Genomic DNA, 72,089 nt, shown 5'->3' with positions numbered 1-72,089 from the left:
GATCATAAACATGGTTATGGGAAGTGTGGGTAAACATAACCTTACATAAGCAGCGTATGAAGAAGGCAGAATGTCAGCAATGCATCCAGTAACCTAAATGAACACTAGCAATATTACAATACTCTTATTTGTCAGTGCATAATATTTCCTGCATAACTAAGGGCTCTCTGGGCTTGTGAGAATCAATAAGAAACCTTGGCAGTACCATGGAGCCTCTGTCCTAATTCTATAAAGGCGTTTCTTTACCGTGAGATCAGTGTGTTTTGAAAAGGGGTATTCCCTGCTTTCAAGTATTTGAAGGTGATGTATATATTACAGTAGGACTCCCAAAAAAATTGTAATATAAAAATTGGATAAAACGAATAAATGAAATATTGAAACAAAACAAAATTGTTCTGAAAAAATCTTAATTTATTAAAAAATTAAAAATCATAATAAAACTACATTGCACATACAAAAAAAACTGAAAACTATGACATTTATATTTATAATACAAAATAAAAATGTTTTATTCTCCTTATTGTAAAATGAGTTTTCCTACCTCTGCTTGTGGGCTGAACAGGGATGTTCCATAGGTGTAGTTGAAAATGTTCATCCAGGTCTGGCATATTGTGTAAATATTTTTTCCCCTGCAAATCTTGCTGTTTTTTATGTCACAAACTAGAAGGTGGCGAAATAGTGTCAAAATACGCAAAACACTTATTACTCTAATAGAAAAACACATGTACATTAAAATAGAGGTGATTGTAAGATACTATACACTAAAAGCAGTGTAATGTTATTTGTAATGGTTGCAGGATTTAATTTTAAAAGTGTGCCCCCTGTTCCCTGCTAACTTCGCACTCCCCAGGTACTCGCAGGGAGAGCTCCTTTTTTTTTAATGAATTCCCTGAGGGCAGCCCTTTCCAGTCTTGGCGTGGAAAACCCCATCTGACCCAGCAAAGTTTTTAGAAGTCTCTAAAAAGATAGGCAAATTGTACCTTGAAACTGTATTTCACTTAAATGCATAATCTACATTCTGTATGTAAAAGACAGGAATTTATTTTACTGCATTGTCTTCAATAAAATTAGCAGTTTAAAAAGCATATGGAAATAAAAAGTAAAAAAAAAATCCTAATCAAAGTATGCTTAATAAATTCATTTTAAAAGAATGCAGTAAAATGTGAATTTTGATTATGCATACAAAAATTTTATGTGAAGTACACAGGAATAAAATCATATTTAATTTACTCAATAAAAGTCATAAATAATGTATACTGTAGTTTCAAAATGCAAAGCTAAATTCAAGACAAAATTTACAAAATTCTAAGTGTAAGTAGTTTTTAATGGGAAAATGAGTCTTGCAACTAGGGTTGCCACCTTTTTTGAAAAAAAAAAAAAAATGCCGGCCTTGCTAATTAGCATAAATTAGCATAAATAATTATACAGCATAAATTAACTTAAGCTGCTAGGACTGATCTTAAATGGTTATTTACATAGAATTAGTTTCCAATACTCTTATAAGAAGTTTTACCATGATATAATTTTTATTTCTATATTTAGTCTTTATTTTCAAATTTTACCTGCACCTTAAAAATACCAGACATGTCAGTAAAATACTGGCTGGGTGATGCAGCCTTGGCAAGTCAGTGGGCTGAACGGTGGCGCTCCTAGAGCAGGGTCGCGATCCGATATACGGCGCAGGTTTCAGCGCAAGTGTGGAAACCTGCACCGCCCGTAGTTTCAGCTCGCAACTCGAGCTATCCCATATACGGCGCCGGCATTTGCTAAAGTGCTAAGCTGACAAACCAGCGATGTCCAGAAATCTTCTGGAGTCGCCAGTGACTTACTTTAGAAACTGCCGCCGCATAAAAAACCTGACTAAGTTATAAATCTCCCGTACTCTAACACGCCTCCCAAACATAGCCTGACACGTATACCCCTCTATCCGCAATCCCCCCTCTCACTCCTAACAATAAATATATTAACCCCTAAACCGCCGCTCCCGGACCCCCCGCCAGCTACATTATCTATATTACCCCATAATCTGACCCCCTACACCGCCGCTAGCTATATTAAATGTTTTACCCCCTAATGTGAGCCCCCTACCCCGCCTACATTAACTATATTACCCCCTAATATGATCCCCCTATTACCCCCTAATATGATCCCCCTACACCGCCGCCACCTATTTAACTATATTACCCCTAATATGATCCCCCTACACAGCCGCCACCTATTTAAACTATATTAACCCCTAATATGATCCCCTACACCGCCGCCACCTATTTAAACTATATTAACCCCTAATATATCCCCCTACACCGCCGCCACCTATTTAAACTATATTAACCCCTAATGTGAGCCCCCTACACCGCCGCCACATATATTATATGTATTACCCCATAATCTGACCCCCTTACACCGCCGCCACCTATATTAAAATTATTAACCCCTAATCTAATCCCCCTTACACCGCCGCCACCTATATTAAAATTATTAACCCCTAATCTAATCCCCCTATACCGCCGCCACCTATATTAAATTATTAACCCCTAAAATACTAAAATTTCCCTACCACTAAACCTAAGTCTAACCCTACAAATAGCCCTGAAAAGGGCCTTTTGCGTGGCATTGCCCCAAAGTAACCAGCTCTATTACCAGCCCTTAAAAGGGCCTTTTGCGGGGCATTGCCCCAAAGTAACCAGCTCTTTTACCAGCCCTTAAAAGGGCTTTTTGCGGGCATTGTCACAAAGTAATCAGCTCTTTTGCCTGTAATGTAATCTAATCCCCCTACACCGCCGCCACCTATATAAATATATTACCCCTAATCTAATCCCCCTACACCGCCGCCACCTATATTAAATATATTAACCCCTAATCTAATCCCCCTACACCGCCGCCACCTATATTAACTATATTAACCCTAATTATATTAGGGTTAATATAGTAATATATTTATTATATTATATATTAACTATATTAACCCTATCTAACTCTAACACCCCTAATTAATTATTATTAAAAAAATCTAAATAATATTAATAATATTAACTAAATTATTCCTATTTAAAACTAAATACTTACCTATAAAATAAACCTAAGATAGCTACAATATAATTAATAATTACATTGTAGCTATTTTAGGGTTTATATTTATTTTACAGGTAACTTGGTATTTATTTTAACTAGGTACAATAGCTATTAAATAGTTAATAACTATTTAATAGCTACCTAGTTAAAATAATTACCAATTTACCTGTAAAATAAATCCTAACCTAAGTTACATATACACCTACACTATCAATAAATTAATTAAATAAACTACAAATATCTAAACTAAAATACAATTAAATACACTAAACTAAATTACAAAAACAAACACTAAATTACAAAAAATAAAAAAAGATTACAAGATTTTTAAGCTAATTACGCCTATTCTAAGCCCCCTAATAAAATAAAAAAGCCCCCCAAAATAAAAAAAATTCCCTACCCTAATCTAAATTACAAAAGTAATCAGCTCTATTACCAGCCCTTAAAAGGGCCTTTTGTGGGGCATTGCCCCAAAGTAATCAGCTCTTTTGCCTGTAAAAAAAACAACAACCCCCCCCAGTACAACCCACCACCCACATACCCCTACTCTAACCCACCCAATCCCCCTTAAAAAACCTAAGTCTAACCCCCAAGTGCTCCTTACCTGTCCTGAAGACCGGCGGAGAAGGTCCTGTTCCAGGCGGAGAAGTCTTCTTCTAGGTGGCGACCTCTTCTTCTTCCAGGATCCAGCCGGCGCGGAGCGGAGGAGTTGAAGACCGATGACCGCGGAGCTGAAGACCGTCCATCTGGAACTGAACACCGGCGATGCTGGAACTGAAGATCGGCGATGCTGGAACTGAAGACCGCTGGAACTGAAGACCGGAGCCGGAGCGTGGAGGATCATCTTCATACGATCGCCTCCGTACACTGAATAGGAATTCAAGGTATGCGATTAAAAATGGCGTCCCTTGAATTCCTATTGGCTGATTTGAGCATTCAAATTCAAATCAGCCAATCGGATGAAAGCTACTTTAATTATATTGGCTGATTTGAATAGCCAATAGAATAAGAGCTACTGTAATTCTATTGGCTATTCTAATCAGCCAATAGAATTACAGTAGCTCTTATTCTATTGGCTATTCAAATCAGCCAATTGGGTTCAGTGTCCCTTTAACACCGCTCCTGACATGAGAGCTTAAAGGGACATAAAACACCTTGTAATTACAAGATGTTTCTGTAGTGCTGAAATCAGAGGTGTACTTTTGAATTCAGGCAAATGCAAAAAAATCACAAATGTTGCTGTTTTCTTTGCATCTGTTTGGGAATGTGAAAAGAGAGTCTTATAATGAATAAGCAAGCAAATTAATTCACGTGACACAAACATTTAGCTGATACGCTATGTATGTGGTTAAACCTATTATGGGAAAGGCTTCTCCACATGCATAAAAGTATTTGTTTGTAGGTGGGAAAGGCTTCATCTTTACAGTTTTTCAATATTCAGCAATGTCCTAGTCAGTTGATTGATTTTTATGTCAGCCAATTAGTATGTAAGCTTCTTTTGTTCTTGACTATTTTGAACCCATTAACAAAAATATAAATGTAAAAAAATATGTATTTTTTGTGTTTCTTCTGGCCTTAACTAAGATGTGAAAATAAGGGTTAACTAATTTCCGTTAACTATTAAAAATGAACATGTTATTAACTCCTCTACCCCCTAATTTGAGTGTAATTTCTTCTGGTAACTATGTTTAATTAGCTTTTTATAGCTAATGTTTAACAGTTGGAATTTGTAGTGGTGGCAAAAAATAGCTATTTAAAATGCCAAAATAAAGGTATGGGAGTTATATGTAAACAAATTAATACACTTTGTAGCAAATCTATTTTAAGTAAATATATTCATGTGTTCACAACTAACGTGCTAATTTTTTCTACTAGACGTGCACAAACCCAAAATTCATTTCAGATGAATTGTTTGTCACAGAAAAAGAAAACTTTAATTATATGTAAGATTAGTTTATGGGGTAATCTGTTTCAAACAAATATTGACAACTTTATTTGTTTGTTCTCTAGAAGGGCCCAATTATCTAAACTTTGCCAGATCAGACGTGGTATTCCATGATAGTGTTTTATGACCTTTAAATTTTAGTGAAATTCAGTAAATCGTGACAAATGACTCTCAGAGGGACAACAGGACAGAGGACAGAATTAGGGATTGTCCCATTTAAACAGTTGGGAGCTCTTTTTTGGGCAGAAAATCAGTGATGGAATCTTCCTCTTTAACCAAAAGTATATCATCCACCATGTTTTATTTTTGCAAAAAGTACACTTTTTTAAATGGAAGCAATTAATCTAAATTAATACAATTAAGTACTTTTTTCTTCTTTATTAAAATGTTTTATTATTGAACAAATGCTTGCTAGTAATTATGTTTCAACCTCTGCAGAGTGGTTAAATTCATATATTAAGCATGGTCGGTGTGCCAGTCAGGAATTACATACTCATTTAGCAGCAAATCACCAGCTGTGTTCTGCCCAGGTACTCTTGGTGTGAGAATTTAACAGTGTTTAATCCCTTGAAGAGGTTAATCACTTCAGTTACCAGTAAGCATTCATGCAAAAATAAATGAATAGTACATTTTATAATACATGATAATAAATTGATTAAATAGTGTGTTTATTATTGCCTTAGAATTTCCCTTTATTAAATTCCATGTGCCTCTACCCACACCTTAGTTGATTAGAATGAGATAAATTCAAATTAGGGAGGTTTGAACTATGAACATTATGTACTGCACATAAATGTAATTCTAGACTTCTGATCTCTCTTTTGTAATCCGTATAAAACCAAATTGTAACATTTTTCAATAACTGATTGAAAATCTGAGACCCATAAGAAACCATAATGTTCTTACCCTAGAATGTTATAGTATTTTGATGGAATAAACCAAGTGTTCTTCTTCCACCATTGAGAGATTTGTGCTATCTAAAAAATGATGACCCTCATACATAAATAAAGGTAATATCTAATAAACATCCAATAATTTATCAGATTAAATCCATGCATTATTTATCAGAGTTCTGATTTTAGAGTTGGCTGGCGAATTTTCACAATTCTGGGGTAAAAGGTCTAAAGCAGTGCATTCCTTGTATGTGTATAAAATGCAATGCAGATGTAGCTATGTCATTTTTATTTATACAGAATTCCATATTAAAGGGACAGTCTACACCAGAATCTTTATTGTTTTAAAAGATAGATAATCCCTTTATTACCCATTTCCCAGTTTTGCATAACCAACACAGTTATAATAATATACTTTTAACCTCTGTGATTATCTTGTATCTAAGCCTCTGCAAACTGCCCCTTTTTTCAGTTCTTTTGACAGACTTGCAGTCTAGCCAATCAGTGCCTGCTCCCAGATTACTTCACGTGCACGAGCACAGTGTTATCTATATGAAATATGTGAACTAACACCCTCTAGTGGTGAAAAACTGTTAAAAGGCAATCTGAAAGAGGTGGGCTTCAAGGTCTAAGAAATTAGCATATGAACCTCCAAGGTTAAGCTTTCAACTAAGAATACCAAGAGAACAAAGCAAAATTGGTGATAAAAGTACATTGGAAAATTGTTTAAAATTACATGCTCTATCTGAATCATGAAAGTTTATTTTGGCCTAGACTGTCCCTTTAAAGATTCACTAAACACATTTCATGCACCTCTCTCTGAACATGGTGCTGCCATTATGGAACCTAGCTTACTCTGCAGGTGTCTGAAGGAGAGTTGTTGCACATGAGCAAACAGGTCAGCACTGGAATGTAGTGAAAGACTAATTACAACATGGCTGAATCCAAGACTAGAGGGAGGGAATAACCTCAGTACTATGCTCATAAAATGTGTTTAGAGTTTAAGGTCCCTTTAAAAATCACAAATGTACTCTATTATATGGGACTGAACAAATGGTGATAAATGTGACTAAATTCTGTAATGCTTAGTTGGTGGGATTTATAATCTCATTGTCTATAACTGTAGTGTCAGTATGCACATCCCTTCTCTGCACTTCCAAATTCAGGACTTCTCTTATGTAGCACCAATTAAGTAGAACACTCTTCCCCCATCATTGAGACTCCAGTGCTCAAATATTTAAAGCTTCCCACCAAACCTCTTATACTCCAACACACATAACACTCACCTATCATTTTTCATAAATTCAATAAGACTAAAAACTTCTTTGGGTCAGAAGGGGTTTTCCATATCAACACTCACAGGGACTGCCCTCAGAAATACTATAAAAAAAGGGTTTGTCCCTGCGAATTGCGAGATGTGTCCCATAGAAAGTAAGGGAGCTTGCTGGAAACGTAAACTATGCTGAGGAGAGAGAAGTTAACAGGGGGTGCACTTTAAAAGTTAAATATTGCAGTCAATAAAATCAGATTATACTGCTTTAAGTGTATAGTATGTTACAATTACCTCTATTTTCATATACATGTGTTTTTCTTTTAGGATAATTAGTATTTTGAGTATTTCGACAAAATCTCTCCACCTTTTTGTTTGCGAGAAAGCTTGTGAAACACGTGTTGGGGCACTCTCACTGAGGGCATAGTCACTCTTTTTATGTCGCTTATTTGGGTGGTATAACGTTAAATTGCAGGTCTCCTTGTTCACTATCATTCATTATATTAGTCAGATTAAATGTAAATCAGCTCCCGCTATAGAAGAATCATCTGTGCTTTTATTTATGGGTATGCTACGAACTACTAAACCTTCACATTTGGGTATTAGTTTGTAATAAGCTATTTTCCCCATAAGGCAAAATTCTAAATTTACCTAAAAAATCTGACTTTATATTTCGTACTATTTTGGAGACTCTCTTTATTTGACACCATTAGTTCAAGCTAGTTTTAATCTATGTGTGTGCAAGTGTGTGCATCGTTTGACTGTTTTTTTAATATTTTCTAATAAAGTTATTTGGCATGCATGTGTGGTATGATTCCACCTTGATACTTGTTTATTAATAAAAAACAAGAGTTAGGCTCTTTTTCTGTTGTTTTACATATTGTTACATATTAGCCTGATACTCCTGTGTTCAGCAGCTTGCTAATTGATGCTATGTGGTACAGCTGCCTGAATATCATTTTGTGAACTCAGTTAAAATATCCCTCAACTTTATTATAGCAGTTAGTTAGCAGGGGGTGCACTTTAAACGTTAAATATTGCAGTCAATAAAATCAGATTACACAGCTTTTAGTGTATAGTATGTTACAATTGCCTCTATTTTCATATACATGTGTTTTTCTTTTAGGGTAATTAGTATTTTGAATATTTCGACACAATCTCTCCACCTTTTTGTTTGCAAGAAAAAAACAGCGAGAACTGCAGGGGTAAAATGTTCACAGAATATGCCAGGCCTGGGGATTAGTTACTGCTATACCTATGGAATGCCCCATGTTCAGGCCACTAGCAGAGACGGGGAGGCTAATTTTACAATAATGAAAAAAAATATGCCTCGAATTTCATATTATACACAATTCACAGAATTTGTTGCATGTGCAGTGTAATTTTATTACAATTTCTACTGTGTATCTTAAATCCTTTGGTTCCTGTAAATTTTAATACAAATTTTAATTTTTTTAATAAAATATAATATTTGCTGATCGATTTTGTTTCAATTTTTAATGCGATTTAACAATACCATTTTTGACTGCATATTTTTATTTCAATATCTCCTATTTTTAAAATACAATACGCACTGATCTCGAGGTAAAAATTTGCCTTTAGAGAATTACAACAGGCCCTTTATAGTACTGAAGAGATTTCTTATAGAATCTCACAAGTCCAGGGAGCTTTATAGAATCCAGCCCAAAGTAAGGCTCTAAGTAACTAATTTCTTACAATATCAGGGCCTCAGTAACCCACAAGATCGCTACTATGCAGTATACAAACTGACAAAATATAGATTGAATTAAATTGTAACATATAAAAGGGAGGATATTCCACATACCAGAAGAAATCGATGATCTGAAATTCTCCTACCATGTTGACTTAACTTATTCAGCGCTTGGACTATTACAAAGAATGATACATGCCCATCAACCCCCCCTTCAAAACTCATCTCAATTTCCAGTCAGATGTCCCAAATCCTCTGGTAGTTTTTCAAGTTCAATAAAAACCCAAAATTGAATGACTGCAATGCTATTGAATAAAATCAAACCAACCTATTTTTGAGCTACACCAATTATCCCACCAAGGCCACCACAAAAGGGAAACAAATAACAAAAAGAATAGGTAGATTTGCATTTTCTAGATATTTTACGGACTTAAACCCCCCCCCCAAAAAAAAAAAACCTTATTTCTAAGACCTCTAAATACAGTAGTATTGAATGATTGACAAATACACAATGAAAAGAAAATGCAATAGCACTTACATTGCATTGGAAATGAAGAGTAAAATGTTTTATAGCAAATTTCAAAGTTAATCCAACGTTCCCTCCTCTTCTATGATGACAGCCACCAGCCAATCACAAAATGGGTATATGAATAAACTGTACACTTTGCACATTTTCTATTAGAGCTGGAGCCTCAGAAAGGATACATTAATTTCTTTCATGGTGGTTTTAATCCACAATCCATTACTCCTGGGAATTACTCTTCCTTACCACTAGGAAGAGGCAAAGATTCCCAAACCCCAAAAGACTCTATATAACCCCTCCCACCTCACATGTACCTTAGTCTAACACACTGGTTTTCAAACCTGTCCTCAGGCTACCCCAACAGTCCAGGTTTTCTGAATTACCTTGCATGAGAGCAGGTAAATAACCATGTTTACATAGCAGCAGATTGTTTCTCCAGTGCTCTAGTTCAGATGTCCTCAAAATGTGGCTTGTTAGGGTGGTCTGAGGACAAGTTTGAAAACCAGTGGTCTAACATATAGCCAAGTAAAATGAGGTAAAAAAAATGAATAGGAGCCATAAAAGGAGCAGGGAAAAAAAGATATGTTTAAGAAGAAAAAAAAGAGGCAACATAAATCAAGCTGGCAAGAAGAAATCTAGAAAAGGGAACTATCAGTAAAGTTATCCACAAATATATTGTAGATGCTTATTTCTTTCTCATATTCTCCCAGGTCTAATAAAGAACTATAAACATCCGTGCATTATAACAATCTTAAACTCAGGGTTTAATTTGTCCTGCAACTCCCTAAGTATATCCTTCTCCACCACATAGCCCTAATGGTCTCCTTGATGCTGACCTGAGCCAGAAGAAACTCACATTCTATTCTCTCTGTCTTTATCTCCAGATACATTTTTATAAAAGAAAAATTGTATATGAGCTAGAATATTTCTTGCTCTTTCTGTGTATGTTCTTCTATTGGGGACGTTTGTTTATAGAAAGGGGTCAGCCATCCTTCCCAATAGACTCTTCGTTAAGTTGTTTAGGAGATTAAAACAGAAGTTTTATAATTATTTGCCTATGTATTTTTTCTACCAGTTGTAAATGAAATGTAAAAAAATTAGATGCATATCAGTGCCTCGTTTGGCATCTGTTCCCTGCTTTAAACAACCATACCCACTAGATCTACCTTATTTTAAAATATTGCTCTATCTTTATTAAAGGAACATGAAACCCACATTTTTTATGTCATGATTCAGATAGAGAATACAATTTTGAACAACATTCCACTTTAATGTGCTTCATTCTTCAGATATCCTTTGTTGAATACATAGCAATGCACATGGGTGAGCCTATTACACAAGGCAGTTATGTGCAGCCACCAATGAGCAGCTACTGAGCCTATTTAGATATGCTTTTTAACAAGGGTTATCAAGAGAATGAAGCAAATTTGATCATAGAAGTCAAATTGGGAAGTTGTTTGAAAGTGCATGTTCTTTCTAAATCATAAAAGAAAAAATTGTGTTTCATGTTTCTTTAAAACGGCATACCAGGTTCTCTTTAAGAGTGTATAGCTGCCTCTATATACTGTCTGGTGTAGCATGCTGGTAACTTACTTGTTACCTAACAAATTATCAATACTTCTTGTGAAATTGGGAAAAAGCATTTTCTTCAACCAGTCACTCAGGCACTTGAAAATTAGCATGATACACGTTCAGAAACTTTCAAAATATTGATTATTTTTAATAACAATGAAGCCGAGAAATTGTATCCTCATTCTACATAATTAACTCTACAAACTATTTTCATTTTACTTGAGCCAGTGGAAATAAACTATGATTTTGTTCTGGATGTATAAGTGATTCTGAAGCAATTCTGTTCCATAGAAATGTTGGCAGGCCAAGAATCAGCATCTGAAGCCCCCACCCACTACTCCAATCCCTTTGAGAGCAAGTCTGGGGGCCAATTAAATGTATTTATCTTTCACAAGACTTTAAACAAACCTAGTAACATGGACAGAGCTGAATCTGAGAGGGCTAGGGAAAATTTAGCAGGGTCAAAAATTATGGCAGAAACAAATGGAATCCATGGAATTGAAAGACATGTAGAATCAATATACTTAAAGGGACAGTCTAGTCCAAAATAAACTTTCATGATTTAGATAGGGCATGTAATTTTAAACTACTTTCCAATTTACTTTTTTCACTAATTTTGCTTTGTTCTCTTGGTATTCTTAGTTGAAAGCTAAACCTAGGAGGTTCAAATGCTAATTTCGACCTTGAAAGCCACCTCTTATCTGAATGCATTTTGACAGTTTTTCACCAACAGAGGGCATTAGTTCATGTGTGTCATATAGATAACACTGTACTCACACACGTGGAGTTACCTAGGAGCCAGCACCGATTGGCTAAAATGCTAGTCTGTTAAAAGAACTGAAATAAGGGGGCAGTTTGCAGAGGCTTAGATACAAGATAATCACATACATAAAAAGTATATTATTATAACTGTGTTGGTTATGCAAAACTAGGGAATGGGTAATAAAGGGATTATCAATCTTTTAAAAAATAAAAATTCTGTAGTAGAAGGTCCCTTTAATTTAAAATGACAGTAAAAAAAACTTTCATGATACAGACAGGGCATTGAATTGTAAACAACTTTCCAATTAATTCATATTTTCTAATTTGCTTTTTCTTTTGTTATCTTTTGTTGAAAAGCAAGCCTAGGTATGGTCAAGAGCAGTAAAGCATTACTGGGAACTAGCTGCTGATTTGTGGCTGCCATTAGTTCACCTAGATTTCAGTAGTGCATTCCTACTCCCTCAACAGAGGATACCAAAAGACTGAAGCAAACTGGAAAGTTGATTAAAATGGCATGCTCTATTTTATGTCTCATGTCCCTTTAATGTTACTGATTGGGTCACAAATATGATGACAAGTTGCTTATTAGCATCTATACATTTGATGAACAGTTTTATACTAAGTTTGGATGTTGCAAATGTTTTACACTAATTTTAGTTTTGTTTGAATATTTTGAAGAACAGAGAAACAAATAAATTCTACAAAATAATTGAACGATGCAGATACAACAAGTAATCAAAACAGCCACAAAGTCAATTTCTGAGTATTGAATATAATCAAGAAATCGTTAAGTGAGTAAAGTTAGATATGCCAATTGCTTTTTGATGGTGATTTATTCTGGTTAGCCAGAGAAGGTAGATTTACAATATTCTAAAATCACATAGAAAACGGTAAGACTCCTAAAAAGCAACCTGTTTCCAAATATTCTGTTAAAGGGACATTACTCTGCAATAGAATTAAAGGGACAAAACTCTGCAATAAACTTTCATTATTTCTTTTTTTCCCTCTGCAATAAACGTTCATTATTTAATTTGTCCCCTTGTAATTCCATTCTGAAATTGTGAGCTTTCTCTTGTTAAGTGTATCCAGTCCACGGATCATCCATTACTTATGGAATATATTCTCCTTCCCAACAGGAAGCTGCAAGAGTCCACCCACAGCAAAGCTGCTATATAGCTCCTCCCCTAACTGCCATATTCAGTCATTCTCTTGCAAGCCTCAACATAGATAAGAGGTTGTGAGAGTCTGTGGTGCTTTCTACTTAGTTTATTCTTCAATCAAAAGTTTGTTATTTTTAAATGGCACCGGAGTGTGCTGTTTATCTCAGGCAGTATTTGGAAGAAGAATCTGCCTGCGTTTTTCTATGATCTTAGCAGACGTAACTAAGATCCATTTGCTGTTCTCACACATTCTGAGGAGTGAGGTACTTCAGAGGGGGAATGGAGTGCAGGTTTTCCTGCAGATTAGGTATGTGCAGTAAAATATTTTTCTAGGAATGGAATTGACTAAGAAAATACTGCTGATACCGAAGTAATGTAAGTAAAGCCTTAAATGCAGCGATAGCGACTGGTATCAGGCTTATTAATAGAGATACATACTCTTGTAAAAATGTGTTTTAAAACGTTTGCTGGCATGTTTAATCGTTTTTTAACATATGTTTGGTGATAAAACTTATTGGGGCCTAAGTTTTTTCCACATGGCTGGCTTAAATTTTGCATAGAAACAATTTCCACTGTTATAGTATAAAAGTTACAGTTGGTGCAGTTAAAATTACAAACAGTGACATTCAGCTTCCCTCAGCAGTCCCCTGCATGCTATAGGACATCTCTGAAGGGCTCAAAAGGGCTTCAAAAGTAGGAGCTGTTATGACTGTTTAAAACATATTTTTCGTTTTGTTAATCTGTTTTTTGTATTAAGGGGTTAATCATCCATTTGCAAGTGGGTGCAATGCTCTGCTAACTTGTTACATACACTGTAAAAATTTTGTTAGTTTAACTGCCTTTTTTTCACTGTAATTTCAAATTTTGGCAAAATTTGTTTCTCTTAAAGGCACAGTAACGTTTTATATATTTGCTTGTTAACTTGATTTAAAGTGTTTTCCAAGCTTACTAGTCTCATTATTAGTCTGTTCTAACATGTCTGACATAGAGGAAGCTCTGTGTTCATTATGTTTTAAAGCCATGGTGGAACCCCATCTTAGAATGTGTACCAGATGTACTGATTTCATGTTAAACAATAAAGATCATTTTTTGTCTTTAAAAACATTATCACCAGAGGATTCTGTCGTGGGGGTAGTTATGCCGACTAACTCTCCCCACGTGTCAGACCTTTTGACTCCCGCTTTAGGGACTCACACTCAAATGGCACCAAGTACATCAAGGGCACCCATAGCGTTTCTTTACCAGGGGATTCTGTCGAGGGGAAAGTTATGCCGACTAACTCTCCCCACGTGTCAGACCCTTCGACTCCCGCTTCAGGGACTCACGCTCAAATGGCGCCAAGTACATCAAGGGCGCCCATAGCGTTTATTTTACAAGACATGGCAAAGGTGGTGAATAATATTCTGGCAGCAGTATTAGTCAGACTACCTGAAATTAAAGGAAAGCAGTTAGCTCTGGGGGTAGATACAGAGCATACAGACGCTTTAAGAACCATGTATGATACTACCTCACAATATGCTTAGTCTGTGGGTGATTTTTTTTTTTGACTCAGGGAAGATGATTTAACCTGATTCTGATATTTCTACATTTAAAATTTATGCTTGAGAACCTCCACTTGTTGCTCAGGGAGGCTTTGGCTGCTCTGAATGAATGTGTACAATCGCAGGGCCAGAGAAATTGTGTAGACTGGATAAATAATATGCAGTGCCGGTGTGTACTGATGTTTTTCCAATACCTAAAGAGGTTTACTAAAATTTTTTTTTAATAAGGAATGGGATAGACCAGGTGTGCCGTTCTCTTCCCCTCCTATTTTTTTAGAAGAATGTTTTCTAATAGTTACCACCACACGGGACTTCTGGCAGACAGTTCCTAAGGTCGAGAGAAGAGTTTCTACTCTAGCTAAGCGTACCACTACCTCTGACGAGGACAGTTGTGCTTTTTAGATCCAATGGATAAAAAATGTTTATTCAACAGGGTTTTATCCTGCAGCCCCTTGCATACATTGCTTCTGTCACTGCTGCTGCGGCGTTCTGGGTTGAGTCTCTTGATGAGGCTTTACAGTTAAGCGACTCCATTGGATGAATATATTTGACAAGCTTATGCTAGCCAATTCCTTTGTTTTCTGATGCCTTGTTCATTTGACTAGACTAACGGCTAAGAATTCTGTTTTTTACTATACTGGCGCGCAGAGCGCTATGGCTTATATCATGGTCAGCTGTCGTGACTTTAATAAATAAGCTACTTAACTTCCCTTCAAGGGGCAGACCCTATTCGGGCCTGGTTTGAAGGAGATTATTGCTTATATCACTGGAGGAAAAGGTCATGCCCTTCCTCAGGATAGGTCTAAATCAAGGGCAAAAAAAAAAAAAAATTCGTACCTTTTAAAAACTTCAGGGCAGGTGTGGCATCCTCTTCCTCTAAGGCAAAACAAGAGGGAATTTTTGCTCAGTCCAAGGCGGTCTGGAGACAATCGGACCTGGAACAAAGATAAGCAGGCCAAGGAGCCTGCTGCTGCCTCTAAGGCAGCATGAAGGAACGGACCCCTATCCGGTAACGGATCCTATAGGGGGCAGACTTTCATTCTTTGCCCAGGCGTGGGCAAGAGATGCCCAGGATCCCTAGGCATTGGAATTTATATCCCAGAGATATCTTCTGGATTTCAAAGATTCCCCCCCAAAAAAAGGGGAGATTTCGCCTTTCACAATTATCTGCAAACCAGATAAAGAAGGAGGCATTCTTACATTGTGTACGAGATCCCTCCAGTTCCAAGAGAGGAACAGGGACAGAGTTTTTACTCAAATCTGTTTGTGGTTCCCAAGGAGAGGGAACCTTCAGACCTATTTTGGATCTAAAGATCTTAAACAAATTCCTCAGAATTCCGTCATTTAAGATGGAAACTATTCGTACCATCTTAACTATGATCCAGGAGAGTCAATAGAGGACTACAATGGATTTGAAGGATGCTTATCCTCACATTGTGATGCATAAAGATCACCATCGTTTTTCAGGTTTGCCTTTCTAGACAGGCATTACCAGTTTGTAGCTCTTTCCTTTGGGATATCTACAGCCCCAAGAATCTTTATGGAGGTTCTGGGGTCCCTTTGGCGGTCCTTAGACCGCGGGCATAGAAGTGGCCCCTTATTTAGACGACATCCTGATACAGGCGTCAAACATCCAAATTGCCCAGTCTCATACGGACGTAGTACTGGCATTTCTGAGATCACATGGGTGGAAAGTGAACAAGGAAAGAGTTCTCTATCCCCAATCTCAAGGGTTTCCCTCCTAGGGACTCTGATAGATTCTGTAGAAATGAAAATTTACCTGACGGAGTCCAGGTTGTCAAAGTTTCTAAATTTCTGCCGTGTTTTTTTCATCCCATCCGCGCCCTTCGGTGGCTTAGTACATGAATGAAATCGGCTTAATGGTAGCGGCAAGGGACATAGTACCGTTTGCACGTCTACATTTCAGACCGCTGCAACTATGCATGCTCAGTCAGAGGAACGGGGATTACACAGATTTGTCCCCCTGTTAAACCTGGACCAAGAGACCAGAGATTCTCTTCTCTGGTGACTATGTCGGGTCCATCTGTCCAAGGGTATGACCTTCCGCAGGTCAGATGGGACAATTGTTACAATAGATGCCCGCCTTTTAGGTTGGGATGCAGTCTGGAACTCCCTGAAGGCTCAGGGATAGTGGACTTAGGAGGAGACCCTCCTTCTAATAAATATTCTGGAACTGGGAGTGATATTCCATGCTCTTCAGACTTGGCCTCAGTTAGCAACTCTGAGGTACATCATACTCAGTCGGACAATATACACGACTGTGGCTTACATCAGCCATCAAGGGGGAACAGAAGTTCCCTAGCGATGTTAGAAGTCTTACAATAATTTACTGGACAGAGACTCACTCTTGTCTATCAGCTATCCATATCCCAGGTGTTGAGAACTGGGAGGTGGATTTTCTAAGTCGTCAGACTTTTCTTCCGGGGAGTGGGATTTCCTCCGGAGGTCAAGACCAAGCAGGAGAGGGCTTTGGTGTTTTTGACAGCGCCTGCGTAGCCACGCAGGACCTGGTATGCAGATCTGGTGGACATGTCATCCTTTCCATCACGGTCTCTGCTTCAGAGACAGGTCCCTCTACCTCAGGGTCCTTTCAACCATCTAAATAGAATCAATCTGAGATGGACTGCCTGGAGACTGAACGCTTGATGTTATCAAAGCATGGCTTCTCCGAGTCAGTCATTGATACCTTAATACAGACATGAAAGCCTGTCTCTAGGAAAATTGAACATAGATATGGTGTAAATATCTGATTGTTATGAATCCAAGGGTTACTCATGGAGTAAAGTCTGGATTCCCAGGATATTATCTTTTCTCCAAGATGTTTTTGAGAAAGGGTTGTCAGCTAATTCCTTAAAAGGGGACAGATTTTTACTCTGTCTATTTTTTTGCACAAGCGTCTGGCAGGTATTCTAGACGTTCAGGCATTTGGTCAGGCTTTGGTTAGATCCAAGCCTGTGTTTAAAACTGTTGCTCCGCCATGGAGCTTAAACCTGATTCTTAAGGTTCTTCAAGAAGTTCCGTTTTAACCTTTTTTGTTCCATAGATATCAATCTTTATCTTGGAAAGCTCCTTTTGGGTAGCTAATTCCTCGACTCATAGAGTCTCCAAGTTATCTGTGTTACAATGTGATTCTCCTTATCTGGTCCTTCGTACGGATAAGGTAGTCCTGCGTACCAACCTGGGTTTTTTCCTAATGTGGTATCTAAAAAAAAAAAAAAAAAAAAAAAAAAAAAAAAAAAAAAAAAAAAAAAAAAAAAAAAAAAAACAAAAAAAAACAAGTACATCCTCAGAGATAGTTGTTCCATGCTTGTATCCTAATCCTTCCTCAAAGAAGGAACGTCTATTACACAATATTGGACGTGGTTTGTGCTTTAAAGTTTTATTTACAAGCTACTACAGTTTTCATCAAACGTTCACCTTGTTTGTTGTCTATTCTGGACAGAGGAGAGGTCAAAAGACTTCAGCAGCCTCTCTGTCTTTTTGGTTAAAAAGCATAATTCATTTAGCTTATGAGACTGCTGGACAGCAGCCTCCTGAAGGGATTACAGCTCATTCTACTAGAGCTGTGGTTTTCCCTTGGTCTTTTTTAAATGTGGCTTCTGTTGAACAGATTTACAAGACGGAGTCTTGGTCTGCGCTTCATACTTTTCAAATTTAACAAATTTGATACCTTGCTTCTTCGGAGGCTATTTTTGGGAGAAAGGGTTTTTTACAGGCAGTAGTAACTTCCGTTTAAGTACCTGCCTTGTCCCTCCCATCATCCGTGTACTTTAGCTTTGGTATTGGTATTCCATAAGTAATGGATGATCCGTGGACTGGATACACTTAACAAGAGAAAACATAATTTATGCTTACCTGATAAATTTATTTCTCTTGTAGTGTATCCAGTCCACGGCCCGCCCTGTCACTTTAAGGCAGGTAATTTTTTCATTTGAACTACAGTCACCACTGCACCCTATGGTTTTTTCCTTTCTCTGCATGTTTTCGGTCGAATGACTGAATATGGCAGTTAGGGGAGGAGCTATATAGCAGCTTTGCTGTGGGTGGACTCTTGCAGCTTCCTGTTGGGAAGGAGAATATATTCCATAAGTAATGGATGATCTGTGGACTGGATACACTACAAGAGAAATAAATTTATCAGGTAAGCATAAATTATGTTTTTCAGTACCTGTTAGAAATGGAAGTGCAGAACACTGTTATATTACACACAGCCATTGGCTGCACACTCAAGTAACCTAATTGGCCACAGCAGAGACGGTGACCTAAGTTACAACATGGCCGCTCCAATTGTTTTATAGACACTAAAACCTTACACTTATTTTGTCAATATTTAAACAGCTAATGAAAGTTTAAAAAATACATCTACATCTTATTCTCAGACTAATCTTTTCTTTGAATGCATCATTCTATCTAGCAATTATTTAGTGCTTAATGTCCCTTTCTTGCTTTGTTGATTATGATCAAATGATTTGACAATTGATAAATCTGTTTTAGCAGGAAATTTAAAGCTATGAGCAACAAAATATTGATTTGCCTCCAAGTCCATATCTACTTCTGAGCTTTAGATAGCAATCAATAGTTCTTCACTGTCAGTAAAACTTCATTTCTAATAAGAGTGTATTACACTCATTACATTACTGTGAGGCCCGCTTCAGATTGTTCACTTACTTCTGTAACAATGTAATGAAACCATTTGTCTCTGCTGCTTAGTGCAAGATCAAAAGTACATTTCTTCCAGTATTAAACTAAGTGCTGGCCTGTGTCACACCCTTTTAGGCATTGACCACTCCCATTTTAGCCTTCTCACAAGCTCAACCTATTGCATCTGTCAAGAACAACTGGGTTATTCCTATTCTGCTGATGCATAACTTGTTTGCAGATCTTTTTAATGCAATGTGTCTAATATATACAATTGTCTATATTGTAGTTAAAGCATGAACAAAATATTCAAAACTAAGTAAAATATTGACCAGGTACGTAGTAAACTGCAATAGAATCCAGGTTGTTGTCTATATTTTACCAGCAAAAGCAGTTAAAGGGACACTGAACCCAAATTTTTTCTTTCGTGATTCAGATAGAGCATGCAAATTTAAGCAACTTTCTAATTTACTCCTATTATCAATTTTTCTTCGTTCTCTTGCTTTCTTTATTTGAAAAAGAAGGCATCTAAGCTATTTTTTGGTTCAGACCATGGAAAGCACTTGTTTATTGGTGGGTGAATTTACCCACCAATCAGCAAGAACAACACAGTGTGTTCACCAAAAAATGGCCGGCATCTAAACTTACATTCTTGCATTTCAAATAAAGATACCAAAAGAATGAAGAGAATTTGATAATAGGAGTAAATTAGAAAGCTGCTTAAAATTGCATGCTCTATCTGAATCACCAAAAAAATTAAATCGAAATCATGAAAGAACACTGCTACTAATTCTAAATTGTAAAGTCCAGTGTCACGGAGAAAAATATACAAATCTTTAGTCTTCTAATGCCCATGTTTAAAAGGACATAATATGCTGACATCCTATACATACAGTAGTTCAATTTAATAGACTTTTATTGGTGAATTAAATTTTGTTTTTTAAATTTTATGGTGGCATTAAAGTTATTAAACAAATGTGATTTTCTGCTGTTGGAAAATAAATAAAAGGGATGATATAAACCATACTATACAATTATTCCCATCTCCCATTAAGATGATTAGCCCAGATCTTTCAACATTTTATAGCTATATTTCCTGGAAATCACTTCTTACTAATTTTTCCCTGGGGAAGGATGAGCTTTACTTTTCCTGAATATAAATGAAGAACCTAAGAATCATACAAAATAAAAAAAGATTGTTTTTATAACACTAATATAAAGCAACAATATATTATATTAGAAAAGGCTAAATCACAAAATAGCAGAAGAGATTTAAACAGACTGATGGATTTGACACATAACATTACATCAGAGGTTGGCTTTATGCCATTTTCATGAGGATTATCATTTTTTGTTGTGTGTAAAATAAAAAAATCTTTCATGGAAAATAGGACAAGGAAATAGACAAAGCATCACCAAACCAGTCCATTGTGATTCAAACAAACTGTAACTATGGGGTTGACAAATGTATATGAAAAATAGAAGTCATCCAAAACATGTTTTGGTTGCAGTTAGAATATTTTTATAAAGACATCCTAGAGCTGTATGTGGCACCAGCGATTCAAGTCAGATTACAGGATCAAGTGGCTTATGCAATGCCCAGCATATTCTTGACACTCTGCTTGTATTGGCCAACACTGTCCTCATTTTCTCCTTGGTTGCGTAGGCTTAGCACAGCGTTGCGGTATTCCTGCACACTGGGGGACTTAAGAACTTCTTCTCTAGTGACAGATTCAGAAGCTTTTATTTGCATTAAAGTTTGCAGAGTGTTACGTTCAGACAAGCTGCCTTCCCATATGTATTCCTCCATGTCACCTTCCTCTTTCTCGCTCTCCCAGGCCTCTGTTTTCTGGAGAAAAACAAAAATACATTCTTAGTTTCTGCATATCAAAAGAAAAAAGTTTGTAAATGGTGTTTTTTATTTTATATAAAACAAAGCTTTATTGTTCATGTTAATGTTATAACATGTCATTAATTTATTCCCATAACGTACAAAAAACAAAATTGATAAAAGGTCTATATTGACAGAACTTTGCAGCATGTAACTTTCATTGAAATTTGCTCAATGCTCATGCCTTATGACCACGTTATCCAAAATTAGAGGGAACATTGTTACGATCGTTAAATTTAACATATTTTCTTAGTATAATACAGATCTCTGAATTCTTTCAATGATCCTTTCAACTAATCAACCCAACAGAAAAGCCAATCTATGAAGTTCTATTACATTAATATTTAATTGACAGATGGTGCAGAGAGATACATAGAGCAATTTACAGCCACATGATTACCGCCTCAAACCACCACTACTATAAATGGACTAAAAGTCTTTCAATCTCAAATTGGACTGGCGGAATTGTTACTTTGAGATAGTGCTAACCTAGGGATTCCCTCCTACATAGCAACTCATCACAACATCTCCAGGATCATGGAAAAATCACAAGTGACAGAGAGGCTCATGAAATATGCAGAGCAATCAAAGGCAATTCATCCGAGGAGGAGCCGCTAAAATATTAACAAGTCACTGAAAGTTAATGAAAGAGCTTGGAGGTTTATGTACAGGGAACGGCCACAGATCAGATGGCACATGTTTACTGGCTGAATGTGGCAAGCTGAGCAGCGATTAGAACTAAATGCCACCCTCCTCCCAAAACAACCAACAGACAAGGAAGAAACAATAGGAGGCCAGTACTTTACAATTGCCCTATAAAAACTCCCTCAACCATTAGCCCATATTTAAGGGCCTTAGTCCTATACAAAATAAATGCAAGGGCCACAAAAAGCAGTGTGTACATCAGTACTGCTGATTCCTAAAAAAACATCAATGTATTTCTGTAACCTAAAATCCAGTGAGTGTGGATATAAGTGTATAATAGAATTATGTGCACATTACAGCACCCAGGTTGATGCCTCGATTTTGGAAATGAGTGTAGCATGCTCTATACATAAATATATTATCACTTCCCATCCCAGGAAATATAAGGGAGAGTGGTGATGTCATTAGCAATCTCAATGTTATACAGAGAAAAGCAAGCTTAAAAGGGACATTGTACACTAGATTTTTCTTTCCATAAATGTTTTGTAGATGATCCATTTATATAGCCCATCTGGGGGTGTTTTTGTAAAAAAAAATATTGTTAAGCTTATTTTTAAACAACATTGTGCTGATTTTGAGATATTGATGCCTACAGACTCCTACTTGTGTAATGGGTCTTTTTATTTGCAGGGGAGGGGGAGTGTATGTTCTTCCTGCTTTCTCAGTCCATTACATTGGGTGTCCTAGCCTAACCTCATCAACAGTGCTTCTAAGTACGTTTTTAAAAGGTTTAATACTGATTTAATACTGATTTTTTTATATGAGTATATGTACATATTCTTCAATATAGTATTGTCTATTACAAGCAGTTATATGAAAATTGGAGTATATTGCCCCTTTAAAAGGACCAGTCAACAATACAGGGCACCATTACAAATCAATTCTGCCTAACAAAATGATTATGTTGAGCTGTACCTTTTTAATTAACTGCAAGCAGGCTCCATAAATAATTGTTTTAATCTTTTTGCTGCTTTCCCTGTCCTCCATGGACACGTGGATGTGGTTCACAAATGGAAAATGCATATACGTATATTCATTTTCCTTTCAATGCGCATGCAAAACCGGAAGTGGTGTGACGTCATACATCACCAGCACATCGGGACCGTGCTTCTTTGGTGAAGCAGTGCACATAAAAGCTTGTGCACTGTCACCACTGTAATTTGGTGCTGCGCTAGATCCTATTACACTTAGATGTGGAATAGAAGTAAATAATTTAATCAAGGCAATTAATAAAAAAATAAAATAAAACTAAAATGATAGCAATTAATAATAATGCAAAGTAACTGCACATCCTTTGTTGAAGAGCAGTAAGGCACTGGGAGAGAGCTGCTGTTTGGTGGCTGATGAAGATTGGATTTTAGTAGTAGGGCATTACTGCTCTTCAACAAAGGACACTTTCAAGTATTGTCAATTTTGCCTTATTCTCTTTGTTCCTTTGTTGAAGAGCAGTAAGGCACTGGGAGAGAGCTGCTGTTTGGTGGCTGATAAAGATTGGATGTTAGTAATAGGTCATTACTGCTCTTCAACAAAGGACACTAGTTTTGTCAATGTTGCCTTATTCTCTTTGGTTCCTTTGTTGAAGAGCAGTAAGGCACTGGGAGAGAGCTGCTGTTTGGTGGCTGATAAAGATTGGATTTTAATAGTAGGGCATTACTTCTCTTCAACAAAGGAAACTTTCAAGTATTGTCAATTTTGCCTTATTCTATTTGGTTCCTTTGTTGAAGAGCAGTAAGGCACTGGGAGAGCTGCTGTTTGGTCGCTGATGAAGATTGGATTTTAGTAGTAGGGCATTACTGCGCTTCAACAAAGGACACTTTCAAAGAACACTCCTGCTCTAAAAGCTCTTCAGCAGAGCTACTCCCTTTCATGCTGTGCCTGCTTGTAAATTATAAAGGCAATAGTGCACACCCAAGGGGGGGGTGGGGGGTGGTCACGTGCACGTGCGAGGGGGCACGTGCACACGCAGGGGGGTCACGTGCACACTCACATGCACACACAATTGGTAAAAAAAATGCAAATAGGCTAATCTTGGATTGGAAGATAAAATTTGTCACTCACAATGAGCCCATCCTCCTCTAGGCGTGGGAGGTGGACAAGCCTCAGAACAATTGGTAAAACAGACAGCAGAAAAGTAAGTTTTATAATAATTTTACTATCTAAGTTTTTATCTATGTAGCTGTATATTTATTTTGGTTTTGTGCTGTGTTGACTGGTCCTTTAAATATCTACTGTAAATTCCTACCAGTCACAGATTGTGTGTTTGTATCTCTTTCTGAATGTCTCACTGCAGTTTTAGTTGGCTTGCTTTTGTTTTATTGTCCCTTAAAGGGAAATTAAGCACTATAAGCCCATACTATAAAATGGTTCAACATGCAGGATAAAAAAAACTTTGCAATATATTTTCATTATTTATGTTGTCTCCTATCCTGTAACTTGATTCTGAAAATTGTAGACTTTTCAATTCCTGCTTAAAGTGAAAGTGCATGCATACTCCAGGCTAATCATTGCTGTATTACTCAGTTATTGGCTGCAGACTTAATATTGTTAAATATATATATATATATATATATATATATATATATATATATATATATATATATATATATATACACACACACAGTATATATACACATACATATAATCAGGCTAATCTTTGCATTAAAAGGATAGGAAAGTCAAAATTAAACTTTAATTCATATAGAGCATGTAATTTTAAAACACTTTTAAATTCACTTTTATTTTCAAATGTGCTTCTTTCTCTTAGTATTCCTTGTTACAAATGAGTACGCACATATCATACACTAGTGGGAGCTGCTGCTAATTGGTGCATAAATTTGTCTCTTGTGATTGGCTAACTAGATGTGTTTAGCTAGCTGCCAGTAGTACAATGCTGTCCCTTCAGCAATGGATAACAAGAGAATGAAGCAAATTTGATAATATAAGTAAAATAGAAAGTTGTTTAAAATTGTATGTTCTATCTGAATCATAAAAGAAAATTGTGGGGTTTACTATCCCTTTAAATACCTTTTTCTATCGAGGATTGACTTAGTATTTAATGTCCTTTAACCATTCTCATCTCTACGTGTTTGTGAATTTGCATTTTTTTTCTTCAGTTTAACAAGTTATTTTATAAATAAGTGAGCCTTATATACAGAATAATACAGTCTTCTAGGTTCAATGTAACAGGAATGAGAGTTTTCTTACATGTATTGCCTATTACAAAAGTATAAAGGGTTTTGTCAGTAAGGCAAGTCAAATTCCCGCCCAAAAAAAATGGAATTAGATATGTGTAGGGCAATGATGGAGAACCTTGGCACTCCTGATGTTTCAGAACTACATTTACCATGATGCATAGGCCTCTGAAGTCCAGTCGAGCATCATGGGAAATGTAGTTCTGAAACATCCGGAGTGCCACAGTTCGCCATCACTGGTATAGGAGAATCTGCTTAGGGTGGGAATGGTTAGTGGAGGATGAGAGAGAGATATTCTTGGTTATAGATATTTTGTCAATTCCTGAAATAATTATTTTTTAAAGAAGTCTCAAAACTCTTTCGGCTAGATTACGAGTTTTGCGTTATGAGTGAAAAAGCTTCATAACGCTGCTTTTTCACTACCGCTGCTATTACGAGTCTTGTAGGTACAGCTGTACCGCACACTTTTTTGGCCGTCACGCAACGTAACTACCGCACCTTTCAAAAAGTCCTTTTTCAATGGGACTTTCATAGCGCTGGTATTACGAGTTTGCCTGTCCGGCCAAAAAGTGAGCGGTACAGCCTATAACTACAAGATCTGTACCGCCACCTGAAAGTCAGTAGTTATGAGTTTTACGTTACAAAGCTATAGCATAAAACTCATACCTAAAGTGTTACAAAGTACACTAACACCCATAAACTACCTATTAACCCCTAAACCGAGGCCCTCCCGTATCGCAAACACTAATATAAAATTATTAACCCCTAATCTGCCGCTCCGGACATCGTCACCACTATAATAAACATATTAACCCCTAAACTGCCGTATTCCCACATGGCAAACACTAAATATTATTAACCCTTAATCTGCTGCCCCCAATGTCGTCGCCACCTACATAAACTTATTAACCCCTAATCTGCTGTCCCTAACATCGCCGCAACCTACATTACTGTTATTAACCCCTAATCTGCTGCCCCCAAAATCTCCGCCAGCTAACTACAGTTATTAACCCTAATCTGCTGCCCCCAATGTCGCCGCCACTAAACTAAAGTTATTAACCCCTAAACCTAACCCTAAATCTAACCCTAACCCTAACGTAACCCTAACCCCTACTAACTTTAACATAATTAAAATAATTCCAAATAAAAATTACAATTAATACCTAAATTATTCCTATTTAAAACTAAATAAATAATTACCTGTAAAATAAAACCTAAGCTAGCTACAATATAACTAATAGTTATATTGTATCTAGCATAGGTTTTATTTTTTATTTCACAGGTAAGTTTGTATTTATTTTAACTAGGTAGACTAAACTTAAAAGGGCCTTTTGCGGGGCATTGCCCAAAAGAAATCAGCTCTTTTACCTGTAAAAAAATAAAATAAAAAATATACAAACAACCCCCCAACAGTAAAACCCACCACCCACACAACCAACCCCCCCAAATAAAAACCTATATAAAAAATCTAAGCTCCCCATTGCCCTGAAAAGGGCATTTGGATGGACCTTGCCCTTAAAAGGGCATTTAGCTCTTTTACGGTGCCCAAAGTCCCTAATCTAAAAATAAAACCCACCCAATAAACCCTTAATAAAACCTAACACTAACCCCCGAAGATCCACTTACAGTTTTTGAAGACCGGACATCCATCCTCATCCAGCCAAGAGAAGTCTTCATCCAAGCTGCAAGAAGTCCTCAACGAAGCCGGGAGAAGTCTTCATCCATGCAGCAAGAAGTCGTCCTCCAGGCAGGCAGAAGTCTTCATCCAGACGGCATCTTCTATCTTCATCCTTCCGACGCGGAGCGGCTCCATCTTCAAGAAATCCGGCACGGAGCATCCTCTTCTTTCGCTGGCTATTGAAGAATGAAGTTTCCTTTAAATGACGTCATCCAAGATGGCGTCCCTTGAATTCTGATTGGCTGATAGAATTCTATCAGCCAATCGGAATTAAAAGGTAAAAAATCCTATTGGCTGATGCAATCAGCCAATAGGATTGAGCTCGCATTCTATTGGCTGATTGGAACAGCCAATAGAATGCAAGCTCAATCCTATTGGCTGTTTAAATAAATTAAATTACAAAAAAACATTTATCCAATTTCCGTGTAATGTTAGGTTTTAGTGTAAGACAGGTTAGGTTTTATTTTACAGGTAACTTTGTATTTATTTTAACTAGGTAGCTAGTAAATAGTTAACTATTTACTAACTAGTCTACCTAGTTAAAATAAATACAAACTTACCTGTAAAATAAAAATAAAACCTAAGATAGATACAATGTAACTATCTTAGGGTTTATTTTACAGGTAAGTATTTAGTCTTAAATAGGAATTATTTAGGTAATAATAGTAATTTTTATTTAGATTTACTTTAATTATATTAAAGTTAGAGTTAGGGGTGTTAGGGTTAGACTTAGGTTTAGGGGTTAATATATTTATTTAGTGATGTGGGAGGCCAAAGGTTTATGGGTTAATAACTTTAGTATAGTGGCGGCAGATTAAGGATTAATAAGTGTAGGTAGGTGGCGGCGACATTGGGGGCGGCAGATTAGGGGTTAATAAGTATAGGTGGGTGGCGGCGACATTGGGGACGGCAGATTAGGGGTCAATAAGTGTAGGTAGGTATCCGCGATGTCGGGGGCAGCAGATTAGGGGTGTTTAGACTTGGGGTTTATGTTAGGTTTAAACATAAATTTTCTTTCCCCATAGGAATCAATGGGGTTGCGTTACGGAGCTTTACGCTCCATCATTGCAGGTGTTAGGCTTTTTTTTAGCCGGCACTCCCCATTGATGTCTATGGGGAAATCGTGTACGAGCACGTCAAAAGCAGCGCTGGTATTTGTGTGCGGTATGGAGCTCAACGTTGCCATATTGCCCGCAAACGCCGTTTTTTGGAAAACCTGTAATAGCAGCGCTATTAAAGGTGAGAGGTGGAAATAACTTGCAAGTTATTACTGAGCCACTCAGAACACAAAACTCGTAATCTAGCCGGCTGTTTGCCAATGCTGATGATGCAAAATATCCACATAAAATGAATTATCAACTTTAGAATTGTCTGTGTACACAGTATACAAAAAATACACAGGGCATTCACTTACCCAGGACTCATGGTATAGGACAGTCAAAAGGTACATTGTGAAATCTTTGTTCTGTCTCCTCACTGGACACCTGAAATTAAAGACAGTTTTACTGTGTTAATACAATAATATTCTGTTATTGAGTTGTGGAGAATCATCTTTCAGATTCACTTCCATTATCAAATTTACTTTGTATGCCTGTGAAAAGTATTCACAGCTCTTATACGTATATGAGTCTATGATTGGCTGACAGCTGTCATGTGATACATACGACAGGGAAACTGACATCCGTCAGATAAAATGTGCTCCTTGCTTGAATAAAAGCATTATTTTACTGTCTGTTTATTATGCATTTTTTTATTATGCAATTCTACTATATTTAAAGGGACATGAAACCCAAAATGTGTCTCTCATGATTCAGATATAATATAAATTTTTAAACAACTTTCCAATTTACTTCAGTTATCAATTTTGTTTCATTCTCTTGATATCTTTTATTGAAGAAGCAGCAATGCGCTCTTCGGAGATAGTTGAACACATTTGTAAGCCAATGAAAATGGACATACAAGTTCAGCCACTAATCAGCAACTAGCTCCAAACTCTTGAGCCTATCTAGAAATACTTTTAAACAAAGGATACGAAAAGAATGAAGCAAATTAGATAATAGAAGTACATTGGAAAGTTGTTTAAAATCTGAATCATGAAAGATTTGTTTGGGGTTTAATGTCCCTTTAATGGTCCTTTAAGTTGCACAATAATCTACACATTAAAATACTGACACAGGTATGATTTACCAAATGAGGTTGGTTTAGTCTGCAGGGTGATAGCACTTAAAAATATCTATCTTTGCTCTCTGGCCCTTGTTTTGTTTCTAGTAACCTTATATGATAGGTCAAACACCCAACACAATGCTTGATACCTCCCCAGCAAACTCAAAGTACAAGACAATAAAGCAGGTTGCCTGATTGGTTCCTGTCCAAGCCAATAATATTTTGTCATGGTGGTCAACAAGTTTATCAGGTTGCTAGTTCCCTCCTAGATGGCTGATCTCAGGAATGCTGATTGGTTACTAGCAACTAGCTAAGTCCTGAAGGGCTGAATTTAATTTTTCTTTATTTGCCCATGGAAAGGCAAAACTTTTCTAATGATTGGACATAAAGGCTTTAAATACAAAAGTATTTCCCTGAACAATGCTAAAGACCGTTTATTTTCTTTTGCAGAATCATTGGTCCTTATTAGAAACCTCAAGGTATGGAAACTGTCTCCTACTAGCTCCTAATCAAGAGCAAACAACAAGTCTGACTCGCACACAATTACCTCTGACACTCCCATGACAATATGCTAGTTACAGCAGCAACTCTTGCTTTTATAGGGATTAAAATGCATTTTCCCTACTTAAAAATTGACTTGAAGCCAATCATATGTTTGTATATGTATATGAGTGTTGTCAATAGAAAATGCTGCCAGCCAGGTGGCATTATGCAGTAGCCATGCAGGTGCTATATTATAACATTTTCAGTTATTTATAAATGTTACCTAAGTTATCCAAGGTACAAATTATTTGCATAATGGATAACTTAATTCATGATAATTTGTGCAACAAACATTGGAAAAAAAAGAAGAAGCTAATTTTACCTTAATATTAGCTTAAAAGGACCATTCAAAACAGAAGACTTGCATAATTAAACAAGTGCATATTAAAAATACAATGTAACAGCCAATGTTCCCTCTACATTTTTTTGAGCAGTGGGCGGAAAAAAATGTACCTGTGAAAATTTTGGGCAAGTGATGAAAATGCATGTGCACTTGAAAACATAACACACATACACAAACCCACACATAGATATTCACATACACCCTCTCCTTCACATTCTCAAGCACACTCACACCCTCACATTCTCAAGCACACTCACACCCTCACATTCTCAAGCACACTCACACCCTCACATTCTCAAGCACACTCACACCCTCACATTCTCAAGCACACTCACACCCTCACATTCTCAAGCACACACACACACCCTCACATTCTCAAGCACACACTCACACCCTCACATTCTCAAGCACACTCACACCCTCACATTGTCAAGCAAACTCTTAAACACGCACACTCACACCCTCACATTGTCAAGCAAACTCTTAAACACACACACAGCCAGTAGCCACACACACACACACAGCCAGTAGCCACACACACACACACACAGCCAGTAGCCACACACACACACACACACAGCCAGTAGCCACACACACACACAGCCAGTAGCCACACACACACAGCCAGTAGCTACACACACACACACAGCCAGTAGCTACACACACACACACAGCCAGTAGCCACACACACACACAGCCAGTAGCCACACACACACACAGCAAGTAGCCACACACACAGACAGCAAGTAGCCACACACACACAGCCAGTAGCCACACACAGCCAGTAGCCACACACAGCCAGTAGCCACACACACACAGTCAGTAGCCACACACACACAGCCAGTAGCCACACACACACAGCCAGTAGCCACACACACACAGCCAGTAGCCACACACACACAGCCAGTAGCCACACACACACAGCCAGTAGCCACACACACACAGCCAGTAGCCACACACACACCTCTCACACCAAGCAAACCAACATTTGGTTAGCAGCAGCCATCCCAATATTCTGTCATGCTCAAGCAGACAGCCAGGCTGAAATACACTGCCTGTCAGGAACTCAGGATTTGTGAGGAGAAAGATAAAAACACACTGCAAAAGGGGGAGGGGCTTAAGATTGTCAGCCCAAAGCAAACATCTCACACGCTGAAAATATTTAATTTTCCTCAGAAAATCCTGTCCCCCTAAACTGCCAATACGCCACTTGCATTTCTTCTTAGTGAAACTTTAAAGTCTTTAACTTATATTAACAGTACACTTTACACCATATTAACAATTTACACTAAGCTGCACTAACCACTGACTGCACAGGCTTCTATGCAGCAATAAGGCGTCCTGGAGAGAACGGTGCTGGCCGGGTGACAGTGAAGTGCTGCGCCTCCCCCTTGTGCATGATGCTGATTCAATCTAGCACTGGACTCCTGCTCTGCTGCCTGCTTCAAGCTCTGGAGAGATTGGACAGGAGCGACCTGGTGAGCTACACCTTCTGTAAAGTGAGCTGTCACGAATACCTCATGATTTAGCTGCCAAGGGGTTAATTCTCTTTAGCCTGTGAGCTAAAAAACATTTGTGTTTTCAAGAAGAACTATGCCCTGTGTTTATGTTTGTTTTTTGTGATAAAAACAGACCCCATTAAAAATGTTATCATATAGGCATTGGTGCATTCAGGCTGTAAAAGTGTCGGTTTTAGAGACACAGCACAGTGCCTCTTCACAGAAACTGATAAGGTCAATAAAGGGACATGGGTATAAGGTAGATATGTGTTTAAAACATGTTATGACATTAGATGAAGGTAAATACGACATCCATGTCATATTTGGTATCAAATTGATTATCATGATGCAACTAAGAGATTTCCTTTCTGTTTATATGAAAATGGATGCATCTAGCAGAAATTATGTGTTCTATAATTTCAGGCAAAGACTTAGTTTATTGGCAGTCGTAAAAGATAAGGGGCTTCTCAGCCCCTGCAAAGAGGGTTGGGCAAGCAACCTGATGATCTGAAAAAGGTATAAGGGTCTTGTGTTTTAACACTGAAATTGACATTCTTACAAGGGAAGCTGTTCTACAGAGTAAGGACCCATTGCTTTATGTCATCTCCTTGGCACACAGACTCCAAACACTAGTACAGTATGAGGTTTCTATTTTCTTATTTTTATTTTGAAAAACTGTTATTTGTAACAACTTTTTATTAATAATGCATTGTGCATAATAATTTTGGCATAATAAAAAACAGAATTTATGTTTACCTGATAAATTACTTTCTCCAACGGTGTGTCCGGTCCACGGCGTCATCCTTACTTGTGGGATATTCTCTTCCCCAACAGGAAATGGCAAAGAGCCCAGCAAAGCTGGTCACATGATCCCTCCTAGGCTCCGCCTACCCCAGTCATTCGACCGACGTTAAGGAGGAATATTTGCATAGGAGAAACCATATGTTACCGTGGTGACTGTAGTTAAAGAAAATAAATTATCAGACCTGATTAAAAAAACCAGGGCGGGCCGTGGACCGGACACACCGTTGGAGAAAGTAATTTATCAGGTAAACATAAATTCTGTTTTCTCCAACATAGGTGTGTCCGGTCCACGGCGTCATCCTTACTTGTGGGAACCAATACCAAAGCTTTAGGACACGGATGAAGGGAGGGAGCAAATCAGGTCACCTAAATGGAAGGCACCACGGCTTGCAAAACCTTTCTCCCAAAAATAGCCTCAGAAGAAGCAAAAGTATCAAATTTGTAAAATTTGGTAAAAGTGTGCAGTGAAGACCAAGTCGCTGCCTTACATATCTGATCAACAGAAGCCTCGTTCTTGAAGGCCCATGTGGAAGCCACAGCCCTAGTGGAATGAGCTGTGATTCTTTCAGGAGGCTGCCGTCCGGTAGTCTCATAAGCCAATCTGATGATGATTTTAATCCAAAAAGAGAGAGAGGTAGAAGTTGCTTTTTGACCTCTCCTTTTACCCAGAATAAACAACAAACAAGGAAGAAGTTTGTCTGAAAATCCTTTGTAGCATCTAAATAGAATTTTAGAGCACGAACTACATCCAAATTGTGCAACAAACGTTCCTTCTTTGAAACTGGATTCGGACACAAAGAAGGCACAACTATCTCCTGGTTAATGTTTTTGTTAGAAACAACTTTCGGAAGAAAACCAGGTTTAGTACGCAAAACCACCTTATCTGCATGGAACACCAGATAAGGAGAAGAACACTGCAGAGCAGATAATTCTGAAACTCTTCTAGCAGAAGAAATTGCAACCAAAAACAAAACTTTCCAAGATAATAACTTAATATCAACGGAATGTAAGGGTTCAAACGGAACCCCCTGAAGAACTGAAAGAACTAAGTTGAGACTCCAAGGAGGAGTCAAAAGGTTTGTAAACAGGCTTGATTCTAACCAGAGCCTGAACAAAGGCTTGAACATCTGGCACAGCTGCCAGCTTTTTGTGAAGTAACACAGACAAGGCAGAAATCTGTCCCTTCAAGGAACTTGCAGATAATCCTTTTTCCAATCCTTCTCGAAGGAAGGATAGACTCTTAGGAATCTTAACCTTGTCCCAAGGGAATCCTTTAGATTCACACCAACAGATATATTTTTCCAAATTATGTGGTAATTTTTCTGGTTACAGGCTTTCAGGCCTGAACAAGAGTATTAATAACAGAATCTGAGAACCCTCGCTTTGATAAGATCAAGCGTTCAATCTCCAAGCAGTCAGCTGGAGTGGGTCGGTTGTTCGAACGGACCTAGAACAAGAAGGTCTCGTCTCAAAGGTAGCTTCCATGGTGGAGCCGATGACATATTCACCAGATCTGCATACCAAGTCTGCGTGGCCACGCAGGAGCTATCAAGATCACCGACGCCCCTCTCCTGATTGATCCTGGCTACCAGCCTGGGGATGAGAGGAAACGGCGGGAACACATAAGCTAGTTTGAAGGTCCAAGGTGCTACTAGTGCATCTACTAGAGTCGCCTTGGGATCCCTGGATCTGGACCCGTAGCAAGGAACCTTGAAGTTCTGACGAGAGGCCATCAGATCCATGTCTGGAATGCCCCACAGTTGAGTGATTTGGGCAAAGATTTCCGGATGGAGTTCCCACTCCCCCGGATGCAATGTCTGACGACTCAGAAAATCCGCTTCCCAATTTTCCACTCCTGGGATGTGGATTGCAGACAGGTGGCAGGAGTGAGTCTCCGCCCATTGAATGATTTTGGTCACTTCTTCCATCGCCAGGGAACTCCTTGTTCCCCCCTGATGGTTGATGTACGCAACAGTCGTCATGTTGTCTGATTGAAACCGTATGAACTTGGCCTTTGCTAGCTGAGGCCAAGCCTTGAGAGCATTGAATATCGCTCTCAGTTCCAGAATATTTATCGGTAGAAGAGATTCTTCCCGAGACCAAAGACCCTGAGCTTTCAGGGATCCCCAGACCGCGCCCCAGCCCATCAGACTGGCGTCGGTCGTGACAATGACCCACTCTGGTCTGCGGAAGGTCATCCCTTGTGACAGGTTGTCCAGGGACAGCCACCAACGGAGTGAGTCTCTGGTCCTCTGATTTACTTGTATCTTCGGAGACAAGTCTGTATAGTCCCCATTCCACTGACTGAGCATGCACAGTTGTAATGGTCTTAGATGAATGCGCGCAAAAGGAACTATGTCCATTGCCGCTACCATCAAACCTATTACTTCCATGCACTGCGCTATGGAAGGAAGAGGAACGGAATGAAGTATCCGACAAGAGTTTAGAAGTTTTGTTTTTCTGGCCTCTGTCAGAAAAATCCTCATTTCTAAGGAGTCTATTATTGTTCCCAAGAAGGGAACCCTTGTTGACGGAGATAGAGAACTCTTATCACGTTCACTTTCCATCCGTGAGATCTGAGAAAGGCCAGGACTATGTCCGTGTGAGCCTTTGCTTGAGGAAGGGACGACGCTTGAATCAGAATGTCGTCCAAGTAAGGTACTACTGCAATGCCCCTTGGTCTTAGCACCGCTAGAAGGGACCCTAGTACCTTTGTGAAAATCCTTGGAGCAGTGGCTAATCCGAAAGGAAGCGCCACGAACTGGTAATGCTTGTCCAGGAATGCGAACCTTAGGAACCGATGATGTTCCTTGTGGATAGGAATATGTAGATACGCATCCTTTAAATCCACCGTGGTCATGAATTGACCTTCCTGGATGGAAGGAAGAATTGTTCGAATGGTTTCCATCTTGAACGATGGAACCTTGAGAAACTTGTTTAGATCTTGAGATCTAAGATTGGTCTGAACGTTCCCTCTTTTTTGGGAACTATGAACAGATTGGAGTAGAACCCCATCCCTTGTTCTCCTAATGGAACAGGATGAATCACTCCCATTTTTAACAGGTCTTCTACACAATGTAAGAATGCCTGTCTTCTTTATGTGGTCTGAAGACAATTGAGACCTGTGGAACCTCCCCCTTGGGGGAAGTCCCCTTGAATTCCAGAAGATAACCTTGGGAGACTATTTCTAGCGCCCAAGGATCCAGAACATCTCTTGCCCAAGCCTGAGCGAAGAGAGAGAGTCTGCCCCCACCAGATCCGGTCCCGGATCGGGGGCCAACATTTCATGCTGTCTTGGTAGCAGTGGCAGGTTTCTTGGCCTGCTTTCCTTGTTCCAGCCTTGCATTGGTCTCCAGGCTGGCTTGGCTTGAGAAGTATTACCCTCTTGCTTAGAGGACGTAGCACTTGGGCTGGTCCGTTTCTACGAAAGGGACGAAAATTAGGTTTATTTTTTGGCCTTGAAAGACCTATCCTGAGGAAGGGCGTGGCCCTTACCCCCAGTGATATCAGAGATAATCTCTTTCAAGTCAGGGCCAAACAGCGTTTTCCCCTTGAAAGGAATGTTAAGCTAGTTTGTTCTTGGAAGACGCATCCGCTGACCAAGATTTCAACCAAAGCGCTCTGCGCGCCACAATAGCAAACCCAGAATTTTTCGCCGCTAACCTAGCCAATTGCAAAGTGGCGTCTAGGGTGAAAGAATTAGCCAATTTGAGAGCACTGATTCTGTCCATAATCTCCTCATAAGAGGAGAATCACTATAGATCGCCTTTCTAGCTCATCGAACCAGAAACACGCGGCTGTAGTGACAGGGGACAATGCATGCAATTGGTTGTAGAAGGTAACCTTGCTGAACAAACATCTTTTAAGCAAACCTTCTAATTTTTTATCCATAGGATCTTTGAAAGCACAACTATCTTCTATGGGTATAGTGGTGCGCTTTGTTTAAAGTAGAAACCGCTCCCCTCGACCTTGGGGACTGTCTGCCATAAGTCCTTTCTGGGGTCGACCATAGGAAACAATTTTTTAAATATGGGGGAGGGACGAAAGGTATACCGGGCCTTTCCCATTCTTTATTAACAATGTCCGCCACCCGCTTGGGTATAGGAAAAGCTTCGGGGGGCCCCGGGACCTCTAGGAACTTGTCCATTTTACATAGTTTCTCTGGGATGATCAAATTCTCACAATCATCCAGAGTGGATAACTACCTCCTTAAGCAGAGCGCGGAGATGTTCCAACTTAAATTTAAATGTAATCACATCAGGTTCAGCTTGTTGAGAAATTTTCCCTGAATCTGAAATTTCTCCCTCAGACAAAACCTCCCTGGCCCCCTCAGACTGGTGTAGGGGCCCTTCAGAAACCATTATCATCAGCGTCCTCATGCTCTTCAGTATTCTAAAACAGAGCAGGTCGCGCTTTCGCTGATAAGTGGGCATTTTGGCTAAAATGTTTTGATAGAATTATCCATTACAGCCGTTAATTGTTGCATAGTAAGGAGTATTGGCGCGCTAGATGTACTAGGGGCCTCCTGAGTGGGCAAGACTGGTGTAGACGAAGGAGGGAATGATGCAGTACCATGCTTACTCCCCTCACTTGAGGAATCATCTTGGGCATCATTTTCAGTGTCACATAAATCACATCTATTTAAATGAGAAGGAACCTTGGCTTCCCCACATTCAGAACACAGTCTATCTGGTAGTTCAGACATGTTAAACAGGCATAAACTTGATAACAAAGTACAAAAAACGTTTTAAAATAAAACCGTTACTGTCACTTTAAATTTTAAACTGAACACACTTTATTACTGCAATTGCGAAAAAGTATGAAGGAATTGTTCAAAATTCACCAAAATTTCACCACAGTGTCTTAAAGCCTTAAAAGTATTGCACACCAAATTTGGAAGCTTTAACCCTTAAAATAACGGAACCGGAGCCGTTTTTATATTTAACCCCTTTACAGTCCCTGGTATCTGCTTTGCTGAGACCCAACCAAGCCCAAAGGGGAATACGATACCAAATGACGCCTTCAGAAAGTCTTTTCTATGTATCAGAGCTCCTCACACATGCAGATGCATGCCATGCTTCTCAAAAACAAGTGCGCCATACCGGCGCGAAAATGAGGCTCTGCTATGATTAGGGAAAGCCCCTAAGAATAAGGTGTCTAAAACAGTGCCTGCCGATATTATTTTATCAAAAATACCCAGATTAAATGATTCCTCAAGGCTAAATATGTGTTATATATGAATCGATTTAGCCCAGAAAATGTCTACAGTCTTAATAAGCCCTTGTGAAGCCCTTATTTACTGATCTTAATAAACATGGCTTACCGGATCCCATAGGGAAAATGACAGCTTCCAGCATTACATCGTCTTGTTAGAATGTGTCATACCTCAAGCAGCAAGAGACTGCACACTGTTCCCCCAACTGAAGTTAATTGCTCTCAACAGTCCTGTGTGGAACAGCCATGGATTTTAGTTACGGTTGCTAAAATCATTTTCCTCATACAAACAGAAATCTTCATCTCTTTTCTGTTTCTGAGTAAATAGTACATACCAGCACTATTTAAAATAACAAACTCTTGATTGAATAATAAAAACTACAGTTAAACACTAAAAAACTCTAAGCCATCTCCGTGGAGATGTTGCCTGTACAACGGCAAAGAGAATGACTGGGGTAGGCGGAGCCTAGGAGGGATCATGTGACCAGCTTTGCTGGGCTCTTTGCCATTTCCTGTTGGGGAAGAGAATATCCCACAAGTAAGGATGACGCCGTGGACCGGACACACCTATGTTGGAGAAAATTCCTTTATTAAGCTTTGGCCTTTGTCTAATATTTGAACCACGTTACTGAAAGAGACTGGAGTATTAGAACTGTATATAGGGGAGTTTTGAGCATTTCTTTTACATCTAGTACAGACTAAAGAGTATTGTTAACCCTTGCACCCACTGAACTAAGTCATAAGCTTGCCTGACGTGGCTAGATTGTGACATATTAGTGACAGTAGAAGGTGTCTGATAACCATTTCTGTGCCAAAAAAGTGACTGGCGCAGGGTTGCTTAACCTTGGTCGTCACATGCGCGGTGAGCTCTGCTGAGGCTTTTGGCGGACTGAGGGCTCCAAGATGCGCGGCCTTAATTGACACATGCGAGGGGCCTACCAAATGAGTGCACTGCCGCGCATGTTAGAGGAAACATTAAATTTTTCAGAAAAAAAAATCTACTGCTTATTCGAAATTCAAAGTAAGTGCTGTTGGACTTACTTTGAATTTCGAAAAAGGAGTATATTTTTTCTGACAAATTTATTTTTTTCCCTATTTGCCGGCCCCATGTACCATGTGACAGACATCAGCCAATCACAGACTAGTATACATATACCCTGTGAACTTGTGCACATGCTTAGTAGGAGCTGGAGTGGGAGTGTGTATAAAAAAAATACTGTGCAAAATTAGATCATGGAAATAAAATCGGAAAATCTATCTGAAAGTTAATTTTTGACCTTAGTGTCTCTAAATTTTAGCTGGGTAGTGTGCCCATTAAACCATTAAAGGGACACTAAACCCAAATTTTTTCCTTTCGTGATTCAGATAGAGCATGCAATTTTAAGCAACTTTCTAATTTACTCCTATTATCATTTTTTCTTCGTTCTCTTGCTATCTTTATTTAAAAAAGAAGGCATCTAAGCTTTTTTTTTTGGTTCAGAACTCTGGACAGAGCTTTTTTTATTGGTGGTGAATTTATCCACCAATCAGCAAGAACAACCCAGGTTGTTCACCAAAAATGGGCCGGCATCTAAACTTACATTCTTGCACTTCAAATAAAGATACCAAGAGAATGAAGAACATTTGATAATAGGAGTAAATTAGAAAGTTGCTTAAAAATTCATGCTCTATCTGAATCACGAAAGAAAAAATTTGGGTTCAGTGTCCCTTTAAATAGGTCATTGTGAGAACTTACGTAAATTGCGTATCCTCTTTTTTCAATGGGACTTGCATAGCGCCGGTATTACGAGTCTGACAAAAAGTGAGCGGTACACCCTCTCCTGTCAAGACTGGTACCGCATATTAAAGTCAGTAGTTAAGAGTTTTACACTACAACGCCGTAGAAAAAAAAACTCTTAACTAAAGTGCTAAAAAGTACACTAACACCCATAAACTACCTATTAACCCCTAAACCGAGGCCCTCCCACATCGCAAACACTAAAATAAATTTTTTAACCCCTAATCTGCCGAACTGGACATCGCCGCCACTATAATAAATATATTAACCCCTAAACTGCCGCACTCCCGCCTCGCAAATATTAGTTAAATATTATTAACCCCTAATCTGCCGTCCCTAACATCGCCGACACCTACCTACATTTATTAACCCCTAATCTGCCGCCCCCAACGTCACCGCCACTATACTAAAGTTATTAACCCCTAAATCTAAGTCTAACCCTAACACCCCCTAACTTAAATATAATTTAAATAAATCTAAATAAAATTACTATAATTAACTAAATTATTCCTATTTAAAACTAAATACTTACCTGTAAAATAAACCCTAAGCTAGCTACAATATAACTAATAGCTACATTGTAGCTAGCTTAGGGTTTATTTTTATTTTACAGGCAAGTTTGTATTTATAGTAACTAGGTAGCATAGTTACTAAATAGTTATTAACTATTTAATAAACTACCTAGCTAAAATAAAGACAAATTGACCTGTAAAATAAAACCCAACCTAAGTTACAATTACACCTAACACTACAATTAAATTAATTCCCTAAACTAAATACAATTAAATAAAATTAGCTCAAGTACAACCCCCCCCCCCCACTAAATTACAGAAAATAATAAACAAATTACAAGACTTTTAAACTAATTACACCTAATCTAATCCCCCTAACAAAATAAAAAAGCCCCCCCAAAATAAAAAAACAGAATTTATGCTTACCTGATAAATTTCTTTCTCTTGTGATGTATCGAGTCCACGGATTCATCCATACTTGTGGGATATTCTCCTTCCCAACAGGAAGTGGCAGAGAGAGCACCCACAGCAGAGCTGTCTATATAGCTCCTCCCTTAGCTCCACCCCCCAGTCATTCGACCGAAGTCTAGGAAGAAAAAGGAGAAACTATAGGGTGCAGTGGAGACTGAAGTTTTTTAAAGAAAAATATACTACCTGTCTTAAATAGACAGGGCGGGCCGTGGACTCGATACATCTTACAAGAGAAAACAGAATTTATGCTTACCTGATAAATTTCTTTCTCTTGTGATGTATCGAGTCCACGGCCCGCCCTGTCTATTTAAGACAGGTAGTATATTTTTCTTTAAAAAACCTTCAGTCTCCACTGCACCCTATAGTTTCTCCTTTTTCTTCCTAGACTTCGGTCGAATGACTGGGGGGGGAGCTAAGGGAGGAGCTATATAGACAGCTCTTGCTGTGGGTGCTCTCTCTGCCTACTTCCTGTTGGAAGGAGAAATATCCACAAGTATGGATGAATCAGTGGACTCGATACATCACAAGAGAAAGAAATTTATCAGGTAAGCATAAATTCTGTGTTCTCTTGTAAGATGTATCGAGGTCCACGGATTCATCCATACTTGTGGGATATCCAATACAAAGCTTTAGGACACGGATGAAGGGAGGGACAAAGCAGGTACCCTTAAACGGAAGGCACCACTGCCTTGTAGAACCTTTATCCCAAAAATAGCCTCCTAGAAGTATAGAATTTGTAAAATTTGGAAAAAGTATGAAGCTAAGACCAAGTCGCCGCCTTACAAATCTGTTCAACAGAAGCCTCATTTTTTAAAAACCCATGTGGAAGCGCCACTGGCTCTAGTAGAATGGCACAGTAATTCTTTCAGGAGGCTGCTGGCCAGCAGTCTCATAAGCCATACGGATGATGCTTTTCAGCCCAAAAAAGAAAGAGGTAGCAGTAGCCTTTTGACCTCTCCGCTTACCAGAATAGACAACAACAAGATGTTTGACGGAAATCTTTGGTTGGGCTTGTAGTTAGAACTTTAAAGCACGAACCCACATCAAGAGTGTGCAACAGACGTTCCTTCTTTGAAGAAGGATTAGGACACAGCGAAGGGAGACAACAAATTTCCTGATTGATATTCCTATTAGAAACAACCTTAGGAAGGAATCCAGGTTTGGTACGTAAAACCACCTTATCTGCATGGAAAACAAGATAAGGTGAGTCACACTGTCAAGCAGATAACTCAGAAACTCTTCGAGCCGAAGAGATAGCACTAACAACAAAACTTTCCAAGATAGAAGCTTAATATCTATGGAATGCATAGGTTCAAACGGAACCCCTTGAAGAACATTGAAGAACCAAGTTTAGGCTCCATGGCGGGAGCAAAGGTTTAAATACAGGCTTGATCCTGACCAAGGCCTGACTAAATGCTTGAACGACTGGAACATCTGCAGAACGTTGTGTAAAAGAATAGATAAAGGCAGATATTTGTCCCTTTAAGGGAACTAGGTTGATAATCCCTTCTCCAATCCTTTCTTCGGAGAAAGGACAAAATTCTAGGGAAACCTAATCTTTACTCCATGAGTAAACCCTTGGATTCACACCAATAAAGAGAAACCACGCTTTGATAGAATCAGGCATTCAATCTCCAAGCAGTCAGATGCAGAGAATTAGATTTGGATGCTTGAACGGACCTTGGATTTAGAAGGTCCTGCTCATTGGCAGAGTCCCCCGGTGGAACAGATGACATGTCCACCAGGTCTGCATACCATGTCCTGCGTGGCCACGCAGCGACTATCAGAATCACTGAAGCTCTCTCCTGCTTGATTCTGGCAACCAGACGTGGGAGGAAGGAGAAACGGGTGGAAATAACATAAGCCAGATTGAAGGACCAGGGCACTGCTAGAGCATCTATCAGTACCGCCTGGGGATCCCGGGACCTGGACCCGTAACGAGGAAGTTTGGCGTTCGTCGGGGACGCCATCAGATCCGATTCTGTGTGCCCCCATAGCCGAGGTCAGCTGGGCAAGATACCTCCGGATGGTGCTCCCACTCCCCCCGGATGAAAAGTCTGACGACTTAGGAAATCCGCCCTCCAGTTCTCTTACCCCTGTGATATGGATTGCTGAGAGGATGGCAAGAGTGATCCTCCGCCCATCGGATTATTTGGGTTACCTCCATTCTCGCTAGAGAACTCCGTGTTCTCCTTGAGGATTGATATAGGGCTACAGTCATGATGTTGTCCGACTGAAATCTGATGAATTTGGCCGCAGCTAGCTGAGGCCACGCCTGAAGCGCATTGAATATCGGCTCTCAGTTTTACAATGTTTATCCGGGAGAGAGATTCCTCCCAGAGACCATAAGCCCTGTGCTTTCAGCATACTAGCCTTTCCTCCAGTGATGTCTGAAATAAATTCTTTCACTGCAGGCCCGAATAGGGTCTTTCCTTTGAAAGGGATGTCAACATTTAGATTTGGATGACACATCTGCAGGACCGAGGACTTAAGCCATAACGCCCTGCGTGTTAAAATGGCAAAACCTGAATTCTTTGCGCTAATTTAGCCATTTGGAAAGCGGCATCTGAAATGGAAAGAATTAGCCAACTTAAGGGCCTAATTCTATCCCATAATATCTTCTAATGAGTCTCCACCTGGAGAGCCTCTTCTAGAGCCTCAAACCAGAAAAGCAGCTGCAGTAGTTACAGGAACAATGCAATGCAATAGGTTGGAGAAGAAAACCTTGATGAACAAAAATTTTCTTTAGGAGACCCTCTAATTTTTTTATCCATAGGATCTTTGAAAGCACAACTGTCTTCGTATAGGTATAGTTGTACCGTTAGCAAGAGTAGAAATAGCTCCCTCCACCTTAGGAACAGTCTGCCACGAGTCCTGTTTGGTCAGATATGGGGAAACAGTTTCTTAAAAACAGGAGGGGGAGCGAACGGGAGTACCCTGGGTCTATCCACTCCTTGGTAACCAATAGTCACAATCTCTGTAGGGACTGGAAAAACATCAGTGTAAACCAGGACACCTCTAAGTATCTGTCCATTTTTAACAACATTTCTCTGGGACCACTATAGGGTCACAATCCTCTAGAGTAGCTAATACCTCCTTGAGCAATAAGCGGAGGTGTTCAAGCTTAAATTTAAAGGCCGTCATATCAGAATCTGTCTGAGGGAGCGTCTTTCCTGAATCAGAAATCTCTCCCCTCAGATAACAAATCCCTTACCCCCTACTTCAGAACATTGTGAGGGTATATCGGATACGGCTACTAAAGCGTCAGACGGCTCTGCATTTGTTCTTAAACCCGAGCTGTCACGCTTTCCTTGTAAACCAGGCAGTTGTTAGAGAAAACCTCTGTGAGGGTTTTATTCATAACTGTGGCCATGTCTTGTAAAGTAAATGAATTAGACGCACTAGAGGTATTTGGCGTCACTTGTGCGGGCGTTACTGGTTGTGACACTTGGGGAGAGCTATATGCTAAACCTCATTTCCTTCTAACTGAGAATCATCTATTTTTAAGTGCTAAAATATGCTCTTTATAATTTATAGACATATCAGTGCAAGTGGGACACATTCTAAGAGGGGGTTCCACAATGGCTTCTAAACACATAGAACAAGGATTTTCCTTGGTGTCCGACATGTTAAACAGGCTAGTAATGTAACAAGCAAGCTTGGACAAACACTTTAATCAAAGTAAATAACACTTTAAACAAAAAACGGTACTGAACAAACTCTGCAAAACAGTGTAAAAAAGCAGTAAACACAACAAAAATTTTTACAGTAGCATCATAAAGCCTTAGTAACTATTGCACCACTATGCAAATAAACCATTAACCCCTCTAATGTAAAAACCGATTGAAAAAACGTCAAAACCGGTAAAATAACGTTCCAGCCCCTTGCCACAGCTCTGCTGTGGCGCCTACCTGCCCTTTAGGAACGATTTGTGGGGAGACCTCTTTACAGCCCTCAAATACAGCAGGAACCTCTGAAGAAGTAGCTGGATGTTTCTGAGGTAAAGAAACTGCGCAACAGAGGCACGAAAATAGGCCCCATCCCACCTCACTCGATGTTAAGGGGGCCTAAAAGAAACAAAACAGAGTGTTTCTTAAACTAGCCATGTGGGTCAATAACCCTTAAACAACGCCACAAAGACCCCTTAAAGTCCTCAAAAAACGTTATATTTGCAATTGAACCAAAACGTTTTTTCCTATTAGTGTCACCAGTAACTATGAGCCCTTTATGCAAGCTTGGATTCCTCTTTTACTGAATACAGCTTACCTTTCCATCATGGGGATATTTCCAGCCTTTTCTAGAAATAACACAGTCTGTCTAGAAAAAAAATAGACTGAACATACCTTAATGCAGTTTAGCCTGCAAACTGTTCCCCCAACTGAAGTTTTCCTGTACTCTTCAGCCCTTGTGAGAACAGCAGTGGATCTTAGTTACAAAATGCTAAGATAATCATCCTCCTTGCAGAAATCTTCATCCCTTTTCTGCCAGAGAGTAAATAGTACACACCGGTACCATTTAAAATAACAAACTTTTGCTTGAGAAAATATAAAACTAAAATTTTTGTCACCACGCTCACTTTGCCCTTCCTAGCAGTTAAGCAGGCAGAGAGAATGACTGGGGGGGTGGAGCTAAGGGAGGAGCTATATAGACAGCTCTGCTGTGGGTGCTCTCTCTGCCACTTCCTGTTGGGAAGGAGGAATATCCCACAAGTATGGCTGAATCCGTGGGACTCAATACATCTTACAAGAGAAAAAGCCCTACCCTACACTAAATTACAAATAGCCCTTAAAGGCCATTTGCAGAGCATTGCCCCAAGTAATCATCTTTTACCTGTAAAAAAAATTACAAATCCCCCCCAACATCAAAACCCACCACCCACACAACCAACCCTACTCTAAAACCCAACCAATACCCCCTTAAAAAAAACCTAACACTAACCCCTTGAAGTTCACCTTACCGGAGAAGTCTTCACCAACCGGGCCGAAGTCCTCAACGAATTCGGCAGAAGTGGTCCTCCAGACGGGCAGAAGTCAGCGAATAGGATTGAAGTTCTATGGTTGTTCCAATAGATTGCATCAGCAATCGGATTTTTTCTACCTTAATTCCGATTGGCTGATAGAATTCTATCAGCCAATCGGAATTGAAGGGACGCCATCTTGGATGACGTCACTTAAAGGTACCTTCATTCTTCAGTCGCAGTGGAAAGAAGAGGATGCTCCGCGTCGGATGTCGTGAAGATGGACCCGCTGCGCGCCGGATGGATGAAGATAGATGCCATCTGGATGAAGACTTCTGCCCGTCTGGAGGACCACTTCTGCCTGATTCATTGAGGACTTCGTCCCGGTTGGGTGAAGACTTCTCCCGGTAAGGTGATCTTTCAAGGGGTTAGGGTTAGGTTTTTTTAAGGGGGTATTGGGTGGGTTTTAGAGTAGGGTTGGGTTGTGTGGGTGGTGGGTTTTTATGTAGGAGGGGGGATTTGTAATTTTATTTACAGGTGAAAGAGCTGATTACTTTGGGGCAATGCCCCCGAAAAGGCCCTTTTAAGGGTTATTTGTAATTTAGTGTAGGTAGGGCTTTTTTATTTGGGGGGGGCTTTTTTATTTTGTTAGGGGGATTAGATTAGTGTAATTAGTTTAAAAATCTTGTAATTTTTTATTATTTTCTGTAATTTAGTGTTGGTTTTTTTTTGTACTTTAGCTAAATTTATTTAATTGTATTTATTTAGGGAATTAATTTAATTATAGTGTAGTGTTAGGTTTTATTTTACAGGTACTTTTGTATTTATTTTAGCTAGGTAGTTTATTAAATAGTTAATAACTATTTAGTAACTATTCTACCTAGTAAAATAAATACAAACTTGCCTGTAAAATAAAAATAAACCCTAAACTACATACAATGTAACTATTAGTTATATTGTAGCTATCTTAGGGTTTATTTTATAGTATTTAGTTTTAAATAGGAATAATTTAGTTAATTATAGTAATTTTATTTATATTATTTAAATTATATTTAAGTTAGGGTGGGTTAGGTTTAGGTTAGACTTAGGTTTAGGGGTTAATAAATTTAGAATAGTGGCGGCGACGTTGGGGGCGGCAGATTAGGTGTTAATAAATGTAGGGTAGGTGGTGGCGACGTTGGGGGCGGCAGATTAGGGGTTAATAAATGTAGGTAGGGTGCGGCGACGTTGGGGGGCGGCAGATTAGGGGTTTTAATAATATTTAACTAATGTTTGCGATGCGGGAGTGGCGGCGGTTTAGGGGTTAATATGTTTATTATAGTGGCGGCGAGCGTTGGGGGCGGCATATTAGGGGTTAAGAAGTGTAGTAGGTTGCGGCGACGTGGGGGCGGCATATTAGGGGTTAAATAAATATAATGGTAGGTGTCGGCGGTGTCCAGAGCGGCAGATTAGGGATTAATAATATAATGTAGGTTGCAAGCGATGTCGGGGGGCGGCAGATTAGGGGTAATAAGTGGTAAGATTAGGGGTGTTTAGACTCGGGGTTCATGTTAGGGTGTTAGGTGTAGACATAAATTTTATTTCCCCATAGGAAATCAATGGGCTGCGTTAATGAGCTTTACGCGGCTTTTTTGCAAGGCGTTAGACTTTTTTTTTCAGCCGGCTCTCCCCGTTTGATTCCTATGGGGAAATCGTGCACGAGCACATTACAACCAGCTCACCGCTAGCATAAGCAGCGCTGGTATTGGAGTGCGGTAAGGAGTAGAATTTTTGCTCAACGCTCACTTCTTGTAATACCAGCGCTGGTGGCTGTAAGTGAGCGGTGAGCATAAACTGCTCGTTAGGCACCGCATAGCCTCTAATGCAAAACTAGTAATCTAGTGTGAATTAAAGGGACAGTCCTTACTCCAGAATTGTTATTGTTTAAAAAGATAGATAATTCCTTTATTACCCCATACCCCCAGTTTGCATAACCAAACACTGGTTGTATTAATATACTTTTTACCTTCTCTGTGATTACCTTGTATCTAAGGGGCCCTCTGGGAAACTGTCTCCTTATTCAGTTCTTTTGACAGGGACTTGCATTTTAGCCAATCAATACTGAATCATTAATAACTCCACAGGAGGTAAGCACAATGGTTATCTATATGCACAAGCTGTGAAAACTGTCAAGAATGCAGAGATAAGAAGCTGCCTTCAAGGACTTAAAAATTAGCATATAGCCTACCTAGGTTTAGCTTTCAACAAAGAATAGCAAGCGAAAAAAGCTAATTTAATGATAAAAGTAAATTAGGAAAGTTGTTTAAAACTGGCATGCCCTATCTGAATCATGAAAGTTTAATTTTGGACTAGACTGTCCCTTTATGTGTGAATACCTGTCTGCCCGAAGAGTGAGGGTGTATCAGACTTCTGGGTCATAGCGAGATCCTACAAGCTTCAGGAGCTTCTTTCTGGAATGATCATCTAAATTCAGACTAGAAAAGTTTCACCTGAAAGTGAGAAAGTGTAGTTGTTATTAAGCAAATTAATAAGCATTATTATATAATACGCTATAAAGTACCTAACTGTAAAAGGAACAAAACACAAAAACAATTGTATGTATAACTAAAGTCAAAATTAAAGTTTCCTGATTCAGACAAGGCATACAATTTTTAAACAAAAAACTTCCCTAAACCCTCTACTTCCATTATCAAAATGTGAACATTATTTTTATATATAAACAATTTCTAATGCTCCCAGCTCTTACTAAGCATGTGCAAGAGTTCACAGTATATATGTATATGCCTTTTGTGATTGCTGAAGGTAGTCACATGATACAGGGGCAGGGAAATTTGTATTAACTCTGAAAATTGTCAGGAGAATTAATTCTACTGCCCATTTCAAATTCAAAGCAAGTGTAATTGCCATTGTCTGTGTATTTGTTGATATTCAATTCTATTGTATTTAGTAATCTTTGAAAAATTAACTGTTCACTAAAATAGCATTGTGTGCTCAAGCATCAGATTCATTCAGAAAGACATTACAGGTTAAGATACATCCACTGTAATAATGTTTCCTACCAAAGAGGCACTTATTCTCAGCTCCATGAATATTCTAGTTTTAAATCAACATTAAACAACTCTTGTTTGTGTTGCAAAAAATTGTGCTTTTTCCACGCTCCCTAGAACCTGGAAATGCTGCAAATCAAATAGCTGGCATTTTGCTTTTTGGCGCCTCTAGAAACCATGAGACAAGCACAATTTCAACACAAAAGAGAGTGTTTAATATCCATGATATTTTTTTAATGTATGTGTTTGACAATAACCATAAAAAAAAAAAATATTTTCTTCAAATTCCTCTGATACTTCAGTGTTTCTCCCCTGGACCTATTTAATAGGCACAACCACCCAGCTGATTTTACTGACAACCTGGCTAAAATTTAGGCCAATATTAACCTAAAATTAGCTAGTTTTTATTCAATTGATTTACATAAATTGTTTTTGTGGCAAACCTAGCCACTTCTGGGACTATAATGTAAGAAAGGTTGTCTATAGGCTGTATTGTGTGCTATATAGGATGTGACAGACCCTTCTGTCAGTACGGAAGGAGTTAACTGTGTTCAGCTTTAAGAAGCTATTGTGTACTGTCATTAAAGTTAGTGATAAACATTCCATTGTTTAATTCACATCTAGAGAGCAGACTCCTAGTGATAAGAAAAAGCCAAATGTGTCTTGTGTTTAAGTTGGTTATCTGCCTAAGTAAAGTAATGTACAACATTCTTTCAACCCCCCTTCTGGGCGGGGTCCACACCTGCATAAATACTGGGCATATGAGCCTTAATAAAGACATTCTGTTTAAAACCTGAAAACTGGCTGGGTTTTGTGAATTGCTGATTCCCTATGCAGGACATTGTTCATCTGGTGTTAACCCTTGGTATCCTGTTGGTAACGTTACAATTGGTGGCAAGCGACGGAATGAACCTTATCGCCCAGAAAGGCAAACTACACAAGCCAGTAACCTCAGGAAGAGGGGGGATTACTACAATACTGACTAAGATGGAAGGAGTACCAGGGACCGAAGTGAATGGAGATGTATTATTCTAAGCTAAAGAGACAAACGTTAAAGGAACTGCTAGAAGCCAGGGGAAAGATAGGCAGCAGCAAACCCAAGGCTATATTAATTGCCGAGCTGATGGAGGGAGACAGAGCTCGCAGCGCTACGCCTCCAGCAGCCATGGAGGAGACCCTATACCAGAGGGAAATGAGGACCAGGCTGGAATTTTTACCCCAACCTGTACCACGGGATATGCTATCCGTGGTAATGGCAGATGTGCAGGAGTACGTGATGGCACACAGTCCGCGGAATGCATCCTCCCGAGCAGAATCCCATTTTGGACGCACTCAGCAACCCAGGTAAGACCCAAAATTCCCATACCATGCATTTAAAATGTTTTGTGAGGAGAAGGATGAGATCGATGGGTATTTACAGGATTTTGAGAGACTGTGCGAGTTACATGATTTGGAGCAGTCCGTATGGGTGCCGGTGCTAGCAGGCAAGCTAGCCGGATAGGGCAGCGGAAGCGTATCGCACTGTACCCAGGGAGGACAGCAAGGATTACGCTAAAGTGAAGAGAGCGATCTTGGAAAGATATGCCATTACCCCAGAGGCTTACCGGCGCAAGTTTAGAGGCCTGCGCAAGCCAGAAAGAGATTCACATGCAGAGTGGGCCCACAAGCTGGATCAAGCATCTCAAGGGGTGGATACAGGCCAACCAAGCTACCACCATGGAAGAATTGCGACAACTGATGCTGTTGAGCAATTCTTTTAAACGGCTTGTCCCCAGAAGCCCCAAGAATGGGTGAGAGATCGAAAACCCCTCACCTTAACCGAAGCAGCCAGATTAGCAGACCAGCATTTTGATGCCAGGAGGCACCATGGACTACAGCCTAACACCCCCACAGCGGCACCTTTTCGCCCAGCCCCAGGGAATCCACCACCCCCTCACGATACAACGGACGGGGCGAATATACAATGCCACACCTGCAAGCAGTGGGGGACATATGGCACGTGAGTGCAACCAAAATCGGAGCAGACAAGCTTGGAACCAGGTCAGACAGAAACCTGGCCCCAAGGGCGGCTGCTCACCATTACCAAACGGAGCCAGCCGCTCATGAGTTGTTGAGCACCCAAGCCGAGGAACCCCCTGGGAATTCTGCATGAGGTGATGTCGGTCCAGGGACTTCGGGAGCTACTTTAACCCTGATAGCTCCCCATTTGGTGCCGGATACAGCACCCACTGGCGGATCCGTGGCAGTACGTGGGGCAGGGGGAGCAGTATACCGATTGCCCACTGCTAGAGTGGAGTACAGACCCCCAGTCACCCAAGCAAGTGCCAGTTACCAACCACCGGCACACCGCTATACCACAGGGCCTCCGGCCACGAACTACCCTCAGAGAGCCCGGTTTTCAATTCGCGGGGCTACTCACAACCTATTCGGTGCTTTGGATGTAAGCAACTAGGGCACAAAAGACAAGAGTGTCCCCTAAACGCAGCGAACCAAGCACAGTCCCTGGAGAAGACCCGCCGGCGGAATCCCACATAATCCTCAGCCTGCGGCCCGCTACGTAGAGGCGCCAGAATGCTGGGCAGCCTACATGAAGCCGACCCCGTGCAAGCTGCCCACAGGAATAACCGGCAACGGGTTTAAAGTGAATGGGAAGGAGGTCAGTGGTCTACGGGATACTGGTGCTACCATGACCTTGCTTCAAGAGAACTTGGTGTCTGAGAAACAGCACACTGGAGACACTGTGGCTGTGAGGGTAGCAGGGGGCACTGTGTTCCGCCTACCTGTTGCGCAGGGTACATTTGGATTGGGGAGTGGGCGCTAGACCTGTGAATGTGGGGGTCAAGAAGGACTTACCCTGCTGATGTTCTCCTTGGAAATGACTTGGCCCCCCTTGTTTCTGCCTATGCTCCCATGGGTCCCGCTGATGTTAACCCTGTGGACTACCCCAAGCCCCAGTCCCTTCGGGAAGAGGTACATTTTAACCGTGGTGGACTATGCCACTAGGTACCCCCAAGGCCCATTGCTTCTCTCCAACATCCATGCTGAGACGGTAGCTGAAGCCCTATTTGAGGAGCTACAACCTAGTTTGGTTTACTTACAAGTTTGCTGGTTACCTTTTATATTTTAATCAGGGCCCTCAAAAAGTTGCAGCCGTACCTGTGTGGACAACCTTTTTCCTTACTCACAGATCACAACCCGTTGGTGTGGCTGAACCGTGTGGCGGGGACAATGCCAGGCTGCTGCGCTGGAGTTTGGCGCTGCAGCCCTTCGACTTTACCATCCATTACCGGCCCAGGGAAACAAAACGGTAACGTCGACGGGTTGTCCAGAAAAACTGAACTTGAAAGTGATCTGTGGAGTACTTCCCCGGACATCCCCAAGCCGATCCGTTGGGATCAGACTGTGTATGCCGGCTTGGGTCTGGGGGAGCATTGTGGCAAAACCTATTTGGACAACTGGAACTAGTGTTTTTTCTTTTTTTTTTAACACTGACAGAGTTCGACGTTGACAACAACATCATCCGTCACATATGTACATGTCATGCTAAAATGACAGAGGGAGACAAAAAAGATAGAGAGATAAAAAATGCACCTAGCATTTTAAAAGCAAGCATCTGGACACATTGTTGGATTTTATGAACATACTGGAAAGCACGAATTGGACAAGACACACGCGGTTTGTAAAGCCTGTCACACAAAAATTAAATACCTAGGGAATACTACTACTTGAGAAATCACGTTTAGACGTTTTCACTCTGAGATGCTAACCCCTGCCGCCAGTGCCATCTGCCAAGGAAATAACAAGACTAGCTGAAGCTCATCAGCCAAGAATTGATGCAATGCTGTCAACTTTGCCACCCAACTCTGAAAAAGGGAAGAGAATAACCAAAGCTGTGGCAACTTTCATAGCGAAGGACCTACGGCCTTACTCTGTTGTGGGGAAAACCTTGGGTTTCGCAACCTGTTGAAGACACTAGAGCCACGTTATAAGATCCCGTCACGCAATCACTTAACAGAGAAACGTTATACCTGCACTCTACCACGAAACAAAAGCTCAGGTAAATTGCATCAATGAGCCAAGCCAGTCGAGTCGCAATAACGTGTGATTCATGGACTTCAGTCACGACGGAGTCTTATGTAACAGTAACTGCACATTACGTTAGCTAGGACTGGAAGATCTTGTCGCATGTGCTGCAAACGAGAGCAGTTTATGAGTCTCACACGGGTTCTCATCTGGCAGAGCTACTGTCTCGTGTCGTGGAAGAATGGCAGCTGTCCGATAAATCTGTAGTGCTTGTGACCGACAATGCGTTCGAACATGATGTTGCTGCTCAAGTTGGAAAATTCCCTCATGTAAAAATGCCTTCGCCATACACTGAATCTCGCATCCCAGCGGGCGCTGAAGTGGCCACGCTCTCCAGGCTTTTAGGCAGAGTGCGACGAATATCAACATTTTTTCAACCGCAGCACTACAGCAAACCACTGTCTGAAAGAAAAACAGAAATGTCTTGGCCTGAAGAATCATAAGCTGATAACTGATGTGACAACAAGGTGGAACAGCTCATATGACATGTCGAGAGGTTCCTAGAACAGCAACCTGCAATCTGTGCCACATTGTTGTCTCCAGAAGTCAGAAAAAGTGATGTCAGATCTCTGCACTCTCAACGAAAACAATGTGTCAAATGCAGAGGATGCTGTGAGTGCATTAAAGCCAATGAAAGATGCAACCACACTGATGTCAGAAGAGCGCAATCCAACTGTTTCTCTCATTGCCCCTCTAAATGCACAACTGCTCCAGAACATGACAGACACCATGGGAGACACACCCATGATCCATGAGATCAAGAATGCCATCAAAACAGATCTCCTGAAGAGGGACAGCAGTGAGGCAGAGAAGAAGATACTTTATACAGCCTCTGCCCTGGATCCTCGTTTTAAGGGACTGCCTTTTATTCTCACAGAGGAGGAGAGATTGGAGATATACAGAGGAGTGACTGAGGAGGGCTGCATCCTTGGAGGTAATTTTAATTGCATCATGTTTCTTGAAAAATGTATAAATTGAAAACAAACATAAAACATACCATCCATCCATACAAAATAGACTTAGCTAGCAGTAGCTTGATTAGTAGATAGTTAATGAGTACAAGGTTTATTATATAAGTCAGTTTGAAAACGCCACAGTCAGTCAACTTTCCTCCTCCTCCGTCCACTCCCGAGTCCTTCCTAATAGATGTGAGCTGTTGCATGCATTTATTTATGCATTACTGTCTCTCTGAGCACACACATAGCATTAGCTGGCTGGCTGCTCGAGGTAATAATGAATGCTATTTTTTCTATTCTTTTGTTCAAACACAGATTGAGTGTAGTAGTACAGTTACATCTAGGAGGACAAACGTGGATGAAGTGGCCACTGCCTGAGGGAAAAGAAACTCTGGAAGAAGAATCACCCATCGAGGAGGATAACCCTTCTCCTCCCAAAAGAAAGTCCACATCGCTGCTCATGACTTTGCTGGGACAGTCTTTCACTGACACTGAAGGTACAATAGAACCCAAGACCCCCTATGCAAGGCTGAAGAGGAAATAGAGAAATATTGTAAAGCCCCATCTCTGCCTCTCACTGAAGACCCTTTGAAATGGTGGCATGTACATGAGGTCATATTTCCCCCTCCTCTCTCATTTGTCAAAGCGATACTTGTGTATCCCAGGTACAAGCGTGTCTGCAGAGCGGGTTTTCTCCACTGCAGGAGATGTGGTAACGGCAAAAAAGAAGCACCCTCAAACCAGAGCATGTGGATCAACTAGTGTTCTTACAGAAAAACCTACATATTCCATAATTCTGAGTAGTGATTCAGGTTTATAATATTAATATTTAATGTTTTTTGGCACATCCAGAAGAATGTGCTGTGTGCCCCACTGCCCAGTGCAGACTTACTGTTAAGTTATTTTATATTTGTTACTGTTATATAGCTTATAGCTTTTTGAAAAATGAAGCTTAAAACCTTGAGTAAATCTTTGTTGGATCACAAAATATACTAGTACACTACACGACACGACCGACCACGTCACTCTGTCACAGTCACACACACACAAACAATACAAAAGAAACAACACACAACTGCACACACCTCATGTGTGCGTGTCAGTGTCACCCTTCACCATGATTCACTCTTTTTATGATGTGTGGTTTTTTTGGTATTGTTTGACTGTGTGTGACTGTGACTGTGTGTGTGTGTTGTGTAACAATATATTTGTGATCCCATAAAGATAATCAAAGTTAGTAAATCTAGTAGTTCAATGCTACTTGTTGTATAATGTCTATTACTACTTCTAGTGTTACTGTGATGTTTGCCAATCAGGAAGTGCTCTGTTTTGTACATGTTGTGCTATTGTTTACAGCACACCCCTGTATTGTTTGCAATGCAGTGAGTGCATAGTGCATAAGGGATTATTAATATTATTATTCACACTAAAAATTGTCTATTTTAAATAGACCCTTTAAGAAAGATATCATATGTTTTTATTTATGATCCCAATCCCAAATGCCATCCCACTCCCAGGCAGATCTGTAGGGGTTAACCTAATATAACCAACCAGTTAAGTTAACAATAACAATGTGTACTGTGTACTGTCTAACTGTCTTTATGAGTGTGTGAGTGTGACTGTGAGTGAGTGAGTGCCAGTTTGAAAAGTTTGTATGTATCTATCTATGAGTGTGTGTGAGATGAGTGTATTAACTGCCTTTGAATGTTTTTGTTTGTATGTGATTGTGTGTCTGTCCCAGTGTCTAAGTGTCTATGAGTGTGAGTGTGACTGTGGATGACTGGCTGTGGTGCCTTTGAATGTTTTTGTTTGTGTGTGTGTCCCACTGTGTCTCTAGTGTCTGAGTGTCTAGTGAGTGTGACTGTCAGTGTCTAACTGTCAGTGTCTATGAGTGCACTATGCAGAGAGTGAGACTGAAGCCAAACCACTATAGGGGAAGGAAAAGCCTTGAGTAAACCTTGAGTAAATCTTTATTGGATCACAAATATACTGTACACTACAGACAGTACAGCACACACAGCGCCACACACAACAGCACAATACAAAAATAAAGCACACACACCTCAGGTGAGTGGCGTGCCACCCTTTCTTCACCATGATTTACTCCTTGATGTCTGTGTCCTTTTTTATGTATTGTTTGTTTTGTGTGTGACTGCTGTGTACTGTTCAGTGACAGACTCAGTCACTGTTCAGGTTGTGTGTAGTACTGCTTTAACAGTAACTAATAACTAATTATATTTGTGATCCCATAAAGATAATATAATCATCAAGAAGAAACTACTAGTTAGTTATAGTAGTTCAGTTCAATGCTACTTGTTTTAAATGTCTCTCTCTCTAGTACTATTGTAAGTCTGTAACTGTGTAAACTAATTGTATATGTCACAATCACGTGTGTTGTGTGCACACTCTGTGCTGTGTGTTGTGTTCCAGATTCTTCACGTGATGTTTGTTTGCCACAAATTGACAGTCATGAAGGCACAGTGGACTGCACCTGTAATTTTGTACCTATAAGGGATTTATGTTTTGTTTTCGGAGGACAATTTTCACACAAATAAAGTATTATGGTGGTAACTTAAGCTTAACCTATCTATTTTGGTTTTAATTTAATGTCTATTATTATATTATTATTAGTACTAAGTAAGTAAAGAAATTAAATTAAAACCAACATAGATAGGTTAGACATTTATTTGTTGTTCATGTTTCTTTACAAGTGTATAGTGTACTTACTTTACTATATATAATATATACATTTAAATATTTTCTTTTATTGAAGAAGTACACTGTGAGCACTGCACTTTTTACACTACGTTCGTACTCTGTAACTACAGTTTGATGCCATAATATTGTTTCCAAACCAATACAACAATTGCCATTTAGTATTTACTGTTCTATAAACTGTTGTTGTCTGCTGTGTTCAGACTTTGCCACAGGAAGAGTGTCCTTTTTTGAGCTAATAAAATAAAAAAAGAGTTTATTTCAATACTTTGACTGCTTGAATTTTTTTTTCTGAAAATTTTAAAAATTGGGCAGAAATAGTGCAGTAATAGTGATGCATCGCGATGCATCGTAGAATCGAATCGTATCGAATCGTTACGATGATAATCGTAATCGAATCGAATGACAGGTGAAGATGCGCAGCTCTAATAAATATATATATATATATATATATATATATATATATATATATATACATACATACATACATACACACACACACACATATACATACACATATATATATATATACACACACATACACAAATACATATTTAAAAAAACAGTAGTAAAAAGTCATAAAGCAGTGCTAAAATAATATAATCGTATATTTAAACTTTTTATAGGTTTTCCAAGAACAGATTAATCAACCAACTTTGATGCATAGTTTAAATACACATTTTCAAAGTTTTATTATATTAGAAACAGAGAGAAAACATAATTTTGGAATGTTTAAAGGGACATTATACACTCATTTTTTCTTTGCATAAATGTTTTGTAGATGATCTATTTATGTAGCCCATAAAGTTGTTTTTTTAGTTTTTAATGTATAGTTTTGCTTTTTTTTAAAAAATTAACATTGCTCTGATTTTCAGACTCCTAACCAAGCCCCAAAAGTTTATGAGAATACTGTCAGCTACCTACTCCAGCTTGCTCCTGTTTGTGTAAAGGGTCTTTTCATATGCAAAAGAAGGGGGAGTGTCTTATTTCCCACTTGCATTGGGCTTTCCAGCTACCTTTTCAACAGAGCTAAACTGAGAGCTTCTAAGTAAGTTTTTATCTGTGCATCTTATTCTTTATAGTAGTGTCTATTACATGCAGTTATATGAAAATAAGTGTATACTGTCCCTTTAATGTGTATCTTAAAATACAGGGTTAAAAAAAAAAATGTAGATCACTATGTACTAAAAAAAATGCATTATATATATATATATATATATATAAAAAAAACAGACCCTTACACATTTTGGCAGGTCGTTCTCTACTTACTATGTCCCTTGAATTGTGAAGGCCTTTTGTTGATAACACGCTACAGCACACCATACATAACAGTAGCTTAGCATGCTGCTGCTGCTGCTGCTGCTGCTCTCGAAAATAGATCAAACTTACCTGCAGGGTCACCACTCGTGCTTTTGGGTTACGTAGGGAGGGCCCAGCTAAGACATAGTCTACAGACTGAAACTCAATAGGAAAATGCTTTTCACATTCTGCATCGCTAGAAAGAGCTGATGGCCACGGGGTGCAGAATTCTGAAAGAAGAGAGAGACTCTTCTACACATGGTGTAACTGTAATGCATCTCAAAGCACAGCAAAGCTATAGCTAAAGCTAAATAAGTATATATGTTGTTGCAATAATTCAAAAACAGCTATTGTTTCAAACAGGAAGTCATGATATACAAATAGAATTATGCAGAGATACTGATATACAGGTGGCCCTCGTTTTACAACGGTTCAATTTACACCGTTTCAGAATAACAACCTTTTCTTTCCAGTCATGTGACTGCTATTGAAAGCATTGAGAAGCAGTGAATTTATTAAAATAGCCAGTAAGTGGAGCTGTCCGCTTGTGTTGCAGCAAAGCCAAGCAAGCTGAAATTAATCAGTTTAACCAGATCTGAGCTATCGAGCAGATTTCAAAGGAACAAGATCTTCCTTACTATAAATCAGTCCAGATTGAAATGCATAGAAAGAACTGTTTGAAGAAAAAGTGAAGTCTGCATTGTGTGATAATTTTTTAAGGTTTATAATGCTGTTTAGCATTTAAAGTCTTCATTTCAAAGCTTTAAAAATAATGTATTAGGCGTTACTTATGATAATTTTGAGAGGGGCCTGGAACCTATCTCCCTCACTTCCCATTGACTTACATTATAAACTGGGTTTCAATTTACAACGGTTTCGATTTACAACCATTCCTTCTGGAACCTAACCCCGGCGTAAACTGAGGGCTACCTGTATTGATATATAAATGTACTACCACTCCATAAAGAGAGCATAAAAGAGTCAATTTAATAGGCTGCATAGTTAATCTACTGCTAAAGAGATATTTGTAGCAACTATTAGGCACAAAGAAACTGTGCAACATCATACTGGATTACTCATATAAATTTCACATATACTGTACACATCTTATATAACTAGAATTCTAACCAAGCTAACTAGTTTATTTTGTGCCCTTACCACGTAGTGCAGAGCAGTGCTGTTTAATAGCAACAGGCGTTAGGTGCAGGAAGTTGGGAATCTAAAAAATGAAATTGGAAGATAACTGAAATTATACCGCAGAACAGTTGTTTTCATTTACTGGCTTTTAAGAAGGTAACAGACTCATTCATTAAAGAGATTAATTTGCCTGCTAATGCACAACATAAATGTAGCTAAACATTTGCAATGTAGTCCGTTTTCTAGGGGGGGAGTAGATACTGATTTATTAACACTTCATAACATGTACATAAAGTGTGACATTAATTGCCAAGCTGAGGTGTGTATACTGCAAGGCCTTGCAACATGGGACTGCTCTGATCACAAATAAACCCACACATGCGGGAAAGATCTGGGGCTCAATACAGGTGCTAAGAACATCAGCTTGCACAAGAGGTTATACACTGGATAAAAAGAGAAACTGATAAAACTACCACCATATATTTAACACAAGCATCATAAATGCCATCTATGGGTGGGTTTGCATGGCTCATGAATTATATCCCTTGCATTGTTAAAAGCATTTTAATAATACCTTGTTTAAAATGGCTTTCGAAAAACTAATTTTGTACATCTGCCTTTATATGATCTTTTGAATAATCTAAATAGTTCCCATAAAATACACATTTAATGAGTAAAAAAAATAACCAATTTTCTTGTTACCATGTATTACCTTGACAAGCTCCAGGTTCCCAGTCTTATCTGGGGCTACTCCATTCCTCACAGGATATCCCATACGCACTGGAAGTGGCACTGCCGATGGCTTAAATGCTGCCGCACAGGGATACACACTAGTCCAGTCCTGGTCGGGAGCATCTTCTCTGTCCTGGGAGCTGATACCTATTTGATAATTAAAGACAGTCTACTATCTCACAACTGTATTATAAGCTGCTTACAATTCATATAATGAACCAGACAAGTGTTTCTCTACCCTGTTATAAAGGTTTACTAAAAGACCAGGGGTTGAGGATTTCCCCATTTGCACTTTGGTGACTCAATCAAGATAACCAAGTAAAAACACCTTTCCTAGGGTAGAAGTATTGTCAAATTAGGATTGGTACATCCATAGAAGGATGTAACAGGCCCAATACTGAATCTAGTTCTTCTTTACCATAAATATTTCAAAACCCCTCTTCCCAAACATTAAATCTTATTTAAAATTGTGTATGAGTGTATGCAAAGTGTAGAAAGAGTCTGTTGATCTACAAGTTTAGCAGATATATTCAGTATAAAATGGGCTCATACAAAGTATGAACTCATTCCCCCCCTTAATTCCTAAAAGGAACATGGAAGTCAATTGTAAACTGTTATGATTCGGATAGACTTTTCCATTTTCTTCTATTATCAAATTGAATTTTGCTGTGACAAGTATAGTGTGTATAGTAATGTAGGCTTACATATGAAAATTCAATATAAATAAAATTATTGGATTCAGTGAAAAAAAAAAAAAAAAAAATATATATATATATATATATATATATATATATATATATATATATATATATATATATATATATATATATATATAAAAGTCCAAACAGATCGCACTCCAGATCTCCAATGTCAACAACCCAGGGTGCAGCAAAACAAAGTATAGAAAGCAGTGTAAAGAGTGCACTCCAATAGGAAACTTTTTTCTCAATCCTTCACTTTATTTGTGAACGTTTTCGGACCATACGGTTCGTCCTCATACAAATAAAGTGAAGGATTGAGAAAAAAGTTTCCTATTGGAGTGCGCTCTTTACACTGATATATATGTGTAAACATGTTAAAGGTGTTTGTTTTTTTTACATACCTCTCTTTTGTACTTGTTCTTTTGTACAGCACGATTATCATTGGGCACTGATACTGTAAAGATGCATATAATAAAATAATAATCAGCACAACAGTGGATGCCAGCTATAGAAGTAATGCAACACTATTAAATTAAAGTGATAGGAAAGAAAACTAAACTTGCACAATTCAAATAGAACATGTTATTTTAGACACTTTTAAATTCACTTCTATTTTCAAATGTGCTTTGTTTTCTTGGTATCCCTTGTTGAAAAAGAATATGCACATACCTGCACACATTTGTCTTTTGTGATTGGCTAACTAGATGTGCTCAGCTACCTGCCAGTAGTGCAATACTCTTCCTTCAGCAAAGGATAACAGGATGAAGCACATTTGACTATAGAAGTAAAATGGAAAATTGTTTGTAATTGTATGTTCTATCCAAATCCTGAAAGAAAATGTGGGGGTTTCCTGTCTATTTAAGCCCATTATTAAAATAAGACAATTATGTACACAACAGATTGATAGGGCCCCTGTTAATTGCCAACTGACATTGATCACATTAGGTAAAGACAGTGAGACTCATTATCTAATAATATATGTATTCTGTTCCTTATAACGTGAATGGAACACAGCCTTCATAAGGACAAATGATTTGTAAGTTTGTTGCTGATATGAGGTTTTATTGCGACACACAATTTGATCAGTATCTTATTTGTAAGTGTGACAAAGCTTATATATATTGTTATCTAGACTAGAGGACAGACCCCATATAGTGTCACACGTTCAATCATACATACTTATGTACTCATATGAATACAAAGTAGCGGTTTTAAACGACAACTTCAGAAATAACATGAAAAATGTACACACACTTTACTCTGACAGCTAGAGATGAAGATGACATATTTGCTAAACCACGCACCGCATTATGTACCGTATTTAATATATTGATTAATAAATATCAACCTGCCCCTCCTTGAACGGATAATCCGAGTCCTGTACTGTACCAGGGTCCCCTAGCCGAAATGGGGACCCCGGAGACCCTAAAAGTCAAGCACAGTCGAGTCAGCATGGAGGCCGCCATCTTGTATGATTTCTACGGAGCACCACGAGTGACAAAACTGGTCAAATACAGGAGCAGAAACTAATAATAAAAAAGGGCGCTTACATTGAGTGAAATGAGCGAGTTGCTTCACCAAGGGAGGCGGTCTACACAGAAACGTACAGTGAGTGCTTTTTTATTCCTCCAGATTCCAGAAGAACAAGTTTAGCGTGGTCGTGCAACGTCTCTTCAAACCATATTACCAATAATCTAAAAGATACTTATATATTTCACACAAATATATATCCTTACAATATGTGTTTCAGAGCATTGCAAATGTACATTCACCCAAAAAACTATGGTTTACATATGTGTACCCCTAACTATAAAACATAAAATAATTACTGATTTAAAAGCAAGTATCATCAGTATTAAAGTGCAAGTATCCCACATCCCACAGCACTTTAAAACAAAGTAATGGGTGTGGGTAAAAGCCGGATCTTGCCAGATCCATGCCTAATTTAGACAAATACACACAAATGTAATTGTTTTCCATACAAACACATCCAGACACTTCTAGATCCAACAACATTTTACTGCAAAACATTTGGGTCCTTTCAGAACCAGCACTTTTTTTTTACAGAAAAACAGCCTGATCCTGTCGGATCCATGCCTAATTTAGACAAATACACACAAATTTAATTGTTTTCCACACAAACACATCCAGACACTACTGGATCCATCAACATTTTACTCAAAAACATCTGGGTCCTTTCAGAACCAACAGTTTTTTTTACAGAAAAACAGCCGGATCCATGCCTAATTTAAACAGATACACACAAATTTAAGTGTTTTCTCCACAAACACATCCAGACACTTCTGTATCCATCAACATTTTACTCAAAAACATCTGGTTGCTTTCAGAACCAACACTTTTTTTTACAGAAAAACAGCCAGATCCATGTCTAATTTAGATAGATACACACAAATTTAATTGTTTTCCACACAAACACATCCAGACACTTCTGGATCCATAAATATTTTACACAAAAACGTTTGGGTCCTTTCAGAACCAACACTTCTTTTCAGAAAAACAGACAGATCCTGCCGGATCCATGCCTAATTTAGACAGATATACACAAATGTAAGTGTGTTTCACACAAACATATCCAGACACTTCTGTATCATTCAATATTTTACACCAAAACATCTGTGTCCTTTTAGAACCAACACTTTTTTTTGCTTCAAAACAGCCGTATCCTGCCAGATTAATGTCTAATTTAGACAGAAATCTTTAAATTTAAATATTTTCTATACAAACACTTCCAGACACTTCTGGATCCAATAATATTTTGCACAAAAACATCTGCGTCCTTTCAGAACCAACACTTTTTTACAGAAAAACCGCCGGATCCTACCGGATCCATGCCTAATTTAGGTAGATATACACAAATGTGTTTTCCACACAAATACATCCAGAAACATGTGGATCCAGCAATATTTTACAATAAAACATCTGGTCCTTTTAAGAACCAACACTTTTTTACACAAAAACAGCCAGATCCTGCCGGATCCATGTCTAATTTAGACAGATATACACAAATGTAAGTGTTTTCCACACAAATACCTCCAGATACTTCTGATCCATCACTATTTTACACAAAACCATCTGGGGCCTTTCAGAACAAACACTTTTTTTTTTACACAAAAATAATCTGATCCTACCATATCCATGTCTTATTTAGACAGATATACACAAATTTAATTTTTGTCCACACAAACACATCCATCTAGGTCCTTTCAGAACCAACAGTTTTTACAGAAAAACAGCAAAACTGTTGGTTCTAAAAGGACCCAAATGTTTTTGAGTAAAATGTTGTTGGATACTGAAGTGTCTGAATGTGTTTGTGTGGAAAACACTTACATTTGTGTGTATTTGTCTAAATTAGGCACGGATCCGGCAGGATCCGGCTGTTTTTTCTGTAAAAAACTGTTGGTTCTGAAAGGACCCAAATGTTTTTGAGTAAAATGTTGTTGGATACAGAAGTGTCTGAATGTGTTTGTGTGGAAAACACTTAAATGTGTGTGTATTTGTCTAAATTAGGCATGGATCCGGCAGGATCAGGCTGTTTTTCTGTAAAAAAGTGTTGGTTCTGAAAGGACCCAAATGTTTTTGAGTAAAATGTTGTTGGATCAAGAAGTGTCTGGATGTGTTTGTATGAAAAACACTTAAATTTGTGTGTATTTGTCTAAATTAGGCATGGATCCGGTAGGATCCAGCTGTTTTTGTGTAAAAAAGTGTTGGTTCTGAAAGTACACAAATGTTTTTGTGCAAAATATTGATAGATCCAGAAGTGTCTGAATGTGTTTATGTGGAAAACACTTACATTTGTGGGTATCTGTCGAAATTAGGCATGGATCCGGCAGGAACCGGCTGTTTTTCTGTAAAAAAGTGTTGGTTCTGAAAGGACCCAGACGTTTTGGAGTAAAATGTTGTTGGATCCAGTAGTGTCTGGATGTGTTTGTGTGGAAAACACTTAAATGTGTTTGTATCTATCTAAATTAGGCATGAATCCGGCTGTTTTTCTGTAAAAAAGTGCTGGTTCTGAAAGGACCAAAATGTTTTTGAGTAAAATATACAGAAGTGTATGGATCTGTTTGTGTGGAAAACAATTACATTTGTGTGTATTTGTCTAAATTAGGCATGGATCCGGCTGTTTTTCTGTAAAAAAGTGTTGGTTCTGAAAGGACCCAGATTTTTTTGAGTAAAATGTTACTGCATCCAGTAGTGCCTGGATGTGTTTTTGTGGCAAACACTTAAATGTGTGTGTATATGTCAAAATTAGGCATGGATCCGGCTGTTTTTCTGTAAAAAAAGTGCTGGTTCTGAAAGGACCTAAATGTTTTTGAGTAAAATGTTGTTGGATCCTTAAGTGTCTGGATGTGTTTGTATGGAAAACACTCCAGTTTGTGTGTATTTGTCTAAATTAAGCATGGATCCGGCAGGAACCGGCTTTTTTTCTGTAAAAAAAGTGCTGGTTCTGAAAGGACCCAAATGTTTTGCAGTAAAATGTTGTTGGATCCAGAAGTGTCTGGATGTGTTTGTATGGAAAACACTTAAATTTGTGTGTATTTGTCTAAATTAGGCATGGATCTGCCAGGATCTGGCTGTTCTCTGTAAAAAAGTGCTGGTTCTGAAAGGACCCAAATGTTTTTGAGTAAAATGTTGTTGGATACAAAAGTGTCTGGATGTGTTTGTGTGGAAAACACTTAAATGTGTTTGTATCTATCTAAATTAGGCATGGATCCGGCTGTTTTTCTGTAAAAAAGTGCTGGTTCTGAAAGGACCAAAATGTTTTTGAGTAAAATATACAGAAGTGTATGGATCTGTTTGTGTGGAAAACAATTACATTTGTGTGTATTTGTCTAAATTAGGCATGGATCCGGCTGTTTTTCTGTAAAAAAGTGTTGGTTCTGAAAGGACCCAGATTTTTTTGAGTAAAATGTTACTGCATCCAGTAGTGCCTGGATGTGTTTTTGTGGCAAACACTTAAATGTGTGTGTATATGTCAAAATTAGGCATGGATCCGGCTGTTTTTCTGTAAAAAAAGTGCTGGTTCTGAAAGGACCCAAATGTTTTTGAGTAAAATGTTGTTGGATCCATAAGTGTCTGGATGTGTTTGTATGGAAAACACTCCAGTTTGTGTGTATTTGTCTAAATTAAGCATGGATCCGGCAGGAACCGGCTTTTTTCTGTAAAAAAGTGCTGGTTCTGAAAGGACCCAAATGTTTTGCAGTAAAATGTTGTTGGATCCAGAAGTGTCTGGATGTGTTTGTATGGAAAACACTTAAATTTGTGTGTATTTGTCTAAATTAGGCATGGATCTGCCAGGATCTGGCTGTTTTTCTGTAAAAAAGTGCTGGTTCTGAAAGGACCCAAATGTTTTTGAGTAAAATGTTGTTGGATACAAAAGTGTCTGGATGTGTTTGTATGGAAAACACTTAAATTTTTGTGTATTTGTCTAAATTAGGCATGGATCCGACAAGATCCGGCAGGATCCGGCTTTTACCCACACCCCAATAAAAATCTCAATTCTAAAGCAGTAATTTTCTCACATTATTTAAGACAAATATTAATCACATTTTATGTTAAACATTACAAGGAAGGGGTGTTAATGATATGTACTGCATGTTGCCTACCATACAAACCCCTAACTATAAAATATAAAAAATACAGATTTAAAAACTTTGAATAAAGAATCACAGGACTTCGATTTTACACTAAGAATGGAAAAGTAGTTAAAAATCCAAAATGCAGCAGCACCAATAAAAGTATAAATTTATTTAGAAAACGCAAAACAAATAAATTACAATGTTTCTGACATAACAGTCCTTAATCATGTATACATTTACACAGATACAGCTCCATTAAATAACTTCACTATCACTCCACCTCTTATGACATCATCCAATTAACCCATAACTTTTCAAATTAAAAACTGTACCCAAATAACCAAATAATGAAACCGATCCTTATTTATCCAAAGGGTACCCTAGTTTCCAAATGATAAATTCAAATGGTCTCCCTTTGTTTAAGTCTTTTTTCTCTGTCCCCACCTCTTCTGTCTATAGGTATATTTTCAATGATTTGCTACCTTAACTGAGTTACTGTGTGTCCAGCCTAATCAAAATGGCATGCAACTGTAGATTTATTATGATGATTCCAGATATTAGACTTATGCTCTGTGATGCCATCAAAAACCCTTGTTGTCTTGCCTACATATAACATGCCACACGGGCACTTAAAAATATAAATTACAAACTCTCTGCTAGATTATGAGTCTTGCGTTAGACTTAAAAAGCAGCGTTGAGAGGTCCCAACGCTGATTTTTAACGCCCGCTGGTATTACGAGTCTGACAGGTACAGGTGTACCGCTCACTTTTCTTCCGCGACTCGAGCATACCGCAAATCCCCTTACGTCAATTGCGTATCCTATCTTTTCCATGGGATTTGCCTAACGCTGGTATTACGAGTCTTGGAAGAAGTGAGCGGTACACCCTCTCCTGTCAAGACTTCTACCCATTTAAAAGTCAGTAGTTAAGTGTTTTATGGGCTAACGCCGTAACATAAAACTCTTAACTAAAGTGCTAAAAAGTACACTAACACACATTAACTACCTGTTAACCCCTAAACCGAGCCCCCGCCCCCACATCGGAAACACTTTAATAAATATATTAACCCCTAATCTGCCGACCGGACATCGCCGCCACTTTAATAAATATATTAACCCCTAAACCGCCGCACTCCCGCCTCGCAAACACTAGTTAAATTTTATTAACCCCTAATCTGCCGTCCCTAACATCGCCAACACCTACCTACATTTATTAACCCCTAATCTGCCACCCCCAACGTCGCCGCTACTATATTAAAGGTATTAACCCTTAAACCTAAGTCTAAACCTAACCCTAACCCCCCCTAACTTAAATATAATTTAAAATAATCTAAATAAAATTACTACAATTAAATAAATTAATCCTATTTAAAACTAAATACTTACTGTTAGGAATTATTGTTAGCGTAAGTAGCGCCATCTTGTTCTTGGGCGCCATTTTGTCTTTTGCATCCATCTTGTCTGAATAATCTTTATTATAAGTAGTTTATTCTCTAGTGAGAAATATATTTTTTGTTATTGGTTTCTGCAAAGCTAGTTGGCCTTGTAGTTGTTCTGGGCAAAACGCCTGGAAACCGCTATCTCTATAAGATGTTCAAATAACCTTGTTGTTCTCCAAGATGCACTGTTTATTATGACTATAGAATATTGTTTAGAGCTAGTAACTTTCCTGAACAACACTGTGTATAACTGTGTAAAATGACGCGGCCATAACGTGTCATCAAGTTAACCCCATATGATGTAATTGTTGGCTATAAGACATGTTGTGTGTCTTTCAATAAACAGAATAGTGTTAGATCATTGCTGCGTTGTCTGAATTACTGTTCTCTGGATGTCCTTATCAGATAATCTACGTCATCTCCAGGTGGTGGACCCGAGGCTTAGGCCTGACCTGACACTCCCCCCTGAAACCAACACCTTACAGTTTCTGGTATCAGCTCGTGGGATTTACACGGGGTAAATGGATGAGTGTTTTTTACTCTACTTTCCCTCTGTGAATCTGAACCTAAATTTAGTTGGTTTTATTTTTTTGTAATAGGTGTTGGTAATATATAATAAAGGGTTAAAAGGGATTCCTGCAGTAAAGAAAGAAGCAGGGTTTGTGCGAAGGTTTGAGTCCTGTCGGCACTTGTGATAATCCCTCTAGACAGGCTAATAGTCCTGTGCTAGTTCATGACAGGTATTGTAGCCCTGTCTGGTAAGCGCGCAAGATAAAAGTTGGCATGCACTTGACGTGAGGTCTTATATCCCCGTGCAAGTTGGCATCGCTTTGTGATAAGTGGGTTTGAGTCCCACTTGTGTTAAAGTTGTCCATATCCATTCCTATAATAGAGTTTTGTTACCCACCTGGATCTAATGTTTGATAGTTGATGCTTTGCTTGCATGCTTTTAATTGCTGTGCTGTGCTGTTGTGACTGTGCATTTTAAAAATGAACAGAGGGTGTTTTTATCCTGTTTGAAATGTGTTTTTCTCAGTTTGTGGGGAAATGGCCATTCTCTGCAAATTCGGACACTTTCAAATACATTTTAAATTTGGTGGAAAGTTAATCTTGTATTTTTTTTTTTTTTACAAATTTGCAGTGCCATATCTGTTTCATTTTATTTTTTTATTTTTTTTTCAAAACATACAAGTCAATAAAAGCGATACATACAGATTATTGCCATGTAAACATCCGATACAGGTCAAACTAGATAAACACAGTATGGTTACATGAAATATTAATCGACAAATTAAAGGATAGAAATTGTGCCAGTGAGACTGTAAACCTTCCAAATAACTCAGGAGGCCACTCTTGGACCTCTTAATACTAGACAGTACATAGCTAAGGAAGGTGGCTATGAACAAATAAAGACCACTCTTTGCTCTTCAATGATGAATCATTGTTTTCTGATTTTATAGGACATAGATCAATTGTTTAAACTGAAAATATCAATAGAACTAATTAACTATGGTATATATATTATAGTATAAAGATATAAGTGCATCTAATGTTAGTAATGCTCCTGCTTCTATCTCTGAAGTGTTACAGTCCTAATGTCCATAGTACCTTAATTACAGCAGTGGGCTTTGCAGTTATATATCTACTGAGGATATTAGCTCACATACGCTACAGTTACAATATTTTGATTTGGTCCCTATGGTCTAACATAAATCATGGACATAGATCTTTCAGGCTATACCACTATGTGAACCTTTTGGTTGTATTGGTGCTCTCATCGTATTAGGCTGTCACGTGCAGTCACAGGAGGCAGGTGAGGCAGCGCCTACCCTGGCCAATCTATGTAATTACAGGCAGCATTTATTTAAAATTAAAAAATAAAAATTATTATTTTTTTTTCATATTTTTTTTTTTATAAAATAAGGTGACCCCCCCTACCCCCCCACCCCTCCACCAAAATCATGTTTCTGTGTAAATTTTATTAAAACCGACTCACTGTTTATACATCAATACATTCATATTGCGCAAGAAAAGGACAGCCGGCTGTCCTTGCATTGCGCAATATGAATGCATTGACTACTGTGGAAGTGTATGGGACGCTGAGAGACTGCCACCAGAGGAGAAAAGGTGCTAATGCAGTGCTCTCCAATGCGCCCCATACGCTTCCACAGGAGGCTAGCCTCCGTCCTGGCCGCCTCTCACGTCTCACTACTAGTCTGACTCTCAGCCAATCAGATTCAGAATTCAGAACTCGTCTGAATCTGACTGGGGCTGGCTGTCTCTGAGTGCCGGGCGGGAATTAAATAGATCCTTCCGCGTGCGGTCACGTATCTCAGAGCAGCTCATGAGAGCACTAGAGTCAGACGTGGACGGTGGACTAAGGCAGTAGGTACTGAACAACCAGGGGCGGACTGACAAGTCGGCCCTTGCCCGAAGGCCCTGCATCTTAGAGGGGCCCCTGCCACTGCAGGCATGCATTATGCAGCAGAAGAATTAGGATTTTTTTTTTTATTAAAATGTATTATTTTTTATTGGGCTTGCTGGATTCTGGATTGCGCGCGTAGCGGAACTTTCTGGGGGTGGGGGCCAGGGGGCGCTCTCACGTGTGTGTGACGTAGATAGTCAAGAAGTCATGGAGGAGAGCTGGGGCCGGTGTGAGCGTTATATGTCGGCTCATCAATGCAGAGTCAGACTCAGAATTAGTAGCTGCCTTGCAGACATGTGTATTGTGTCTTTAGGAAGCAAGTGTGAGTGTGAGAAGGAGCCTGGAGTCAGGAGGAGGTAAAGAGTTTGAGGTGAGGTGAGTGGGGGTGGGACTGCGAGAGAGGCAAAGAGTTGTCACTGGTTAGGTTAGTGTAATACAGAACAGATAAACACCGGGCCCTGAGTCCTTCATTCTATCTTCTCTGTTCCTGTTCTCACTGCCTGCGTTTGCTAAAACTGCCTCTCTAGTTTCCCCTCCTATGCTACTTTCATCGGCTGCTCTGCTGTTACACCCAGTGTGACCCATTAATTTATAGCTCCTTTGAAGTTACGGTCCACGGAATACATTGCTGATCGTTGGAGAACTTGGAGTTGAAAGCAGTGTCAATGTGTGTGTATATGATAATAAATTAGATGACCCTATCTGCAGTCTTGTTGTGCAGGCACTTATAGCATTCACTGTTATAAATTAGGGATCAGTTACACCACAGTATACTGTCTGAGTCTCAGATTCTTTGCATTCTTTGCAAACTGGCCCAAACACATGTTAGGCACTTTGTTTTCACAATAGTATATTTCTGATGAGCTTTCTGTCCAGAAGAGAATGATGTCATGTCCTGACCTGTGTGTTTATATATGTATGTTGTGTGTAGTGTGTTTATATATATATATATGTGTGTGTATGTTGTGTGTAGTGTGTTTATATATATATATGTGTGTATGTTGTGTGTAGTGTGTTTATTTAAATGTTGTGTGCAATTTATATGAAAATACTGCTATTGTGAACTGTGCCAATGCTGTGTACTTTGTGTGTGTGTGTTTTATGGTCAATGTATATGTTTGTATGTATGTAAGTTATATAGTGCAAATTAGTGAGTGTACTGTGTTAATGCTGTGTATGTATATTTGTGTGTATGCTGCAAAGTGTTTATGTGTATATATGCTGTGTAGTGAGTGTATGCTGCAATACAGTGTGCATTTGTATGGTTGGATGTTGGGTAGTGAGTGTATATGTGTTTGTGCATGATATGTAGCATTTGTGTGTCAGATGTGTAGTATGCATTTATGTTATAGTATGTTTGTATATGCTCCATACTGTATGTCTATATGCTCTGTAATGTTTGAATGCTATGTAGCATGTACATGTGTGTTAGTAATAACTTAGTATGTTGTGTAGTGTGTATATGCTTTGTAGTATGTGTATGATGTGTATTGTGCCTGTGAAAAATATTTAGTGAGTGCGATATGTATAATATTGGTGTATACTGTATATGTGTTTATATGCTGCATAGTGAATATACATTATGTGTGTTTGCTATGTAGCATGTGTGTGTGAGTGTATATTTTGTAATGTGTGTATGCCATGTAGCGTGTGCATGAAATATAGTGTCTTTGTGTATGGTATGTAGTGTGTTTGTGTGTGGCCCCACCTTTGTAAGTGGCATTTGGTAACAGCCAGGCATGGCCTTTTACAGTGACATGGGCATGCCTCAAATCTGCCTGACACACTTGCTTTGCTTGGTACATCTGATCTACCTTCAGGGGAGCCCAACATTTTTTTTGCGCCAGGGCCCTCTGTTCATTAGGTCCACCAATGGTCACACTGCTGCCTGGACCTCTGTGTCAAAGAATAGAGGGTAGAAGGGCCTGTAAAGGTTGTTTTATTAGCAATTATTCCCCTTTTCTCTTTTTTTCCCTCTCTCTCTCTCTCTCTCTCTCTCTCTCTCTCTCTTTTTCCTCCCCTATGTGTCTTCTCCCTCCTCTGTCTCCCTCCTCTGTCTCCCTCCTCTGTCTCCCTCCTCTGTCTCCCTCCTCTGTCTCCCTTCTCTGTCTCCCTTCTCTGTCTCCCTTCTCTGTCTCTCTCCCTCTGTCTTCCTCCTCTGTCTCCCTCCTCTCTCTCTGTCTCCCTCCTCTGTCTCTCTCTCTGTCTCCCTCCTCTCTCTCTGTCTCCCTCCTCTGTCTCTCTCTCTGTCTCCCTCCTCTGTCTCTCTCTCTCTGTCTGTCTCCCTCCTCTGTCTCTCTCTCTCTGTCTGTCTCCCTCCTTTGTCTCTCTCTCTCTCTCTCTCTCTCTCTCTCTCTCTCTCTCTCTCTCTCTCTCTCTGTCTCTCTCTCTCTGTCTCCCTCCTCTGTCTCTCTCTCTGTCTCCCTCCTCTGTCTCTCTCTCTCTGTCTGTCTCCCTCCTCTGTCTCTCTCTCTCTGTCTGTCTCCCTCCTTTGTCTCTCTCTCGGTCTCTCTCTCTCGGTCTCTCTCTCTCGGTCTCTCTCTCTCGGTCTCTCTCTCTCGGTCTCTCTCTCTCGGTCTCTCTCGGTCTCTCTCGGTCTCTCTCTCTCTCTCTCTCTCTCTCTCTCTCTCTCTCTCTCTCTCTGTCTCTCTGTCTCTCTGTCTCTCTGTCTCTCTGTCTCTCTGTCTCTCTGTCTCTCTGTCTCTCTGTCTCTCTGTCTCTCTGTCTCTCTTTCTGTCTCTCTTTCTGTCTCTCTTTCTGTCTCTCTTTCTGTCTCTCTTTCCCTCTGGCTCTCTCTCTCTGAATCCCCCCTGTCTCCCTCCTCTGTCTCTCTCTCTCTTCCCTCTCTGTCTCCCCCTCAATCAAATTTTCTTTGTTCTCTTGCTATCTTTATTTAGAAAGCAGAAATGCAAGGCTTAGGAGCCTGGTTTACACTTGCTTATTGGTGGGCTGGCTCCTAAGCGTTACATTCCTGCTTTTTAACTAAAGATAACAAGAGAATGGAGAAAATTTGATAATAGGAGTAAATTAGGGCATGCAATTTTACGCAACTTTCTATCTGAATCATGAAAGAAAAAAATGTGGGTTTAGTATCCCTTTAAGC

General features: G+C 39.1%; 1 protein-coding gene across 1 annotated transcript; it reads right to left on the bottom strand.

The window, feature by feature from the left end:
- Positions 1–20,006: 20,006 nt before the first annotated feature.
- MRPS35 (mitochondrial ribosomal protein S35) lies at positions 20,007–61,023 on the bottom strand. Its single transcript, XM_053718800.1, is given in 10 exon segments — positions 20,007–20,957; positions 27,988–28,057; positions 47,232–47,330; positions 48,347–48,356; positions 57,043–57,186; positions 58,115–58,175; positions 58,806–58,945; positions 58,948–58,972; positions 59,928–59,980; positions 60,875–61,023. Coding segments are annotated over 10 exon segments (981 nt in total). The 5' UTR covers positions 60,993–61,023; the 3' UTR covers positions 20,007–20,696.
- Positions 61,024–72,089: the final 11,066 nt, after the last annotated feature.

The sequence above is a fragment of the Bombina bombina genome, chromosome 6, assembly GCF_027579735.1.
Source record: "Bombina bombina isolate aBomBom1 chromosome 6, aBomBom1.pri, whole genome shotgun sequence".
In the NCBI taxonomy this organism is placed as follows: domain Eukaryota; kingdom Metazoa; phylum Chordata; class Amphibia; order Anura; family Bombinatoridae; genus Bombina; species Bombina bombina.
This window is presented reverse-complemented; position numbering and strand designations above follow the sequence as displayed.